Genomic DNA, 72,089 nt, shown 5'->3' on the forward strand with positions numbered 1-72,089 from the left:
GACAGTGTTTTTCCTCGCCGTTCACGGGGAGTCTTCGGAAAATCTCCAGCCACGGAACAAAGCAACATAGAGAGGCGTCTGATCCCCCAAAATCTACCTATCTATCTATCTATCTATCTATCTATGTATCTATCAGTCCTGATGAAGGGCTTGGCCTGAATCATTTCCATAGACTCTGCCTGACCTGCGGGTCTCCCCCAGCGCATAGTGCGCATTGCTCCGGGTTTCCATTCTCTGCAGAACCCCCTGTGTATACAGTTATTGAGTATATGGCGTGGAACAGGACCCTTCTAGCCGCCCGCCCAGCAGTCTCCCGATGTAACCCCAGCCCAGACACCGGACAATTTACAAAGACCATGTCTTTGGACTGTGGGGGGAATCCGGAGCACTCGGAGGAAACCAGTGTTCGTGTATGTGTGTGTGTGAGTGAGTGAGTGTGAACTTGTGAGAGGGTATATGTGCGAGTGTGTGGTGTATCGTTTACACCCCAGTTAGACCAGTTCCAGGAAAAGTCCCCCGCAGCCCGACCCACCTCGACACATTTTGACTAATTATATGCTGTGATTTCCAATCATGCTGATCGAATTCCGTCATCTAATATTAAACATGTAAAGGTTGGGTCGTGAAATTCTGCAAAGTGGCGTTACGGTTGCGGGCAGGGAGTGAGTGAGGAAGCTTTGTGCGGCCGGGCCCTGTCCGGTCAGGAGGGGGTGGGTGGCTTGCCCCACATCCCACAGCCTGACACGTGGGACCGACTCGTGCGCCGAGATACGAGGGCGAGATAAGATGACAAGCCTCTGCGTCTCTTTGCCTTTTCTTCTGCCCCCTCCCCTCCCCTTCCTTTTGTCCTGTGGCTGTAGCGAAGCGTGGCCGGCTGCTCTGTCTATGGAAATGTTCGCTGAACTGCAGCAGATGAGACACGCGTTTCCCTCATTACAATGACAAAGCTCGGGGCCGAGGGAGCAACAGTTTGCAAATCTGCTGCCTCGGTGCACGGCCCCCTCTATTCGAGGGAACATGTGGCCAATAAAACGCTGCGGCAGAATCAATTAATTAATAACTTTGCGAGATCTCGTGCCTTGTTTAATGTGAGAAGTCCCCCCTAGACAGAACTTGATGACATGTTCCCATATTTATTTGGGGAAACACCTCCGGACAAAACGCTTCACCCGTCTTGCATGTGATCAATAGGTTAAACCGAATCCGAATCCGAACCTTATAGATGCGGTTACGTGTTCTGCAAATGCCAATTTTCCGTAAAAATCTGACATCAGGTCAAGGTTTCGCTCGGAATCTCAGATCGCCCGACACGACCAGTTCACCTCCCCAATCTTGCATGGCGGGAATACTTAATACCCCCGATAAATTAAATACTGATGTTGGCCAGAAAAATAGAGGCAACATTCCCATGTGTTATGGCTGATGGGGATGGAAGTTTTGAAAACAATTAGGGAAGTGAGGTGCGAGGGAGAGTAGGGTCTGGCGGGACGGGGTGGTGGCTGGCGGCAGATGGCGGTCCCAATGTCTGAAAGGCTAATAAACCCTGATTCGAATTTCGGGGCAGGTTTGGGGACGAGGCGTGTGGTGGGCGGCGGAACTATGGGCAGCTTGTCTTTGCACACGGGGAGAAGGGGAAGGAGACGGTCGGGTTTAGGTGGGGGAAGCAATCGATTAAAATCGCCCGACTCCCTTTAAAACGAATCGGCTCCTAAAGCGGGAGACAGGTGGGGTCGCCCAACCCAGAAGCAGAGCGACCCGTGTCCTGTGCAGGGGGTGGGTGGGGTTGCGTTGCCATATTCCTTTGAATTGGCGTAGATGCAAGCGTATCTTGTAAACAGATATTGTGCGTCAAAACACGAGGGGCTGGAGGATAAAGAACTGGTTTCTTCAGAACCGGGCAGGTGTCTGAATATTACCATACAGCTGAATAGAGACACAGGGACAAGAATACAACAACACCCCCCCCCCCACCCCACCCCACACACACCACCACCTCCCTCTGGAGAGAGAGAAAAATACCCCTAGTTTCTCACAATAACCCCCCTCCCCTCCCCATCCAAGGAAACAGAGCGGAATGGGGCGCACGCGCCAGAACTATTAGGGCTGTGTCCTTAATTTAAAACTCAGGCTTCAGTAAGGCGGCGGAGCCAAAATTGACATCTCACTAAAAAGTTATAAAAGTTATTGCATTTAAAAATACATATGATTTGTACTTTCGTGGAACCGCGTTCAACTGATTTTTTAAAAAAAATCCACGCCGTCAAAACCCCGATTGAATTATTTCGCCGTTCCCAATGGAGATTCACATCCGATTTATTGAATAATTAATTCTACCGTAATGGCAGATGTTTATCTTTATTTAACCCCCCCCCCCCCAAATCATTTAACGAAAATGACCCTCGACTAAAGGATTCGCACCTAAAACTTAGTTTTAAAGAGCAGGCTATTTATGATATAATGTCTTTAAAATCAAAGTTACCGCCGATGGAAAGTTGGAAATAATATTACTGTTTGAATATGAAAGAGAATCCAAATTTAATGGTATGAAATTAATTCATGTGGGGTGGTGGTGAAATGGAGCTATTTACAGTCAATTGTTTCAAAATAGTTTTTTTTGCGTTATATTTTCTTGTTTTTCCCACTCTTTCTACTCTGCTGCCCCTGCCCCCCCCCCACCCCCCCCGCCTCCATCTGAATACATTTGGCATTGCTGGATGTGTTAAGAGCTTTTGTTTTGTATGTGGTCACAGAGGCTTCTGACAGTGTGATTGACGGAATCTCACAACCAACCGAACCATATAAAGGGACCTAGCCGGCTTGTTCTTCATTCAAACACAGCAGACTGAGAAAGAGAGAGCGAGCGAGCGAGCAAGAGGATCTCCGGCGGCTCCCGGAGTTTTAAAGCGGAATAAGTCGAGATTGATTTCATTAAACAGAGAGACGACTCTATTCTCTCCCTTTCAGTAGATGCGTGGAGAATTTCTTAGATAAAAAAAAAGAACATTCGCTGTGTTATTGTCTGGTATCGTTGAGTCCCGCTTGGATCTTATCTGTGGACGCCCCAACTTGTACGCAGGATGGCTGTGGTTTTCTCTGGGATCGTAGTATTGCTGTCTATTGGCCAGGTAAGATTTAAAACCGCAATTCTCTCCCCACCCCTCTCGTTTGCTAAGTTCACTATTTTTAACGACCCTTCCTGCTCTTTTTCCCCTCCCTCAGACTTTTCCACCGGTGTCTTCGAACTGAAAGTGGATGCATTCACGACCCGGCAACCGGGCTTGCCTCGCGGTTGTCAGAGGGCACAGCAGTGCGGTCGCTTCTTCCGGGTCTGCCTGAAACATTACCAAGTTAACATCTCCCCCCGATCCGCCCTGCACCTACGGGGCAGGGCACACTCCAGTACTGGGGCCAGGAGGCGACGTGGTGCGGGATAGCGAACCCATTCGAATTCCCTTCTACTTCACTTGGCCGGCAAGTATTTCCGCGCAAAGTGGCGTTTTTATGCAGAATAGCTTTCTAATAAGAAGGCTTTGCAAAACTACAAGATTTTACCTAACACAAGTTCCTTTACACGTGGAGAGACTTTGAGATTGCTGCTACCTTTCAATTTAAGATTTCCATAATTTATGGGAAAGGATTTGGAGATTAAAATGTCGCGCGTTGACTTTGACCTGTGGGCAACATTGAGCGAGGGTTGTAACGCCGGAGGGTTTTGAATAAATTAATGTTACAAGTCACCTCTCTTTCTGCAGGGGACTTTCTCTCTAATTATTGAGGCTTGGAACGCGGATCGGACGAGCCCAACACCGGTAATCATTTCTTGAATCTCTCTGCCAGGGGGGCCGTGGGGTCGGGTCCGGCCGAGTCTCGTTTGCTCCCCGCACTTGCCCTTCACTGAAACCCCCTTTCTCCTCTTCTGCCGACAGATGATCCCCAGAATCTGATCAGACCGCCTAGCCACGGGCCGGCGCCTGGCCATCGGCGAGGACTTGGTCCCAGGACGTGCAGACAGTGGGTCAGAGCGAGCTACGCTACAGTTACCATGTGGTGTGCGACGAGCATTACTACGGCGAGGGATGCTCCACGTACTGCCGCCCCAGAGACGACACGTTCGGTCACTACACCTGCGACGAGCTCGGGCAGAGAGTCTGCCTGGCCGGCTGGAAAGGCGATTATTGCTCAGAACGTAAGGATCCCTCCCCTCCTGTCCTATTCTGTTCCTTGAGGACAAACTGCTGGTGGAACTTAGAGACCGAAGTTTCAAAAGTTTCAGGTTGAGAGCCTCCTGCAGTTTGTGCTTAATTTCCCCCGATTACAGCATCTGCAATCTCTCCTGTCTCTAATTCTACAAGGTTTATTCCCTCCCCCCAAATATTAATATTGGTGCGAATTCAGACAATTCATGAACTATACCTCAGCGTTTTCTCTTTTTGCACAACTTGTATATTTTCCCTGTTGTAATTTATATTTTTTAATTTTGTATTGCAATGTATTGCTACTGCAAATACACCAAATTTCACGATATATGATTACTAAACCTGGCTTTGATCTAATTACAAACAAGAGAGAATCTGCAGATGCTGGAAATCCAGAGCAACACACACACACACACAATGCCGGAGGAACTCAGCAGGCCAGGCAGCGTCTATGGGAAAAAAAAACCTCTTCGGCAGGATTGTCTTCAAAAATAGTTTTTGCCCTTTTCTCCGTACTTTGGCTTTAGCGCCGGCTGGAGTTGAGTTGCTTAGAGAGGGGGGCTGGATGGTCTTATTCAAGGGGGAGGGATCCGACCGAATATAAAGGGATATGTTTTGTCTGGTTAACGTATTCAAGTGCGTTAACACAAGCCGCCTCCCCCTTGGTGTGGTAACAAAGACATCTGACGCGCCACAGCTGAGGAATAAGTTTCCACACATTTTCAAAGGCCACAGTGTGTTGGCAAGTGGGGGGGGGGGGGGGGGGGAGGGGACACGCGAAATGAAGAGCTGAGTTGGCATGGAAACTTAACTCCCTCAATTGCGGTTGTTAACACCCCTTTCAGTCGGGCCAGTTTGCTTTTTCTGCGTCTCCTCTCTCATGCTTTATTCTCGGAGTGCTTCATGGAGCGTTGCTATAATAGGGACACGCGAACTAAAGCCGTTTACCCTACGGGGCAAGCCAGGCAGGCAATATACATCTTTGTTCACAGTCCCTGCCTGGGCGGAGTTCGTCTCGCCTCAGAACATCCCGAATTCTGCTTTTTTGTTGTGTGTTTGTGTGCGTGTGTATTAAAACCATTATCTCGTCTCTCCACATATTTGTTTGACAGCGATTTGCCTGCTGGGTTGCAACGACAAATACGGATACTGCGATAGACCCGGAGGAATGCACGTGAGTTTCGATTAAATTGTCCCCTTCTTTGTGTATATAAAAAATAAAGGAATTTGGGATATGGACGCAAGTTGCCAAACTCCAGCTGCCCGGAGCTGGTCACGGCTGACCGGTTTCTGGACTGCTTCCGAGGGGATTGGAACCCCGCCACAATGGTGGCAACATGTCACTGCAATATTCCGATTGTCAAGATCTTAACAAAAGAAATAAAAACGATTAGTTCTCTTCCTAACGCCAGATTAATAGTGAGACTTTGCCCATACAATGAACTCAGGAACATAGGAGTAGGCCAGTCGGCCCATCAAAGCCTCTCCCACCCACCCTCAACGTGATCTGGTTCCTGTTCATCCTGTTAACATGTGCCCAGTGAAATGCGGTTAACAACCAAAACAGGTTTTTTATTTATTGAGGTACAGCCCCAAATAGGCTCTCTTCTGGCCCATGGAGCCGACTGCCCAGCAGTCCCACGATTTAGTTCTAGTCTACTCACGGGACAATGACCAACTAACCCAAACAGTAGGTCTTTGGACTGTGGGGAGACACCGGAGCACTCAGAGGAAACCCATGCGGTTATGGGGAGAAGGTGCAGGCAGCCATGAGAATATGAACCTGCGTCACAAGTGTCACCACAGAATTGTGGCTTGGCAGAACAACACAGAACACAATAAGCAATGGAACGAGAATTAACAACAATCCTCCCCCCCCCCCTCCCTTTCCTCAGTCTCACCCTCCCATGGACACGGACTGTCCTTTAATTCTGGAACAGGCCTCCGGGCCTCCAGCATCCAGGCTTTGATCATCAGCCTTCATCATCCGGTTATCTATACGGCCCTCAACTCCTCTTTGCGTGCCAGCTCCCCATCTCCCTCCGTCCTCCATTTCTCGGACATTTATTTCCACATTCAATCTTTGTAACTCTGGGGCAAGAATTCCTGAGGTTCACCACCCGCTGATGGAGTAAATTTTTACACGCCTCAGTTTGAGCTGACCGGGGGGGTAACAGCGTAGGAACGGGCCCCTTCAACCCAAGGAGCTGTGCAAGCGGCTCCATCTCTGCAACCCTCGAGACTGTGCTTGAGAAGCCATGGGTGTCGCAGTGGGGTAGCCATTAGGAGGTCACTATTACAGCTCAGAGGGTCGGAGTTCAGAGTTCAATTCCGATGTTACCCGTAAGGAGTCTGTATGTCCTCCCCATGGGTTTCCTCCAGGTGCTCTGGGTCCCTCCCACAGTCTGAAGCTGTAAGGGTTAATAGGTTAATTGGCCATTGTAATCTCCCCCGTGATTAGATTAGAGTTAAATCAGGCATTGCTGGGAAGTGGCTCAAAGTACTGGAAAGATCTGTTTCATGCTGTATCGCTAAATAAATAAAAAATAAAATCCCAGGAGATCCTGAGATACTCAAACCACCCTGTCTGGCACCAGCAATCATTCCACCGTCAAGTCACTTAGATCACGTTTCTTCCCCATTCTGATGTTTGGTCGAACAATAACGGAACCTCTTGACTGTGTCTGCTTGCTTTGATGCTTTGAGTTGCTGCCACATGATTGGCTGATTAGATATTTGTGTTAGTGAGCAGGCGTATGCAACAGAGTGGCGGCTGAGTGTCTCTTGTACACAGAAGCTTCAGGTGGGGTAATGTGTCCCCTTGTCACGGGTGCCCCAGTACGTGGCGGTTAGCGCGGTGCTAATACAGCTCAGGGTGGAGCTCAAACCTGATGTTACCTGTAAGGAGTTTGTACCGCATGGGTTTCCTCTCAGAGCCCGAAGACGTACCAGTTAGTAGGTTAATAGTTTATTGTTTATTCCCGCTGTTAAATAGTGGCTCATGGGGTGCACGGATCTCAATAAATAAAGAAATAAAATTTCTAAGCTCACCTTCCCTTTCTCGCAGATGCCGTATCGGATGGCAGGGGCAGTTCTGTGACCAGTGTATCCGTTACCCGGGCTGCTTCCATGGCACGTGCCAGGAGCCTTGGCAGTGCCATTGCCAGGAGGCTGGGGCGGCCTCTTCTGCAACCAGGACCTGAACTACTGCACCAACCACAGGCCCTGCAAGCACGGGGCTACCTGCACCAACACCGGCCAGGGGAGTTACACCTGCACCTGCAGGCCGGGCTTCAGCGGCACCAGCTGCGAGGTCGAGAACAACGAGTGCGACAGCAACCCGTGCAAAAATGGCGGCAGCTGCACGGTAGGTGCCTAGCGCACTGTCACCCACTCCACCCTCAGCCTGCCTTATCTGTTCCTTGCCGTTTCAATACTTAACGGGTGCTTAAATTAACTGCCCTTGTTTGCAGCAATAAGGTGTAAGAGTGGGGCTTGAAATGGCGTCCAATGGTGGAGCGGACTTGATGGGCCAAATGGTCTCATTCTGCCCCTATTTCATATGACCTTGTACAGTGTTGTTTTCAGAGGTAATGACAGTTGTCTGATGTTCTTTGGGACATCCAGCCAATGGGGAGAGGAGCCATTGTAAGACAAGGCTATCCTCTCTACTTCGAACTTTGATCCAGAGGAGCCAGTGAGGTAATCTATGATCACATCGAATGGCAGGACAGGCTTGATGGGCCGACTGGTCTTCTCCCGTTTCCGTGTGTTCTCACTTGTTTCTCTCCTGCCCCAGAATCTGGACTGTTCCACATGGAGTTGAACTGAATACGGGCAGGTTCTGGGTCTCCCATCTGTTAAATGCAGTGTCCAGGCTCTCCTTCTTGTTGAGTTCAGTGGAGTGCCAGGTTTGGCCCTCGATCTGGACTGGCTTGTTGCTTGGAGTGGCCGGGGAAGGTCACAGACAAGGCGGGGTGTTACCACGGAAGGGTTAAATAATGTGCGCTCCTTGTTGGATCGGGGCAGGGCAGTGGTGAGAAACTGGACTCGACATAAGTCGGGATGGGGCAGTGGTGGATTGGATGAGGGGAAGGTGATGCCTGGCCAAGCATTAGCTGTAGGAGGGCACGGTGAAAGCTCGGCCAGGGTCTGAACGAGACACCAGGAGAAGTTTAATACTTCCAGAACCGTGTTCTTCACTGTGGGACGGGCTGTGCCAGTGGTGATAAAGCAGATCTTGGGACGGGGGTCGGAGGGAATTATTGTGACCTTCCAATACTTAATGGAGAGAGCTCCCAACAGAGAGTGTGGACCAAAGAGATGTTACTTCACCAAACTAATGGGGCTGGAGCAGCTCGGCAGTTTACAAAACCAGCGACCTGGGTTCACGTCCTGCCGCTGTGTGTTAAGGGTTTGTACATTCTCCCCATGGCCCCGTGTTTTCCTCTGGGCTCTCCGGTCTCCACCCACATCTAAAGGCGTACAAGTCAGCAGGTTAGTTGGTCACGTGGGGTAAATGAGTGACGTGGGTAGGCCCTGTTATCTTGTATCTCAAAATTAGATAATATAAACAGAAGGAAGACTTTGGATGTTAGATTGAGAAATTCCTGTTCCCGTGTCAACTGCAAAACCTGGCTGGCAGATGTATAAAAGCTGCAATTATCTTGTTCATGTTGTTCAGGTCCTTGGGTAAAGCAACAAGTGGCTTAAATGCCTTCTCAAAGCCAGAAAGAAAACTCTAACCACAAGCACCAGTGGACTTAAGTACAGATTAGCAGAGCCCCAGAGGGCAGAGGCTAGAGTAAAAGAGTGGGAGCAAGGACCATGGTGATGGGTGAGTCAACGTGTGGGAGAAGATAGGGAAAATGTGTGAATGATGTGAGAAGCTTGCAGGCGATGGGTGAAAGAGGCAAAAGGCTGAAAAAGACAGAATATTTCGGCTAAGGAGTGGACCACGACATCTGATTGTGGAGATACTTTTTGAGGAGCGTCCACGTGCTTCAGAAGTGGTTCCGTGCTCTCCTTTCTCCTGATGGCTGTAATGTTGGCAGCGATGTCCACCCGCTATGGAAAAGTAAGATCCTCCTTGGAAGCCTATGCCCTTGTCCTCGTGTCTTTTTGTTAGGATCAGTGTCGACTTGTATCCAGTTATTTTCCCGTGTAGCCCTTGTGATGTTAACACACAAAATGCTGGAGGAACTCAGCTGGTCAGTCAGTATCTGTGGAGAGGAATGAACGCTTGATGTAGTCTCCCCCCATCCTGGGAGTGATGCTTGTTTCTGATTGATCGCTATATTGAGGTGGCCAGAGTTGAACCCGATTACTCCATCTGAGGCTGGGCCAATGAGTTCATCATGACTTGCCTGATTTTGCTGTCTGTGCTTAAAACAAACCTCATAGGGATGTTTGCGTTATTACATACCTCGTCACGTCCAGCAAACTTCTGTAGTCATGAGAGCATAAGAAAGAGGAGCAGAGTTAGGCATCAGGCCCAGTTGAACCTGCTGCACCATTCAATTCATGGCTGATCTGGTTGCAAACTCACCTCCACTTACCTGCCTTTTCCCTATAACCCATAATTCCCCTGCTGTGCAAAAATCTATCCAACTTATCTTAAATTTATTTAATAAGGTAGCCTCTATTGCTTCCTTGAGCACAGAACTACTACTGTCTGGGACAAGCAGTTTCTGATCACCTCTGTCCTAAATCTATGCCCCATAACACTCTGCCCCTACACCCTGTCAGAACAGGATCTCCCATTCTATCTATATTGTCTCTTGGCATCACCTCACACTTAAACTTCATCTGCCGCTTGCTTGCCCACCCTGTTGCCTTGGTGCAATTTTCCACTACTCTCTTTGCAGCTCATAATACTGCTAAGTTATCTCGTGCTAACTACCCCATTTCCTGTCTGAAATCCGCCCATCTCAACCTTGAATGTAGTGGCCAATCCTTTGCAGTTTTCTGGAGAGAGAAATCTAAAGTCTTCCTTGTGCGAGGAAACTGATACCTGATTCCTCTCCCGAGGGGCTTGCCTGTGAGTCTGCAAATTACATTTCCCTTTGTTTGTAAATCTGGATGAGCAGGAGTGCTCTCTGACCCCAGTCTCCTCACCCTTCTTCATGTGAGAGCCCAGGCGGTGAATCCTGGTAGGGTGCCCGGCTGTCGGGTAGAGTAGCAAATGCTGAGGGCCTGGCCCTCATCCGTCCTGTGTGCACAGAGTCAAGAGGCCGATTTTCCCTACTCCGAACCCACCGGTCTGGGAACGCTAACAGTGGGCCAGCAACACTGGATCAGGGATTTTACTTCTGACCGAGTGCTCGTGGCAATTAATAGTTATTAACTGAGATTCAAAGCGGAACAGTCTCTTTTGTCCCTTTGAACAGTGCCGCCCAGCAAACCCCAGTTTAAGCCCAGCCTAATCACGGGACAACTTGCAATGACCAATTAACTTACTGACCGGTATGTCTTTGGACTACGGGAGGAAACCGGAGCACCCGGAGTAAAGCCACGCATTCCACGAGGAGGACGTCCAGACTTCTTACAGATGACGTTGGAATTGAACTCTGAACTCCACCCTGAGCCGTAGTAGTGTCAGGCTAACTGTGACACTACCGTGGCGATTGTGTCAAGAATACTGGTGAAGATCTGGGGGTCACGTGAAAGGGAATCGGTTGACAACTTCGCGGTGACTTGTCCTTAACCAAAGCAAGGCTGGATAACCCAGTGTGGAATCCTTGGATTATGACGATCTACCTTTATTCCCTGATTGCCCCTCTTCTCACTACCCTGAGGGGTTAATGTTAACGACAGCAGATTATCAGAACAATCTCCTGTTCTCGCCAGCTGAGTTGCTTTCCACCGAAGTCAACAGGAAGGAACCTTGATCACTGTTAGTCAAGGGTCTGAGTTGGAGCTGCTTGATTATCCCAACGCTGACAGCTAAAGTCAGCCTATAATTTCCCTCTCCCTGACATTTCTCGGGCTGAAGCGGACAGCTTGCAGAAGGCTACGAGTCGCATGTCTGTGACTTCCACCCACGGCTTTGCGTGAGTCCCCCTCCGTCACAGCTCAGATTTTGGACTACCCTCTGCTGCTCCTTCACTCTACGCCGCGGGAGGGTGTAGCCGACTCCCTGTGGCGTGGGACCCGCCTGCGCTGCGGAAGCTGACGCTCAGCGAAGCCACAGCTGAGTTTCAAATGTCTCATCTCCACCATCCCTAGAACCCACTTGGTTACCTGCCTTTGTGGAGCGATGTCTCAGAAAGGCAGCATCTATGATTCAGGACCCCCAACACGTGGGTCACGCCCTCTTCCCATTGCAACCATCAAAGAGGAGGTACAGGAGCCTGAACGTACAAACTGAACATATTAGGAACAGCTTCTTCCCCTCCGCCATTAGATTTCTGAATGGACATTGAACCTGTGAATATTACTTCACTACTTTCCCCTCTCCTTGCACACTACTTATTTCTTTATTTTTATATTTTTATTGTAATCTAAAGTAGTTTTTTATGTCTTGCTCTGTACAGTTGCCGCAAAACAGCAAATTTCACTGCGTATGTCAGAGATATTAATCCTGATTCTGAATTTTGAGTCTGATTCTGAAAGCTGAGCTGAAAACGGTTTGCATACCTTGAACAGCAACAGGGTAGAGGGACTTCCCAAACTTGGGTCCTTACTGTCTGAAGGTACTTGATGCTAAAGATGGTTGAATTACGATCTGGGATGGATCGTGAAAGTCCAGAATGGGAGGAATCACCTCTTGTTTTGCGATGGCAGTACTTTGCAATACCGCCTAATGAAAACTATAAATTACAATACGAAGTATTTGTGAAAGAAAGAACTATGTAGTGTGAAAAGAGAGGGAATACTAACTCCCTGCCCAACCCTTCTCCTTTCACAGCCGGGCTTGGGATCGTCCATGGCGGAGTTGGAAAAGACAGAGACAGAATGAATTTTGGCTTGGGCTTAATTCAGCTTTGACCCGAGGCTGAATCTTCTGTTCTTCCCATCTCAGTAACGCAGCATAGGATGCTTTTGCCAAAGAAATTGCCGGACCTTTTTACTCTATTTTGAAATTTAATTTTTTTCCCGCTCTGTAAATTATAAAATAAAGCACGCTGTTATACAATATACTGATCATCCGAAAGAGAAGCTCAGATTTGTGAGAACAGGTCTTGGGAGTGTTCCATTCCACAGAACTGTCCGTAAGCCGCTTTCCCTGTGTACTGCTCTTCGTACCTCAGTGGCCACGTTATTGCGTAGCTCCTGTACCTAATAAAGTGGCCTCTGAATGTACGTCCGTGGTCTTCTGCTGCTGCAGCTCATCCACTTCAAGGTTCGACGTGTTGTGCATTCAGAGATGCTCTTCTGCGCACCACTGTTGTAACGAGTGGTTATTTGAGTTCCTGTCACCTTCCTGTCAGCTTGAGCCAGTCTGGCCGTTCTCCTCTGTTTTTTTGTTTCTCTAAACGCTCAAACTCTGTTCTGCATGAAAATCTTAGATCAATGGTTTCTGAGAGACTCAAACCACCAACAATCATTCCACGGTCAAAGTCACTTAGAGTGCATTTCTTCCCCATTCTGATGTTTGGTCTGAGCAACAATTGAACCTCTTGACTATGTCTGCGTGCTTCTATGCATTGGGTCGCTGCCAACAGCAGGTGTACAGGTGTACCTAATAAAGTGGCCACTGAGTCCACACTTGCTGTAATTCCTTCATTTAATCGAACTTTCACCCTACACTTTAATTAAACAAAAGGAATCATTGTTGAATACCATGCATATTACCATCTTGAAAAACATCTTTAAAATGTATGAAAGAATTTTTCTAAGGTCATATTTCCAATAAGTCAGTTCACCTGTGACTCGGAGAGCCTCTGTATTAAATGGCTTTTCCTGGTATGCCTCAAACTCTGGAAATGTACCCCCCCCCCCACCTCCTGTTTCTCCTCAACTCCTTCAGAAGCTCTTTAAACCCTACACTTGCCTTCTTTCTTTGACTAGGCTTTCTGTCCCCATGCTCTCAAATCTCTTTGCCAGCCCTGTTGAAGCACTGTTAGGGTGTTGTGTTACGTCGATGGGGATGTTACTCACTGGGAGTTCAGGGGTGCCGTGTATGGATCACGTTTGCTTAGATCCTGTGCTGATAAGCTGATATTCTTTCCAATGGCATGTTTCTCAGTTTGTTTGATCTTGGCTGTCAAGGTGACAACTGATGTTCCTGGGCAGTCAAAGTTTTTCTTCCTTTACCATCCGATGATAGGTCATAATGCTGAACTAGAAAGTATTAGCTTTTGTTGTTACATGTACATTGAAACATTGAGTGAAATGTGTCACTTGAGTCAAATCAAATCATTGAGGATTGTGCTGGGCTTCCAGTCTCAACGTAGTATGCCCACAACTTACTAGCCGTACGTCTTACGTCTTTGGACTACGGGAGGAAACGTGGAGAACGTACAAACTCCTTACAGGGAGCATTGGGAATCGAACCCCAATTTTATAGCCAGTGCTGTAACTCATTTTTACTATCCACTACGTTACCGTGATGACCTACCGGGTAAATCATCACAGACTGAGTCTTGGAAAGTTGAACTTTCTTTGGTAAGTACAGATCTAGTTAAGATTCTAGGGGAAAGTAGAGCGTGAAATGAGGACTGTGTGTCATATACCTGTGTATCTTGGGACAAGGATCACACTTAGGATACTGTATGCATTAGGGATCTTAAGTCAAATAGAGCTTAAGAAAGATATTGGGTAAAGCATTGTGTGAGCTATGTACACTAATATGGATGCTGGATGCTGACTGGCTGACTTTCTGTTTAAGAACTATCTTGGGTGAGGCATTGTGTGAGCTATGTGGTTGGCAGGTCAGTTAAAAATATTGGCTGGCTGGTGTAATAACGGGTGGAGTGACAATGAGTCCTGAGTTGAGTCTGTTCCAGGTTGGGTCCCCGCGAGAGTGTGCAGAAGTTGAGAAGATTTAAAGATTAGCTCTATTTGCCACATGTACATTGAAACGTACAGTGTAACGTGTCGTTTCAACAACCAACGCAACTGGAGGATTGTGGTGGGGTCACTCATGCCTCTTGTGCACGGCCGCAACTCTCTAACCCTACTCTAAGCTTTGGATTGTGGTAGGAAACCCACGCCATCACGGGGAGAGTGTACGTACTCCTTATAAATAACGATGGGAATTGAGCCCCGATCAGTGATCGCTGGCTGTTCTACTCTGACTCAAGCCAGCCCGTCGGGCACCACCAATCATTCCACTCTTGCTTCAGATGCTGGGTGGCAGCAGGTTCAGTGCAGGGTAGAAATCAAGTCTGGAGCTGTGAGCTCATTCTGGGCTCTGGTACCGAATTCAGGATGAAAAGAGCAAACTATTTCGGGGCGGGAAGAATTATTGCGCCCAAAATGGAAAGATTTAACAATCTGAGGATTACATAGAACTTTGCCATGGCCGTTGGGAGTATTTCAAAGGTAGTGGGAGCTTATTCCCATTACTATCCTCGCCTATAACAACCTTAAGAACCTCCCCCACCCCCATGCATTCATCTTAAAATGACGTCCTCTGGTTTATATATTTATTATTATTATTTCTTGCTTTTTGTATTTGCACAGTTTGTGAATGCCCAAGTTGGTGTGGTCTTTCATTGGTTCTTATTCTATTATGGATTTATTAACTGTCTGCAAAAAAATTAATATATTACTTTGATAATAAGTTTACTTTGAACTTTGATCTGCCCTGGGAAAAAGTCACTCTGTCGAAGCCTCATGATTAGATATATGTTTACGTGTTAGCTATCTCTGAGTTTGAGCAGAATGTGTTAAGGACTTCAGTAAAGTTCAGAATTATTGAATCACGATAGCTACAGGCCATTCAGTCCATTGAGTACCTCCTGGCTCAGTGTAAGAGCTAATTCTGGCTGAGAGTCCTACCATCTTCTTCCTTTTAGATACTTACCCAACTCCCTGTTGACTCTGCCTCCACTACGTTCCCCGCGCTCCGGACACTAAACACCTGCCTTGTAAAATCTTCTTTTCACGTTCACCATCAAGAGCCGTATCTGTCCATCGAACGAACAAGGTGTAAATCAAAAAATGCTCAAAGTTCAAAGTAAATTTAATATCAAAATAAATAAATGTCACCATCTACAACCCATTCATTTTCTTCTGAGCATTCACAGTAGATGCAAGAAAGACTATAGAATCAATGAAAGATCGTACCCATGGTGAGACAAAATGTGCAAAAGACAACAAGCTGTTCAAATACAAGAAACAGAAAACAAAATAATTATAATAAATAAGCAACAAATACCAAGACCATGAGATGAAGAGTCCTTGAAAGTGAGTCCACAGGTTGTGAGAACGTTTCAGTGATAGGACGAGTGAAGTTATCCCCTCTGGTTCATTCATAGCTTGTCACACCAGACAGCCAGCCACTCTAGTGTTGTTTGGTTGATGTTGAGCAGGTCAGTGTCAGCTAAATCAGGTGAGAGTGGGCAGTTGCACAGAACGTGTTCAATGTTCTGCACCCTTTCACCACACTCACAGGATTCACTGGTCTTTAAACCCCATATTGTCTCCCATCCTACAAACTCCCGCTCTCGCTCTGTTGAGAGTGCACCACTTCCATATGTCAAGCAGTGCCCCCGGGGTCTGGCAACATTTCTGGGTCTTGCACTGTATTGTCTGGTGGGGTTCTGGCTTCCGTTTGTTGCTGGAGGTCAATCCTGTATGTTTGGGGAGATGTTCCCTGCGGTAGTTCCTCCACTGTAGCAAAGCTTTTCCTCGATTTTAGGCGGTTGGGAATTGGCACATGATGATGTAGTGGGTGCCGTGGATCTGAGTTCTGTTTACCTTTTTCAATTTTTGTTGTAGTGTGTCTTCGGATCTCTGGGGGAGCAATGCCTGCAAGTCTGTAAATTATGTTAGTGGGTGTGGGGCGCAGTGTGCCCGTGATTATTCGGCAGGCTTCATTAAGCAACGGGTCTATTTTCTTCGCATGGGCTGATCTGCCCCACACAGGTACACAGTATTCTGCAGGTGCATCTCAGAGTGCTAGGGCAGTTGATCTAAGTGTGTGAGCATTAGCTCCCCATTTTGTGCCTGCTCATTTTTTTCAAGAGAGAGTTGCGAGAGCCAACTTTCCCTCGGAGTGTTTGGATGTGGGTGGCCAGTGAGAGCGTCCCATCCAGTGTCACGCCCAGGGAAATTGGAGTCGGATGGTGTTCGAGCTCCTTTCCACACCAGAAGATCTTGAGTTTCTGAGCTGCTTCTCGATTCCTCAGGTGGAATGCACACAGTTGAGTTTTTGATGGATTTGGGTTCAGAGACCATTTTTCATAATACTGCTTCATTGCTTCGACGACTGCTTTAAGTCGTAATTCAACTTCTTGGAAGGAGTTAGCTTGTGTTGCTACGCATAGGTCGTCTGCACAGATAAACCTGCGTGTGTTAGGAAAGGTTGGTTGGTCGTTTGTGTAAACATTAAATAATAGAGGTGCCAGGACTGATCCCTGTGGCAGTCCGTTCTTTTGTGGATGCCACCTACTCTTAATTCCATCATTTCTATATAAAATCTGCAATTTTCTAGGAGGCTTCTTATTACTTTGACTGTGGTTTTGTTCTTTAACATTTTAGATGATTTCAGTAGAAGGCCTCTCTGACTCAGTGTCGTATGCTGCTGTTAAATCAACGAATACTGCCCCTGTAATTTGTCACATTTCAAAGCCATTCTCAATACACTGGGTTCAGTTCAGGACTTGACTGCAGCAAGAGCGGCCTGGCCTGAACCCGGCTTGGACTGGTGTTAGAAGATCTTCGACTGTTCTTTTCAGTATGAGTCTCTCGTAGAGTTTATAGAGGGTGCCCAGCAAGGAAATTGGTCCGCAAATTTTAGGAATGTTGGCGTCTTTATTGGGTTTTAGGAGAGCAACAACTTTGGCTCTTCACCACTTTTTAGATGTTTTTAAAGATCTTAAAGAGACAGAAGCCAGTGGAGTGCTTTAGGTCCAAGATGCTTAAGGAATTCATTAAGAATCCCATCTATGCCAGCAGCTTTGTTGGATTTTAGCTGTGATACTTCATCCTTTAATTCTTCCAGGGTGAGAGGTGGGAAGTTGTTATTCCCGTTTGAGAGAGCTGACTCCATCTCCTGATGTTGCTTTTTCTTTTGCCTCCCTTCCTTGTTATTTGGTCAATCATTTAGTATTAGTTCCGTGGGCAACCTGATTGGGTGTTACGGCAGAAATTCTCTGATGTGGTCTATTGTCTGAGTTGAGTTTCTGAACAGTTGCCCATGCCTTCTTACTGTTCTTGGTCATGTCTGTTTTTTCTATCAGTTCCTGCCAACGCTCTCTTGGCTCAGTAGGGACAGAACTGACTCTCCCTTTTCAATTACGTCTTGGTCGTATAAGTTGACATACTCAACCTAACTTTGCTTGATATCACCAGTCGATCCCTGAATATATTTGGTTCTGCAGCCTCTAGGTATGTTCTGCTGTGCTACTTTCCAGATTAGTCGGACAAATGATCAGGATCTGGTGGTATGGTATGGATACGTTTTAAGTTAGCCAGGATTTCTGCTTTACTGTGGCTGAAGCCTTCGTTGTTGTGGCTAACGATTTTCATGATTTCCAGTGGGCCGAGGGTTTATCCTTTTACCAGCCACTGGGTCACTTGGTCTGGCGCGTAATGTCAGGATTGGTCTCCTTTCGGATTAACAGGGTCACGGCATGAACGTTCCTGACTCTCTGGTTCAAGAGCTTTATGGTGGAGGGGTACTAAGTGTTCCTGAACCTGGTGGTTTACAGGAAAGAGGATAAACAGGGCTTCTCCTCTCTGGCTGAAGAGCCAGAGTGAGTTAGTGATCGAGGTCAGTTAATGAACAATGCCCTGTTCTCGGGTCAGTAAATGAACAGGGTCTAAATGCAGAGCTGGTTAATGGGAAGGGAAGAGGTGCAAGGACAGGAGTGCTGGGACAGGGAGAGAGTCAGGTGGGGAGCAGGGAGTGTGGAGGGAATAATCCCTTTGAAATGCTGGAAAGGGAGGTATACGGAATATGTCCACAGAAACTGGCACAATGCCAGCAATTCCTTTGCTCTTTGTAAGGAGCTGGTACATTCTCCCATCACCACAGGGGTTTTGTCCAGGGGCTCTGGTACCTCTCTTTCTTTTTCACTCCTTCCCAGTCCTGATGAAGGGCCCTGGGGTTGGATCCTTAAATGTTTCTCTTTCCACAGAGGCCTGCTGACCTTCTAGGCATTCGCAGCATTTCTGTTTAACTTTCAGTGTGGGCAGAGGATTAGGCGACTGCAGTGCGGGCTACAGAGCAACACTGTGATTGGGACTAGCTTACACGATCAGTAAATGATTTACATCACGGACAAGGTCATTTGATGATTAGAGTTCAACGTTCAGGCAAACAGGACAACGATCTGGGCTGGGCATTGGAGTGAATGGAGCCTCCTTCCCCTCCCCCCCCACCTTTTCATTCTGGCCACTTCCCCTTTTCTTTCCAGTCCTGAAGAAGGGTCTCGGCCCGGAACGTCAGCTCTTGATTCATTCCCACGGATGCTGCCGAATTCCTACAGCATTTTGTGTGTTTGTTGCTCTGCATTCACAGAATCGCCTGTGTTTATGAAATAGTGTTTCTGCCAGAGGCAGGAAGCAAACGGGAACATTGGTTCCTGTGGGATTGTGCACAGCTCAGTTCTTGCTCCTTTGCTCTTTGTGATACACTGTAGTGTTTCAGCCTTAAAAGTCAGGTTCTTGATAAAGAAATGTTCGTCCGTGGCCTCCTCTTTTTTTACCGTGACGGGACTAATCTCGGGTGGGAGTGGTAAAGCCACGTATCCCATCTAGGTCACCTCCAAACTGGCGCAATGAACAAATCCCCAGTATTGTGTGTGTGTTGCTTGGATTTCCAGCGTCTGCAAATTCTCTCTTGTTGGTGATGAGCCCGGTGAACTTGAGTGAAGTTATCCCTTCTGCCGGTTGAGGGGCAATAACTGTTCCTGAACCTGGGGGTTTGGCTCCTGAGGCTCCTGTACCTCCTTCCAGATGGCAGCAGTGAGAAGAGAGCGTGACCCTGGGTGATGGATGCTATAATGGTAGAGTGAGGGATGTGAGGTTACAGACATGGACTATGGATCAGAGAGTCTTGTTGAATGCTTATTGTTGTGTGTCAGCTCATTGGTCTCCATAACCATGCTGGAGAACATAATGGAGAGATTCCTCGGAATGATGATGGGACTTCATGGTCCTGCTGGATCTGCTGGATTTTCCATCGGTAGATCGGCAAGGATGAAGTCAGATATGTTGTTCTATCAGGTTGATTCATCCTCTTCCTGCCACACTTGGCAATGATGTCCTTCATCGCTCAGCCAGGTTGCTTAGTGCGTGGTGCTACCAAGTCACTCCTGCTGATGGAAATTGAAGTTGCCTTTCAGTACTTCTTCCGCGTGTGGCCCAGCCTGGAGGAACATGGTTTCATTGTCTGAGGGACAATGGTGGTGATGTTCAAAGGAGGTTTCCTCACCTATCTTCCTAACTTGGACCTGATGGTCAGGGGGTTCATGAGAGTCAATGTTGACTCTCTCCTGTCGATGTACCACTCCCATCACTCTGTGCGTGTGTCCTGCCTGGGGATTGGTTAGCGACTGGTTCACAAGTACAGGGGTAGCATGGTAGCATAACCCAGTTACAGCACCAGCGACCTGGGTTCATATCCTGCCGTGGTCTGGAAGGAGTTTGTATGTTCTCCCCGGGACTGGTTTCTTCCTCCACATTCCAAAGGCACGTGGGTTAGTAGGTTAATTGGTCACATGGATGTAACTGGGCAATGTAGGCCTGTAAGGCCGGAAGAGCCTGTTAGGTCTAAATCTCTGTCCTGGTTCAGGATGAATTATTGACCAGAAATCACTGGTCAGGATAGTGTCAGCAGATCAGTTAAACGTCAGGCTGAGTTACAAGATTAGCTTCGTTCTCTGGAGACATTAATGACAGGATTAGCTACCGGATTAGTTAACAATTGGTGTTGTGGTGTACAATCAGTTGATGATCCATTTAGCAATCAAAGCTTAAATTCTGGATCTGATAATTGGGACATGGTGGAAAATTAGTTAATTGTTAAAGTTCTAGTGCATAATCAGTTAATAAAGTGCAATCAGGCACAGTTCGTAACTGGGATCTGCTAGAAGATTAACTGATAATCGTTATTCTCATAAAGAATTAGTTAATCAGGAATCAGACACGTTTAACGGCTAAGATTCTAGTGCAGGTTCAGTTGAGCGTCGTGGTACAGGGGCTTGGAATGTGGGCAAGAAGAAGACCAACTGGTGAATGGGTTTGGGAAGTGAATGGATTCAGGTTCCTAGGTCAGGTAGGGGATCTTAGTTCGGCCTGAAAGATGAGCAGATCTTAGTACTGACATGAACCGAGTCCCTTCATTGTTTGGGGTTGACTATGGGTGATATGTCCCACTCACATGATACACAAGCCAAGGAAGTAAAGATATGGAGAGCAAGTTATTGCCCCTGCAGCAGGCTCCCCCTCTGTACAGCTGATGAGCCCTAAGGATCAGCAGAGACCGATACAGTTTGGCACCAGCGGCATCGCAGGAGTTGCCGGTCAGCGTTCAACTCAACAGAGGACTGCCTCAGGGACTCCAGCTCCAGATATTTCCTCGGAGCTTAGTCCTGAATCTCACCCCACAAGTCAGCGGAGGTTTGAGATCAGTTTTCCTTCTCCTAGATGAGCCGCCAAACACGTGGCTGACGAGCCTCATCTTCCCAGAGTGACTGATTTTAAGGTGCTAGTGACCTGCCTTTGCCTGTTCTCCTGTCAGTAGAAACGATTCTGACAGGCTTGGTATCTAAGCCACACATGAAGGCCGGGAGATGGACCTGGTTGTCAGGGGTTACTTGAGTCGTTCCCCATTTTAGGCACGTAATGGGTGGTGGAAGCTTATCCCCACCACATCCCCCGGCCATAACAGCCTTAAGGAGCCGAGTTAAGGATAGCAGGTCAGGAGCAGTACCAGTTCGGATCTCATTTGGGGTGAACAAAGGATCCCACCATTGTTGGATGGCACAGGGTGTTATACGGTTGGGCATGGACAGGTTTTGGCTGGCATGATTCAAAGGGCCGGAAGCCCCTACCCTGCGCTGGATCGTAAAATAAATATGGCATGTTTGTGATGGTAAAGTCTGTGTGTCATTAGTCTCAGGATACCCAGCTTCAGTTTAGCTGCAGTATTGCTGTGATTGGTCCTGGTAAATTTCTGATCAGCATAGATGCCCAGGCAGTCTACAGCAGAGGACTTGTTTAAAGGCATGGGGTGAAGTCAGGATTCTTGCCACCGTCAGCCCAATGCCTGAATGGTACCCATCTTACTGCAGGCTGGCAGGGGGCGGGTTAACTTACTGAGAAATGATGTACGTGCTGCAAATGGAATTGAACGTTCTGCAGTCATCGATGAATATTCCCACCTCTGACCTTCAGGAAAGACAGAAGGCCATGGGTGCAGCAGCTGAAGATAGCTGGCTGCAGGGTGCAGCCCCGAGCTTCTTGTTTTGGTTAATGGAACAATTGACCTCCAGTAACCACAGCCACCTTCCTCTGCCCGAGATCTGACTCCGGCAGTGACGCAATTTCCTCTCGATGCTCTCTGTTCCTGTTTCAATAAGGCCCCTTGGTTGTCCATCCCATGAAACTCCCGTCTCTCCTCCTCCTGATCTGGAGCCTAGTGTACCTGAGGTAGTAGACCTCAGTGGCCAGGGTATAGAATAGGTGCCACTTAGCATCTCTCATCAATTTCCTGCTAACTGGGATAGGCTGAGGGGCCAGTCAGTGGCTGGATGGCATTGTGAACAGTGAGAAGGTGGGTTATTATTGCCACACATGCAGTAAAGTACTCGTCTTGCAAATTGTTCATACAGATCAATTCCTTCCAGCAGTGCATCGAAGGAAAACAAGAGAAAGCTATAACAGAGTGCAGAATAAAGTGTTACAGTCTCGTGAAAGTGCAGTGCAGGTAGGAAGGCCATAATGAGGTGGATTGTGAGGTCAGGAGGACTCATTATGGCCTTCCTACCAGGGCAGTGGTTCCCAACCATTTTTATGCCATGGACTAATGCCATTAAACAAGGGGTCTGTGGACTCGTGTACCAGGGGACTACCCGGTGGCATAGAAGCTGCTCCTGAGCCTGGTGGTGCGTGCTTTCCGGTTTTCATATCTTCCGCGCAGTGGGATTGGGGAGAATCGAGAGAGAGTGTCTGGAGTGGGTTATGCTGGCTCCTTTACTGAGTCAGCAAGAAGTGTAGACAGAGGCTGCAGGGGTTTGGGGGGAGGCTGTTTTCCGTGATCTGCTGAGCTGGGTTCTCTCCTCTGCAGTTTGTTGGATTTTTCCTGTGGTTTACTCTGGAAGCTGTCCCCATGGGTGGGTGTGGCCACAAGGCAATGGAGGTTGGAGACCAGAGTTTTCCTTCTTCTAGTTGGGCCGCCAACCACGGCTGACGAGCCCCATCTGCCCGGAGCGACTGGTTTTAAGGCGCCAGTAACCCACCTTTGCCCTTTCGCCTGTCAATAGAAACGGTTCAGCCGGGCTTCGTAACTAAACCACACATGAAGGCCAGGAGCTGGACTTGGTTTTCAGACGCACATCATAGGGAGCATTTAATTGGTAGTGGGAGCTTATCCCACCTACCACCCCCAGCTTTGAGGACCTTAAGGAACCGTAAATGAACATTGCAAGTAAATGTTCAGAGATTATTTGACCATTTCCAACAGCAGGAAGTCTAACCATTTTATATTGAATGACAGGAGCATCAGTGAGACCCCTGCCATCAACACACCATGAGCATGGGCACTACTGGCCAGAGGCTCAACTGAATACTCTGGTCAGAGAGTATCCTGCAACGAGGAACTCGTTTGCTGGCACCCCATCTACAGGGCAGGCATCTACCCTGAGTGGAGTTACTCCCCATTCTGGATAAATGCCACAGGAAGGTCAACACCCATTCCCTCCTTTAGGACCCAACACTGAGTGCAGGTGTACCATAAGTCCGTCGATTCTATATTACTAATGTTCTGGGGGAAGAAGGTCTGCCATCCTGACCTGTATGTGACTTGAGGACATAGAACAGGACATCTGATTGTGCTGACCTTCTAACTAACCCTTTCCTCTCTCATGGGACTCCAATTTTCTATCATTATCTGAGAGTCTGTTAACCTTCACCTTTGCCACCACCCCTAGCGGCACACCAATCACTCTCTGTGTAAAGGAAAAATAACCTCTGACACTTCCTCCCATACTTTCCTCCAATCATCGGAAAATCATCCATTTCCACCCTGGGGAGAAAAGTCTCCGACTGTCCACTCGATCTATGCCTCTTCTCATCTTGTACAACTCTTATCCTCCCTTGCTCCTAAGAGAAAATCCCTAGCTCGCTCAACCTATCCTCATACGACATCCAGGCAGCATCCTGGCGAATCTTCTCTGCGCCTTCATGGGATAGTGCAAGGATTATAGATCAAATCTAGCAGCTTGTCTTATCCTCCAGAACTAGTCAAACCACTGTAGTTCCTTTGCAAGGTCAGCATCTACCCGAAAACCTGGAACATTGCCCAGATATGTTCTGTCAACCAGACAAAGAAAGCAGAGCAAATCCAGTCTGACTTGTCCCCGTCCAATCAGGGTGCACACCAGCGATCTGCGAGAAGGTATTGTCAGCAAGAACACGTTTGGCAGTGTCCAGTTTGTGTCCTGTCATAACCACCTGGTTTAAACAGCATCTTTGCCGTGGCTCAGTTCCAGAGATGAAGCATGAGTGAGTGATTGCCTGTGTCTGACCCCCAGGCACTGAATCTGAATTAACAAACAATTACCTATCCTGGTGCGGGAATGCATTGCGACATGTAGGGGCTATCCACAGCTCATAGCATCTAAGGACACTACAGCAGGGAAACAGGCTCTTGGGCCTACTTCGTCCATACCAGACTATCATTCTGCCTGGACCCCACCACTTATCCAAATTTGTGGCAAACCTGCACTCACCACTTTAGCTGGCAGCTTGTTCTACACTCTCCCCACCCTCCGAGTGAAGAAGTTCCCCTCAACCTGTGGCCTCCAGTTGTAGTTTCACCCATCTTCAGCAGAAGAAGCCTGCTTGCATTTATCCTAACTACATCTCTGATTTTGTATGCTTCCACCCAGTGAAAGGGAAATGGAGGCCCCTATCACTAAGGGGCTTAGTTGAACCAGCCCAAAGGCCTCAAGAGCAGGTCAGAGGCTGGGGGTATCCTATAATGAGTAACCCACCCTCTGATTACCCAGGTCTTTCCAGCACCTACAAGGTGCAAGTCTGGTGTGTGATGCAAAACTCCCAGGATGACCATAGTTCCCAGGTAAAATGGCAGTTCATTAATGGTCTTGAGTCGCAGACGTTGTCGGCTAAATACAGTAGGTCAATTGCAGATTAAGATCAGGATCCCAGGGGGTAATTGCAGTGTGCAAGGGGGTAAATGCCCCTGTTAAGTACAGCGCAAAGTAATGATCTCCATAGGAATTCCAGTCAGTCGAGCGGGGAAGATGGCGCCTGCCAACACACTACCAAGGGCGACATCCTCAAGACGGTTCATTCCAAGAAGTTTTGAGGGAAGATACTTGGAGCCAAAGTTCCCATAAAGAGATTAAAAAAAGGATAAGGATGCCAGCCCTTGGATTTCAAGAAACATGAGGGTAGGAAGGCAAACCTATCTTGGATACAGAGAGATCATACTTCTGAAGGACAGAGGCATGTAGAGAATAGGGGAAGTTTAAAGGGAAATTCAGAAGATAGAGGTAATGGAAAAAAAAAGACCTAAAGTTTTATTTAACCTTTACAGATTAGGGAATAACAAAAAAAAAGGAATGTGCAGACATTCTGGGAGTTTAAATGATTTGGCATGGACTAGATGGGCTGAAGGGCCTTTTATTGTGATGCAGCACTCTATAACTCTATATAATGACCAGGTCAGGATAACTACGGCTATTGTATGGAGACAATGACTCCGAATGGCATTCCCAGTCTGCTCTGGCTACAGGAATGTTGCATAAGGTTTGGGCGTTGGTATCTGTACTGAAAACTGGAGAAGATAATTGACTGAATATCTACTGTATGTTCAGTAGTGAAATGGCAATGTATCGCAGGGAGATAATACTAGTGGAGCTCAGACTGCCAAGATGGGTTTGAGGAAAGGTTCTTTCTGACTAATTTGATTGCCTCTGGTATGATGGAAACCAGAACAGCATGATTGATGCAGTCAGTGCGGGTTTCAGCAAGAACAGCGTTCCTTGAGGAAGACAGGCTCAAGAAGAAAAAGCCAAAAGGAGAGTAATGATTTGGATCCAAGCTTGACTGAATGGCAGGAGAAGAGTGAGTGCAGGGTGATTGAACAGTGGATTGTGTACCCGGTTACAGATCTGAGAAGGATTTGGTGACTGAAGTGGCTGCTTAGCATAGCGTCTTCCATTTTTCAGCTGCTCGGCCCAATGATCTTCACTGATGTAAAATGCTGGAGGAACTCAGCAGGTCTGTGGAGAGGAATAAACAGTTTTGGGCTGAGACCCTTCACCAGGACTGAAAAGAAGGGAAAGAAGCTGGAATCAGCGAAGAGGAGAGGAACACATTTCCTTTCCAGTCCTGACAAAGAGTCTGGCTCAGAACGTCAACCCATTATTCCTCTCCATAGATGCTACCCGACCTACTAAGTTCCTCCAGCATCTTGTATGTGTTGCTCTGGTTGTCCAGGCATCATTGCAGGATCTCTTGTGTTAATGTGTTAAGTTTCCTCAACCGCTCCTGTGCCTCCTTGGAGTAGTCCGAGCAATGTTCAAGCTTGAACTGACAAAGACAAGTACCATTTGCGTCACTGAATGGTCATCTACATTAAGGGAAGTCTAACCCATCTCTCAGTTCAGTGGTATTATCAATGCAGAACTGATTCGTGGGATAGTAGGTGTGTGGTATGGCAAAAGTTAACTGGACTGGGAGCTACAGAACACGGTGATACCATTGAAGCTCACAAAGTTTGCATGAAATCGATAGATTACCTGCATCTCAGCAGGATTTTCTAAAAGCAAGGTCACAGAATCAGCTGCTGGCTATTGAGAACTATGGTGAGGAAAAAAGCTTCATCTTTGTGAAGCTTTTGAATTCTCCACCTACAAGTTTTGTGCAGCCAAGTTTACGAGTATATTCTAGCCAATGATTGGCAGACGAAGGGATAAAAGATTTGGGGTGGAGGGCGCAGAGTGAGGCTAAAATGGAAGATTAACCGTGAGTCCTGTTTCGAGCCAGAATCAGGTTTAATATCACTGTCATATGCCGTGAAATTTGTTGTTTTGCAGCAGCAGTGCATTGCAATAATAAAAACTGCAAATTACAATAAGAAGTACACTTTAAAAAAGAAAATTAAATCATATAGGTAGCGCTGAAAGAGAAGGGAGAAAAATAGTGAGGTGGTGTTCATAGGTTCAATGTCCATTCAGAAATCTGATGGCAGAGGGGAAGAAGCTGTTCCTGAATTGCTGAGTGTGTGTCTTCAGGCTTCTGTACCTCCTTCCTGATGGTAGCAATGAGAAGAGAGTGATGGGGTCCCTAATGATGGATGCCGCCTGTTTGAGGAATGTGCTTTTGACAGTCTGCGACCTTGAGGGAGTGATTCATCCCAGGCCATGTATGAACCTCTCCCAGAACCTTTTCATTGTTTACAAGGCCCAGGCTAGGAGGGTCACACCGTACTTTGCACTGGTAAAGATGAAAAATTATCTTTATTTGTCACATGTGCATCGAAACATCCTGTGAAATGCGTCATTTGTGTCCAATGACCAACACAGCCCAAAGATGCTAACGTAGCATGCCATCAGCTTGCTAAGCCAGTACGTATTTGGAATGTGGGAGGAAACCAGAGCACCTGGAGGAAACCCACGTGGTCACGGAGAGAATAGGGGCAGTGGCAGGAACTGAACCCCAGTGTTCTGTTCTGTTGGCGCTGTAAAGCGTTACGCAGACCATGTTGGTCTGCTCTGTTGATACTGGAGAAGTTGATGGTGCCTGTGACCGGTTCCCCTTCCACCACCAGTTCTCCACAGCTAGAGTTTACCATCAGTAAGTCACGACGTAAAGACCCAAAAGGTTTCTTCAGTGGCTTCTGAGACCGCTTCGCTCTGTAGCAATGAGGAACTTGTGAACACTCATCTGATATCTGAATATAATGCTACTCCTTCGATGTTATTGGGTCCGAATCCCACCAGACCCCAGGGTGGACAAAAGTTCACCGTCACTGTCTCAAGACCAATTGGAAATGACGCCCACATCCCGTTACTAAATAAACATATCATAACAAGGTTGGGTTCCTGGTACAAATCCGGATAAAAATCTTGGGTTTGGTACTGAAGAGTTAAGAGCCCAAAGACAGCTAGACCATGAATTATGGAGCCCTGATCGGCAATGTGATCTGTTCAGGTCTGGAAAGTTAATTACAACTGGATCTAATAATGATCTGAGGTAAATTATGGCATGTTTCTACTGCAGGTTAAATGGCCCTGTAATCTGTGCAGTGATTAAGGGCACGATTTGATTTGGAGTGAAGTTCTGGATCTGTTTTCTCTCAGTGTGTATATGATTATATTTCAATCATCTGGGCATTTCTCATCCTCTCTACTCCAGTCTCTCCACCTTGCATTGATCTCTCTGAGTTAGCAATCTCCCTTCTTTGTTTGTGATTGTTTTTCTCCCTGTAAACCTTGCCCTGTGGAAACTTTGCTCTCGTGTCGGCTGCTGAGAAACTGGCTGTCTTGGATTGGTGGTTCTACTCGGGGGGTGGGGGGTGGGGTGAGGGATTCAGCACCTCTCCATACAGTGCCCGTGCCAAGAGAGCACTTGTGTGAGCCAGCCTCCTTCTAACTCCGGGCAGCATTGTTCTGAGCACTTTAGCATCGCAGTCACCTCTACTCCATGTTTTTTTAACACTGGAGTTTAGCCAGCTCCATCATGGGCACTAGCCTTCACAGTATCCAGGACATCTTCAAGGAGCAAAGCCTCAAAAAGGTAGTTCCATCATAAGGACTTCCCATCACCCAGAACATCTCTCTTCTCATTGCTACCATCAGGGAGGAGGTACAGGAGCCTGAAAGCTCACACTCAGTGATTCAGGAACAGCTTCTTCCCCTCCGCCATCTGATTTCTAACTGGACATTGAACCCATGAACACTACCTCACCACTTTTTTTCATTTCTGTTTTTGCGCTACTTTAACTATTTAATATATATATGTATTTACTGTATTTCTTTTTTTCTACATTTATCATGTATTGCATTGTACTGCTGCTGCAAGGTTAACAAATTTCACGACGTGCCAGTGGTATTAAAGTTGGTTCTGATTCTGAATTAATTCACTTACCTTCACAACCACTGAACTCCCTGTTGCATTTGGAAATGAATAGTTTAAGTATTACTCATAAAGAGCAAAAAGCATAAAATATGTACAAGTATAGAGAACATTTTATTACCTGAAAAACATCAGGCTCCTGAACCAGTGTGGGTAACTTTACTCACCCCAACTCTGAACTGATTCAACACATCAGGCTCCTGAACCAGTGTGGATAACTTTACTCATCCCAACACTGAACTGATTCCACAACCTGTGGACTCACTTTCAAGGACTCTACAATTCATGTTCTCAGTATTTATTTACTTTATTTATTATTCACACATTGTCTCCTCTTTTGCAAATTGGATGCTTTTCAGTCTTTGTTATGTTTTGATTTTCATAAATTCTATTACACCGTAGCACAACACTTTACAGTACCAGTGACCCAGGTTCAATTCCAGCCGCTGCCATCTGTAAGCAGTTTGTACGTTCTCCCCATGACTGCATGGGTTTCCTCCCAGTGCTCCGGTTTCCTCCCACAGTCCAGCAACGTACCAGTTGGTACGTTAATTGGTCATTGTAAATTGTTCCGTGATCAGGTTAGGGCTAAATTGGGCGGTGTGGCTCGGAGGGCCTATTCCATACTGTATCTCAATAAATAAATAAATTTCCTATAGATGCCTTCAAGGAAATAAATCTCAGATAGTATATGGTGACATACACTGTACGTACTTTGATAATAAATTTACTTTGAACTTTGAAGTAATTCTCTCTTGTTTCTTGGTAATCTTACAGGATCTGGAGGACAATTATACTTGCACGTGCCCCCAAGGATTCTACGGCAAGAACTGTGAGATCAGCGCTATGACCTGCGCCGACGCGCCCTGCTTTAATGGGGGGTCCTGCACTGAGGAACAACACAGAGGTTATAGCTGCCAATGCCCTGCCGGGTTCACTGGCTCCAACTGCGAGAAGAAGATTGGCCGCTGCACCGACAACCCCTGCGTAAACGGTAAGCCCTGGCGTACGTCCATGCCTCCCCCCCCCCCGAAGTCTTCCCCTTCCCAAACCCGCCCAATGGCGTGCACGGTTGCACTAACCTTTCCTTTCTTTCCGAAGGAGTCTGCTACGTTTTCGGTCAGAGCTACATCTGCCGTTGCCGGGCTGGATTCGTCGGCACCAACTGCGAGATCAACAAGGACGACTGCGCCAAGAATCCGTGTGCGAATGGCGGCACTTGCATCGACGGGATCAATTCCTACAACTGCAGCTGCACCCTGGGCTATGCTGGGACCGACTGCACCATTCGCAAGGACCCCTGCGTCAGCAGCCCCTGCAGGAACAACGGTATTTGCTACACTCACTACACCGGCCACATCTGCAAATGCCCGGTCGGATTTATGGGGCTGAACTGCGAGTTCCACGTGACGCCCACCACCCCCACTGGTACGGGCAGCCCCTTCCCCATTGCCCTCGTCACCTCTTTTGCCTTGGGCTTTGTGACTCTGATTCTGGCTGTGTTTGCCGCCGTGGTGATTCTGAAGCACTGGCGGAGAAACCGGAGTGACCGGAGAGCCGTGCGGAATGACCTGGAGACGATTAACAATCTGTCCGATTATCAGAAGGAGAAGGAAGCCTTCATTATCTCCACAGGACAGTTCAAAGTTTCCAACAAGGATGCTGCGCTGAGCACGGATTGTCTGACTGATAAATTTAACTGTAAACAGAAACTTCACGCACTGGATTATAATCTATCTGGTGACCTGAAGGAGGACCAGCCTTTGAAAAAGAATATTGAGAAGTGAGTACTGAACTTAACTGCCTGCCTTGGTAGCATAGCGGTTAGCACGATGCCATTACAGCTTGGGGCGTCGGAGTTTGGAGTTCCATTCCGATGTCATCTGTAAGGAGTCCCCCATTAATATGTGGGTTTCCTCCAGGTAGTCTGGTTTCCTCCCAAATTCCAAAGATGTACCAGTTAGTAGGTTAATTGACAATAGCTCAGTGTAAATTGTCCTATGAGTGGGCCAGTGTTAAATTGCTGGGCTCAAAGGGCTGGAAGGGCCTATTATCTCGAAATAAATAGTTGAATAGATTTTCTTGTAGGAGGTTGGGAGGTTTTCTGCCTCAGTAATTACTGGAAGTCTAACATTGCTCTATCCCATCTTGCCTTGCAGTATGAAATCTGAATGTCTGTCAATTTCCAAGCCCCTGGGCTTGTTTCAGAAGGAGGGATTGTACCATGCAAAGTACATCATTCCGGAGAGGGTCGAGCCGTGCATATTTGCGACTGAGGTGAGTCTTGGCTTCTGAGGCTGCAGCAGGCCGCACAAAATGCTGGCGGAACTCAGTGGGGTCATGTGACAGAAGACGGTTTGGGCTGAGACCATCGGGAGTGGAAAAGAAGGGGCAGAATGCCAGGTTAGAAAGGTTGGGGGAGTTTGGCAGGTGATGGGTGTAACCAGGTGACAGGGTAGGCAGGTGTGTTCTGTCCTTTACATCCCAGCTTCTTACATCGTTCCACACGCCCTCGCCCACCAACGCATCCTCTCACCTGGTCTCACCACCTTCTAGTGCCCCTCCTCCGTTCCTTTCATCCAAGGCCCAACATTCTCTCCTATTGGATTCCTTCTTCTACCTCCAACCTATCACTTCCCAGCTTCATCCCTCCTCCTCCACCCACACACCTTTCCCCTCTGACCTATCACGTGTTATCTTGTACTGATTCCCCGCCCACCCACCTTTTTATTCTGGCTTCTGCCCTCTTCCTTTCCAGCCCAGATGAAGGGTCTCGGTCAGAAACGTTGACTGCCCATTTGCCTTCAAAATGCTGCCTGACCGGCTGAACTCCTCCAGCGTTTTATGTGTGCTGTTGGAAACCATTCGAAAGGACAATCTGAGCCTTTGTTTGGAGAAGGCAGAGGTTGAGCAGAGCCAGTCACATGGATTTGTTAAAGGAAGTTTGTGTGACTGAATTGTACCGAGGAGTGTGCAAGCTTAAAAGAGCTTGATGTTTTCCTGCGAGGTTCTTTGCTTGTGTTTTGACAGGTTTCACGTGGTAGCCTAGACAAAAATGTAAGCTGGCAGTGCAGAATCTCTTGTGTGTCGGGGGATGGAGTTTCAGCTGGGTGTAGAGGAGCTTGACTCAAAGGCAGAGCTGTGGAGCTGATTTAGCGGTCAATGATATTTTACTAATAAACTGCAAAAATAACAAGCCATGAACGGGCACAAAACAAGAGAGAATGGGATACTCAACACAAGGCAACAGGGTAACTGAAGGCTAGGAGCGACTGGTTGAGTTTGTCTGGTTTGACGGGTTGCGGATGAGAGCTGGGTTTAAATAGGCTGCAGGTGATGAGTTGGGAGTGAGTGGCAGGTGACTCCTGTTAGCTGGGTGGAGACTGGGAGGCATGTGCCTGTGTAGGCTTGACATAGGGCCATCTAAATGAAAGCATTAAAGTTCCATCTCCGCTCAAAACCAGGGCAGATCACTGTCATCACATCTAAACCCTCTTTCTCTTCTTCTATTGTTGCAGGTATGAATCTGGTCTCCTCAAATTTTGATGCTCAAACTACTCCAGTGTCTGAATGTTTACAGATTTATCGGACTCGATGGGGGTTTTGTATTCCTGTATTTAATATTTATTCCTGCTGCTTGTGTTTGGAATTGAGACCCTCTTTATAGTTTAAGATCGTTTTCGAATCTGGCTTCTGGATAATGAAGATTGCCTGCTGACACCTCTTTTGGAAACTGAGAAACATTTGCACTATTTTTGAGGGCAAAGTCACGCCTAACAAAAAAAACCTGCATCCCACGGACTGAGAAAAGAGAAGAAAAAGGAGGAAAATAAAAGGCAGGACCTTTTGTACTGATTGTGGCCACGCATTCTCAACTTGATCTCTCCGTGTTTTCGACTTCCTCATGCAGGAAGCTGCTCTTTCGTATGGCACACACAATCTCGGGGGGGGGGGCTGTTGCTTTACAGAAGATGGCCCTTCTCATATGGCGGGCGGGATCAGAGGATCGCAAGAACGTCAGAATGAGGAACAAGTCTGCGTTGCAGACGATAAAAGTTCAGTGAACTGAGTTCAGGGCAGGCATCTATTCAGAGTTCAGCAAAGACCATTCGCGAACTCAGAATCGGGTTTAATATCACCGGCAAAGGTTGCGAAATTTGTTTTGTGGCAGCAATACATAATAATAAAAACTATAAACTACAGTAAGTATATATAAAAAGCTAAATTAAATTAAATGAGAGTGCAGAATGAGAGGGAAACTCTTTCCATTGCTGATCCCCTGATGAAGACTGCTGTGTGTTCCCTCCACTTCCCCTTCCCGAAGTCCTCAATCAATTCCTTGGTCTTTCTGATGTTGAGGGCAAGGTTGTGGCTGCAACACCACTCAACCAGCTGATCTGCCTTGCTCCTGTACGCCTCCTCGTCATCCATGATTTAAGACACCAGTCCATCAACCTGCCGTCTCCTGGTGGATTCTCTTATTCTATATATAGTCAAATATGGAAATATGCTGTGTATATGTCTTTATCATGAAGGACTTCCTTTTTTAATGACAAAACATAGAAAATTATTGCATTTCTGTTTCAAAGTCAAGCCAATGTTATTTTAATATTTTATAATTTAAGAATTTTTGATATGCATACAAAATGAAATATACTTTTTCTAATTTTATTTTGTATATACTGTATATTTATAAGAGAATGTACATATGTTTATCTATTATGTTTTATATATGTCTTTCTGTTGAAGAGAAGTTCAAATTTATTTTTGTCCAAAATAAATGAAAATAATTCCAAGATGGTTTTTGGATTTTTTTGGGGGGAGAATGTAGTCATAGAGAAGTATAGTGCAGAAACAGACCCTCTGGCCTGTTTAGTCTGTGCCAAAAACATTTAAACTGCCTATTCCCATCAACTTGCATTGGGACCACAGCCCTTCATACCCCTACCATCCACATACCTATCCAAACTTCTCCAAACATGGAAATCGAGCTCACATGCACGATGGCAGTTCATTCCACATGCTCATTGACCCTCTGAGTGAAGAAGGTTCCCCTTATGTTCCCCTGGAACTTTTCACCTTTCACCCTTAACCTATGACCTCTGGTTGTAGTCCCAACCAACCTCAGTGGAAAAAACCTGCTTGCATTTCCCCTATCTATATCTCTCATAATTTTGTATACCTGTATCAAATCACCCCTCAATTTTCTATGTTCCGAGGAATAAAGTCCTAACCTATTCAATCCTTCCCAGCAACATCCTTGTAAATTTTCTCTGCACTCTTTCAACCTTGTTCACATCTTTCCTGTAGGTAGGTGACCAAAACTGCACACAGTACTGTACTCCAAATTAGCCCTCACCAGTGTCTGAACAATTTCAGCTTAACATCTCATCTCCTGTACTCAATACATTGATTTATGAGGCCAATGTGCCAAAAGCTTTCTTTACAACCTTATCTACCTGTGACGCCACTTTCAATGAATTACAGACAGTGGGAGGAACACATGGGAAATCCTGCTTCCCTGTCTTGACAGAACTGACCAATCTGTGGGAGGGCTCCATGGGTGATGATAGTTTCTGGTGCCCAGTGTTAACATCCTTTAGGCTTATTCAGTCTGCGCAGACCACACATTGACTTTGCCGTGACTCTGAACACAGTCGCCGGAGAGACACTGAAGCCGATGGATATAGATGCATACATCACACTCAAGAGACACTCTTGGAAGGGGCCTGCCGGCCTGATCCAATATTTCATGACATTTTTGTACGGCAAAGATCAGCAGGGCAATTCTATAGTCACAAAGTGTTTCAGTGCTTCCTTTGAATTGCGTATAATAATCAAACACCCAACATGAACGTTGATCCCCATCGTCTCTCTGGCTGCATTCATGCATATGCAGACATCTCAGGTGATGAACCCCAGTCTGCAGCTCCAGGAAGACCATTGTTCAGAGCTGCATTTTAAACTCAAAATGCAGTCCATACTCAGGTTTGAAGACTGGTTGCTGCTGAAATTAATACTTGCCGTATACCCTAACTCCAGAATAACACCCTAACAGACACCAGTCCTACACTAATCCCATTTTGGTGGCGGTTGTCCGTTGTGTTCGACAATGACAGAAAACCTGTGCAGGAGAGTTTTTAAAGTGGAATTCCATTTCACTGAGGCAGTTCCACCCTCTGGACCTCAGAGATCCAGGTCTTGTGGTACGAACAAGCATCACACCCGGGGTCATCCTTGGTTGCAGTAGATGAGCATGACATGTTTTGTGCCTTGTCGTGCCCTTCGCTCCCCATGGAGCATCGCAAAACCGCCTTTCTGGCCGTTAGCTCTCATCATGGATCTCAACGAGCCAGTCTGTCGGAACTGACAGGCATGTCCCTATCTCACTGGGGTATGAGGCCGCCAGGTGTTATTATAACCCCATCGTGATAGGAATAGTCTTCTAGCAGTAGCACAGTAGCATAGTGGTTAGAGTTACATTATTACAGCACCAATGCCCTGGGTTCAGTTCCTGCCGCTCTCTGCAAGGAGTTTGTACGTTCTCTCCGTGACCATATGAGTTTCCCTCAGATGCTCTGGTTTCCTGCCACAGTCCAAAGACGTACAGGTTAGTAGGTCAATTTCTTCACATGTGTGTCACTGGGTGGCATGGGCTTATGCCAAACGGGCCTGTTACCAAGACGTAGCTCTAAATCAAAAATTAAAATAAATGTCTTACTATTGTAAAGACAAAGAAAATGATTGTCAGATTTAGTAGTCATCAGTCAGCTCATTGTGGGAATGTAAAACTTGGTTGGTTTCCATACAGTAACTTGGTACCGTGGTTACCTCCATAGATACTGACTGACTCTCTAAGTTTCTCCAGCATCTGGTATGTTCGTCCAGGTGCCAGCATTTGCAGCATCCTGGGTCTGCCATGGGTCTTTGGTTAATGTTGCTCAGCTGGGTATAGGGCAAGTTTATTCAGCATTTTCCTGCATTTCCAACCATTGTGGAATGAACAATTTGCTATTGTCATCCCTCTGAAACTTCAATGAAACAAATTCTGCAGAGTTCAAAGTAAATTTATTATCGAAGTACATATACGTCACCATATATAACTCTGAGATTCGTTTTCTTGTGGGAATTCGCAGTAAATCCAAAAAACATAGTAGAATTAATGAAACCGACACACCCAAAATGCTGGAGGAACTCAGCAGGCCAGGCAGCATCAATGGAAAAGAATAGTTGACGTTTTGGGCTGAGACCCTTGGCAGGACTGGTCTTGGCCCAAAACGTCGACTGTAATTTTTTCCATAGATGCTGCCTGGCCTGCTGAGTTCCTCCAGCATTTTGTGTGTGTTGCTCAGATTTCCGGCATCTGCAGATTCTCTCTTGCTTAGAATCAATGGAAGTTCACACCCAGCAGGACAAACGTACAGCCAGTGTGCAAAAGATGACAAACTGTAAATACAAAAATAAAAAATAATAATAAATAAGCAAAGAGAATATGAGATGAAGAGTGTTTGAAAGTGAGTCCACAGTTGTTGGAGTCTTTGCATATTAAGGAGAACTACTTTTTTTCATACTGAAATTTAAAAGAAAATTTAAATCCTGCAACTTGTTTCCAGCTCCTGTGTATGCCCATCCTTGAACTCATGTCCCATTTATTTTTACTTCTTTCTCATGCACAATTACCTTGTCACGGTGAGGGGGTTTGTGTATCTCAGTGACGCTATGAACTATACCATGTAGAGCTACTCAAGGTGGACACGTCACGGCAGAGAGGTCAGACTAAACACGATCCTCTGGAGAAAATGGCAACCCACTCCAGTAATCTTCCAAGAAAACCTTAAGGATAAAAGTAACCAGAGATATCTGAGAATGGCACCAGAAGATGGACCCCCAAGGCCTGAAAGTACCCAACATGCTAATGCAGAAGAATGGAGGACAAGTATAAGCAGTACCAGAGCTAATGACCTGGTTGGATTAAAGCCAAAAGGACGTCCAACTACTAAAGTGCCTGGAAATGGAAAGGTAGTCTTATGTTGTAAAGACTGATACACCATTGGAACCTGGAATATAACCTGGTAAACTAGATGTGGTCAAAAATGAGATGGCAAGAGTAAACATTGACATACAGTATTGGGAATTAACAAAATAAAGTGGACTGAAATGGGTCATTTTACATCAGACAATGACCGGGACTTCTACTGTTGGCAGGAATCCTGCAGAAAGAATGGTGTGGCTTTAATTTCCAAAAAAAAAGAGTATCAAAATCAGTGATTGGATAGATCCCCCAAAAATTACAGAGTGATTGCAATATGACTTCAGGGCAAGCTGTTCAACATCACAGTGCTCCAAGTTTATGCTCCAACCACAGATGCCAAAGAAGATGAAATTATCCAGTTTTATGAAGAGCTGCAGCACCTCTTGTATATGATACCAAAAAAGGATATTACATTTATCATTGGGGACTGGAATGCCAAAGTTGGAAATCACAGAACACCTGGAGTAACAGGCAACTTTGGCCTTGGAGTATGGGATGAAGCAGGACATCGGTTGCCAGAACTTTGCCAAATTAACTCTCTGGTTATAGGAAATACCCTCTTCTAACAGCTTAAGAGTCAACTCTATACATGGATATCACCAGATGGTCAACACCAAAACTAGACTGACTATATCCTTTGCAATCAGAGATGGAAGAGCTCTATACAGTCAGCTATAACAAGACCAGGAGCAGATTGTGGCTCAGACCAATATTCAGAATAAAACTGAAGAGCATCAGACAGACAGACAGACATACTTTATTGATCCTGAGGAAAAACCAATGTATCAGCAAAGTTTGATGTTGATAGCAATCCTCAAGAATATGCTGTGGAGGTGAAGAACAGATTCAATGGATCAAACCTGGTGGAGAGAAAGCCAGAACTATGGATAGAAGTAAGGAGCATTATACAAGAGGTGGCAACAAAACATATTGCAAACACGAAGAAGACCAGGAAAACAAAATGGCTTTCTGTGGAGGCTCTACAACCGGCTGAGCAGTGAAGAGAAGTGAAGGCCAGTGGAGACTGGAACAAATACCTCCAAATGAATGCAAAGTTCAAGAAGGTAGCAAGGAAAGATAAGGAATCTTACTTAAAGGAGCGATAAAAAGATGCTGAAGAAGCCAACAGAATTGGAAAAACAAGAGATCTATTCAAGAAGATTAGAGAAATCAAAGGAACATTTCATGCAAAAATGAGAATAGTAAAAGGTAAAGAAGGAAAGGACCCTACAGAAGCAGAAGCCATCAAAAAGAGACGACAGGAATGCAGAGAAGAATTGTACAGGAGAAAGATCCCAACAGCAAAGTCTCCCTCATCGATCTAGACCCAGACATTTTAGAAAGTGAAGCCAAATGGGTGATAGAAAACCTTGCCAATAAGGCTGCAGGATGTGACAGGACACCAGCTGACTTGTTCAAAACTTTAAAAGGTGATGCTGTAAAAGTGTTGCATGCAATTTGCCAGCAGATCTGAAAAAGGTAATGCTAAAGATCATGCAAGCAAGGCTCCAGCAATATATGGAACGAGAACTGCCAGATGTACAAGCTGGTTTTAGAAGAGGCAGAGGCACCAGAGACCAAATTGGTAACCTACGCTGGATAATGGAGAAATGGAGGGAATTCCAGAAAAGTATTTATCTATGATTTATTGACTACTCTAAAGCCTTCGACAGTGTTGCCAATAATAAACTATGTCAAATCCTTAAAGAAATGGGGATACCTGGACACCTGATCTGCCTTATGAGAAACTTATATGAAGATCAAGAAACAACAGTTCAAGCTGAACATGGAACAACAAACTGGTTCAAGGTTGGGAAAGGAGTATGAGAAGGCTGCGTACTGTCACCCTACTTATTTGATCTATATGCTGAACACTTCATGTGGAATGCTTGTCTAGAGGACTCAAATGCTGGAATCAAAATTGCCAGGCGAAATATTAACAACCTCAGATATGCAGACGATACTACTCTACTGGCTGAAAGTGAGGAGGATCTGAGGAAGCTTCTAATCAAAGAGAAAGAAGAAAGTGCAAATGCTGGCTTGGTGCTCAATATTAAGGAAAGAAAGATTATGTCGACCAGCCTTATTAAATCCGTGGTAAGAAATGAAAAGGAAGTGGAAACAGTGACGGATTTTGTCTTCTTCAGTTCAAAGATGGTAACTGCAGCCATGAAATTAAACGGCGCTTACTTCTGGGGAGGGCAGCAATAGCAAATTTAGGTAAAATACTGAAGAGTGGAGACGTAACATTGTCTACGAAGATTCGTACAGTCAAGTCTATGATATTTCCAGTTGTGATGTATGGCAGTGAGAGCTGGACTATTAGTAAGACTGAATACAAAAGAATCGACGCCTTTGAACTTGGATGCTGGAGGGAAGTGTTAAGAGTTCGCTGGACAGCAAGAAGATCCAACAAGTCAATTCTTGAAGGAATACAGCCAGGCTGCTCACGAGGAGGCTTGATCATGAGACAAAAGCTCAAATATTTTGGCCACATCATGAAGACAGGATTCCTTGGAGAAGACCCTCACGTTGGGTAAAACAGAAGGTAAAAGAAGGAGAGGATGACAGAGGCTACGATGGATAGATAATATCACTCAGACAATGGGTGTGACCTTGGGGGATCACAGAGAGGCAGTTTCCAACGAGAAGGCTTGGTGTGCAGGAGTCCATGAGGTCACAAAGAGTTGGACTCAACGACTGAAGAACAACAAATTTTTACTTTGAGATATAGCACGGTAGCAATTACACCCATGTGATTAATTAAACCATTAACCTGGTACGTCTTTGGACTGTGGGAGGAAATGAGAGAACCCGGAGGAAACCCAGGCAGTCACAGGGAGAACGTGAAAACTCCTCACATTACTCCACTACATTTATGACTATCTACCTTAATATATAGCTCAACTTTGAGTTTAAGATTCAAGATTGTTTAAGGTAATAGTAAAAAGAACACAATAAAAATAAATACATAAGATAGCTTCTATACATATTTGATTGTATGTCCATAAAGTGATACTAGGCTGTGCAAAAGGTGACTGACAGGAAATAATAAAGCAGTGATGTAGTTAGCGGGTGGAGATGTTGATCAGCGTTACTGCTTGGGGCAAGTGACTGGTGGTCCTGGTGTGGATGCTACATACCTCCTTCCTACCAATTTACTAATTTACGAGAAGCAATGTAGCTGTGGATATTACTCTCCGGTTGGCTGCTGGTGTCTAATGGCGTTCCTCAGGGGTCTGTGCAGGGACCGATTCTTTTTATGTTATATGTAAATTATTTGGATGATGGAATGGGTGGTTTTGTTGCAAAATCTGCAGATGGTACGAAGATAGGTGGAGGGGCAGTTAGTTTTGAGGAAGTAGAGAGGCTACAAAAGGACTTGGACAGATTAGGAGAGTGGGCAAAGAAATGGCAGATGGAATACAGTGTCAGGAAGTGTCTGGTCATGCACTTTGGTAGAAGAAACGAAAGAGTTGACTATTTTCTAAATGGAGAGAAAATACAAAATACAAACTTGAGGTGCAGAGGGATTTGGGAGTCCTTGTGCAGGATTCCCTAAAGGTTAATTTGAAGAAGGCAAATGTGATGTTGGCATTCATTTCAAAAGGACGAGAATATAAAAGCAAGGTTGTAATGTTGAGTCTGGTGAGACTTCACTTGTACCGTGAACAGTTTTGGGCCCCTTATATTAGAATGTTCTGAAACTGGCAACATCTGGTAAATTGGTAAACTAGTTTATTATCATCACGTGTTTTGCATGTCATCCATACGGCTCTTTCTGTGCTCTGTGCTCTGAGGTAGCAGAAGGGAAAGCAGAGTAAAGTGTTACAATGTGCACTGTAGGTAAATAATGAAGTACAAAGGCTACGACAAAGATATATTGAGAGGTCATGAGGTCCCATCATACAAGAGGTCTGGTTAAGGATCTTATAACCATAATAGCATAAGACCTTAAGATCTAGGAGCAGAATCAGGCCATTCAGCCCATTGAGTCTGCTCTGCCTTTTTGTCATGGCTGATCTATTATCCTTCTCAACCATTCTCCTGTCTTCTCCCCATAACCTTTAATGCCCTGACTAATCAAGAAGCTATCAACCTCCTCTTTAAATGTACCCAATGACTTGGCCTCTAGAGCTGCCTGTGGCAATGAATTCCACAGATTTGCCACCCTCTTGCTAAAGAAATTCTTTCTCATCTCCATCTCAGAGAGAATTCCTTCTGCTCTGAGTTGTGCCTTCTGGTCCTAGACTCACCCACATTCTCGCCAAGTTGCCCCAGACCCTCTAATATTCGATAGGTTTCAATGAGACTGCATCCCTGCACCTGGCGGTCTGTGCTTTCAGGCTTATGTACCTTCTCCCTGTAGTTGATGGGAGAAGAACAAATATCTGGTGTCTCATTATGTTGGCTGCTTTATGTGACAGAGTCCATGGAGGGCAGATTGATGTGCTGAGCTGGGTCTAATGTTCCCATGAAACAACTTGAGATACTTTGCTCAACTATGGATTTTATCTTTGTTGTTATCTGAATCGGAGTCAGGTTGAATATCACTGACATACGTCGTGGTGTTTGTTGCCGTGCAGCAGCAGTACAGGGCAAATAATACAGGAGAGTTCCCCTTATCTGAAATCCCAAATTTATTTGAGCGCCGACACGACGTCACAAATGGAAAATTCCACATGGTGCTGGAAAGTTCCCAGGCGATGTGCAGGCTTACGTGCAACTGAGACGGTTCTAATAAGTGATCTCACCTAGGTAATGAACAGAAGTTAATGAAAAATAAAACACTGCATAAAATGAAAAATGAAGATCCCAACTGTGTATGGAAAGAGTGGATTCGTCAATGTCGGAGTGAAAGTATACTTAAATGGGAGGCTGATCATGAAACAACAGATCAGCCCAACACACTGAAAATTGAATAATTGTGAATAACTGGCAGGCTAGTTGCAGAAATTTTAAAAAAGGTACAGCATTAACAATTTGTGGTGATAAAGTGCCTGCTGATCATGAAGTGGCAGAGAAACTTATTGCTGAGTTTGCCAAGAACGTCGCTGATGAAAATCTAACACGCTGAATGGCTGTGTCATGATCAGACTATAGTTTATTACAATAAGAAAAAAAATATATGAATAAATTAAATAAATAGTGCAAACTGAGAGAAAAATTGGTGAGTAACACACACGAAATGCTGGAGGAACTCAGCAGGCTGGCCAGCATGTATGGAAAACAATTGGCATTTCGACTATTTCCTCTCCTCCATAGATGCCGCCTGACCTGCTGAGTTCCACCAGCATTTTGTGTGTTTTACTTTGATTTCCAGCCCCTGCAGATTTTCTCTTGTTTGTGAAAAAATAGTGAGGTAGTGTTCATGGGTTTGTTGTCCATTTAGATATCTGATGGCAGAGGGGAAGAATCTGTTCTTAAAACATTGAGTGTGGGTCTTCAGGCTTCTGTACCTCCTGTCTGATGATAGTTTTGAGAAGAGGGCGTGTACTGGGCAGTTGGGGTCCTCAATAATAGATGTCGCTTTCTTGATACATTGCCTTTTGAAGATGTCCTGGATGCTGGGGAGGCTCGTGTCCATGATGGAGCTGACTGAGTTTACAAACTGCAGCTTTTTTCCGATCCTGTGCAGTGGCCCCTCCATACCAGACGGTGATGCAACCAGTTAGAGTGTTCGCCAAGGTATGCCTGTAGAAATTTGCTAGAGTTTCTGGTGACTTAGCAAATTTTCTCAAACTCCTAATGAAATATGGTGAAATACAGCTGTGCCTTCTTCGTAACTGCATCAATGTCTTGGGTCCAAGATAGACCTGTAGAAATGTTGACAGTCAGCAACTTGAAACTGCTCACCCTTTCCACTGCTGATCCCTCGATGGTTTCCTCAACTTCCCCTTCCTGAAGTCCCTGCAACATTCAAGGTCCATTTTGCTCTTTTAAGCTGCCACAATATAATTAATGAAAGCAACATCCACACCAGATGTCCCTGTATACAGACATGACTTCCTTCTGTAAGATCTTGTTCTTGCTTTCCAATGTCTTCACTCTTTTGACTCACTTCCTGTTGACAATCCCTCCACCAGAACATTGTTCAAAGACCCGCTAAATCAGAGATTTCCAACCTGGAGTCCACGGCCCCCTCGGTTACCGGTAGGGGTCTATGGCATTAAAAAGAAAGTTGTGAACCCTGCCTTGAGGTCAAAGGTTTACCCTGTTACCCTCTCTACAGCTGATGTATCCACTCTGTGGCATCCAATGGAAGGTTAGGAAGTGACCCATTGCATGCAGCCTGATATTTATCCAGCAAACAGATTATCCAATTATCAGGTCTTCATTTTAAAACTGGCAATGCTTTCTATAGGGGCTACACTTCAAGAAAGCTTTAGTGGTTACATTATATTTTGGGACGGGCTGAAAGGTGGCTATATAAACGCAGCTCTCCTTTTATTTCCCATCATTGTGTTGTGTGGAGATACGTCACTACCAAGGGAGGTGTAAGGTGCTCTTTCCCTCTGCTAGCCCGCAGGTCACCCTTGGGGAAATTACAGCACTTGCTAAACCCCCCTTCCCCAAATGGAGTCACGTGCGTGAGGCCATGGGAGCAGGTGGTGGATGGTTGTATGAGCAGCCGATGCGGATCACAAGGCCTGGTTATGCGATCACTGACACCTGGCAGACAATCTCTGAAGAGTATTGATAATGGCTGGGGTCACCCATCTTGTAAAGACACTGCCCAGAAGAAGGCAATGGCAAACCACTTCTGTAGAAAAATTTGCCAAGAACAATCACAGTCATGGATAGACCATGATCGCCCACATTGTACGACATGGCACATAACGAACGAACAAATTCCATGCACTGTGTAATGATTTGATCTGTAAGAACTGTATGCAAGGCAAAGCTTTACATTGCATCTTGGTATAAGAGTTTGTGACTCTACATGTAACTCTCCATTGGACCTTTGAACCTTTGGAAAATAATAAGCCAATCCAAAAATCTATTGGCTGGGGTTAATAACTATCACTCATGTTAAAATCACTCTTTTCAAGGAAGGTAGGTACGGCGGTGCCCGAGCTCAGGAGAAACGGATCGGTTTTTGGACGCAGGGTAACATTCCTGTCAGCAGCGGCTGTGCCAGTGTTGTTTGCTGATCCTGCCTGAAGCTCGGCCAGCTGCAACAACAGCGAGCCATTTCCTTCCTCGCTGCGTCACAGTGCAAAGGCTGCGAGCCAAGTGTCCCAGATTCAGAGGAAATAGAGGGGAAAATTAATTTCAAACAAAGAGACATTTGGCCTACGAATATCAACCAAAAATCTGCAGGCGCTAGTGACCTGAAATAAGCAGAGGCATTGCTGGAAACTCTCAGCAGGTCAGGCGGCCGCTATGGAGAGAGAAGCAGGTAATCCTTCAGGTCTGATGCCCTCGTTCAGAATCGCTTACCTGTGTACTTGGAGTGTTCATTCCCCTCGCTCCTGCCTTCTGATTCTCTCTGACTCTGGGTTGTTGGATTGAGGCATAAAATTGTTATTTTCTTTGTAGTCGGATGTTCCTATGCTTACCTGCTTTTTATATAATCGGCCATACACACGTCTCTAGGTGGCAGGGTGGAGATGCGTCTCTACCAAAGGAGGTGTAAAGCGCTCCTTCCCTCCGCGAGCATGCAGGTCACCACTGCAGCCCCTTCTTACCACACCTGCCTCCCCAAATGTGGTCAGCTAAAGCCACGGGAGCAGGTGTTGGATGGTCGTACGAGCAGCCGGTGCAGATCACAAGTCCTGGTTATGTGACCACTGACGCCAGGCAGACAATCTCTGAAGAGTATTGGTAATGGCTGGGGTCACCCGTCTTGTAAAGACACTGCCCAGAAGAAGGCAATGGCAAAATACTAGCGTTGAAAAATCTGCCAAGGACAATCATGGCTGTGGAAGGACCACGAGCGCTCATGCCAAATGAACAGTATTTCTTATGGTCTTACGGTCTAGGCCAGGCTCAAGGCATCAGTCAGTTGGAGGCCCAGCAAAAGGAGGAGCAGACCTCTGAAGCAATGCCCTCCCCTCCCGATGAATCCAGTTACTCTTTTCCTCGAGGAGCCTCTCGCTCCCTCGATGAGCTCGAGATGGAAACATGGGAACCACAGACTCTGCAGTAAGATAGCAGCATGGTGGTGCAGTTAGTACAACTACCACTGTCTCACAGTGCCAGAGACCAGGGTTTGATCCCGACCTCCAGCACTGCTCGTACGGAGTTTTCTCGGTCCCCCTTTGATTGTGACTGAGGGTTGCTCTAAAACTGTCTTCTGTCAACTGTTGATGGGAATGTGGGGAAATTAAAATATGGAATTAAGAAAGAATTAATGTAAAATGGGATTTCAAAGTAAACTTATTATCAAAGTAGATATATTCATTATCTTGTGGGCATACTCAATAAATCTATAGAATAATAACCATAACAGAATCAAAGAAAGACTGTTCCAAGTTAGGCATTCAACTAGAGTGCAAGACAACAAACTGTGCAAAAAAAGGAAATAAATAATAACAAATAAATAAACAATGAACATTGATAACATGAGATTGAAAGTAAGTCCATAGGTTGTGCGAACAGTTGAGAGATAGGGCAAGTGAAGTTTAAATTAATTGTCCCTAATGTGTATGTGATCTAGGCAATTCCATGTCAACATCTCTGAGCACCTATCCTGGACCAAATATATCGATGCAGCTACAAAGAAGGCACAACAGCGGCTATATTTCATTAGGAGTTTGACGAGATTTGATCTGTCATCAAAAACCCTGGCAGATTTCTACAGATGTACCAGGGAGAGCGTTCTAACTGGCTGCATCACCCTCTGGTGTGAAGGGGAGGGAGGGGGTGGGACTGCACAGGATCGAAATAAGCTGCAGAAAGTTGTAAGCATGATCAGCTGCATAATGGGCACTAGCCTCAGTAATATCCAGGAGTTCTTCAGGGAGTGAGGCTTCAAAAAGGCATTAAGGACCTGCATCACATAGGTCATGCCTTGTTTTCAATGATTCCATTAGGAAGGAGATACAGGAGCCAGAAAGTACTCACTCAATGTTGGATGTTGGATGTTGCCTGGATTGGAGAACAAGTCATATGAAGCAAGCTTAGCAGAGCTGGGACTTTTCTCTTTGGAGCGTAGAAGAATGCGAGGGGACTTGATAGAGGTCTACAAGATTATGAGAGGCATAGATAGGGTGGATAGTCAGTACCTGTTTCCCAGGGCACCAATAGCAAACACCAGAGGGCATATGTACAAAATTAAGGGAGGGAAGTTTAGGGGAGACATCAGGGGTAAGTTTTTTACACAGAGGGTTGTGAGTGCCTGGAATGACTTGCCAGGGATGGTGGTGGAGGCTTAAACATTAGGGGTATTTAAGAGCCTCTTGGACAGGCACATGGATGAAAGAAAAATGGAGGGTTATGGGGTAGTGCGGGTTTAGTACTTTTTTAAAGGATTATATGGGTCGGCACAACATGGAGGGCTGAAGGGCCTGTACTGTGCTGTAGTGTTCTATGGTTCTGTGGTTCAATGATTCAGGGATAGCTTCTTCCCTTCTGCATCTGATTTCTGAATGCATGGACACTAGCTCACTACTTCCTTATTTCTGTTTTTGCACTACTTAGCTAATTTAGCTAGTTAATATACAATATGTATCCAACCTCCCTCCCCTGGAAGTTTTCCTGTTTATTGTTTTACAGCATTAAATCACGGTGGATTTAATTTGGCTTTTTTGACACTCATCAACAGAAAAGACTCATGCCAAAATGAAAACACATTTCTACAAATTGATCTAAATTTATGACAATTATTAAACACAAAATAGTTGATTGCATAATTATTCACCCCCTTCAAGTCAGTATTTAGTAGATGCACCTTTAGCAGCAATTGAGTCTGTGTGGATGGGTCTGTGCCAGCTTTGGACATCTGGACACTTCAATGTTTCCCCATTCTTCTTTACAAAACTGCTCAAGCTCTGTCAGATTGCATGGGGATCATGAGTGAACATCCCTTTTCAAATCCAGCCACAAATTCTCAATTGGATTGAAGTCTGGACTCTGGCTTGGCTGCTCCAGAACGTTAACTTTGTTGTTTCTAATTCATTCCTGTGTAGCTGTGGCTTTATGCTTGGGCTCATTTTCTTGCTGGAAAACAAATCTTCTCCAAAGTTGCAGTTCTCTTGCAGACTGCATCAGGTTTTCCTCCAGGATTTCCCTGTATTTTGCTGCATTAATTTTCCCCTCTACCTTCAATAGACAATAGACAATAGGTGCAGAAGTAGACCATTCAGCCCTTCGAGCCTGCACCATCATTTTGAGAACATGGCTGATCAATTACTATCAATACCCGGTTCCTGCCTTGTCCCCATATCCCTTGATTCCCCTATCCATAAGATACCTATCTAGCTCCTTCTTGAAAGCATCCAGAGAATTGGCCTCCACTACCTTCCGAGGCAGTGCATTCCAGACCCCCACAACTCTCTGGGAGAAGAAGTTTTTCCTTAACTCTGTCCTAAATGACGTACCCCTTCTTCTCAAACCATGCCCTCTGGTACTGGACTCTCCCAGCATCTGGAACATACTTCCTGCCTCTATCTTGTCCAATCCCTTAATAAACTTATATGTTGCAATCAGATACCCTCTCAATCTCCTTAATTCCAGCGTGTACAAGCCCAGTCTCTCTAACCTCTCTGCGTAAGACAGTCCAGACATCCCAGGAATTAACCTCGTGAATCTACGCTGCACTTCCTCTACAGCCAGGATGTCCTTCCTTAACCCTGGAGACCAAAACTGTACACAATACTCCAGGTGTGGTCTCACCAGGGCTCTGTACAAATGCAAGAGGATTTCCTTGCTCTTGTACTCAATTCCCTTTGTAATAAAGGCCAACATTCCATTAGCCTTCTTCACTGCCTGCTGCACTTGCTCATTCACCTTCAGTGACTGATGAACAAGGACTCCGAGATCTCTTTGTATTTCTCCCTTACCCAACTCTACACTGTTCAGATAATAATCTGCCTTCCTGTTCTTACTCCCAAAGTGGATAACCTCACACTTATTCACATTAAACACCATCTGCCAAGTATCTGCCCACTCACCCAGCCTATCCAAGTCACCCTGAATTCTCCTAACATCCTCATCACATGTCACACTGCCACCCAGCTTAGTATCATCAGCAAATTTGCTGATGTTATTTTCTATGCCTTCATCCAAATCGTTAACGTAAATGGTAAACAGCTGTGGTCCCAATACCGAGCCCTGTGGCACCCCACTAGTCACCACCTGCCATTCCGAGAAACACCCATTCACTGCTACCCTTTGCTTTCTATCTGCCAACCAGTTTTCTATCCATGTCAGTGCCTTCCCCCCAATGCCCTGAACTTTGATTTTATCCACCAATCTTCTATGTGGGACCTTATCAAATGCCTTCTGAAAATCGAGGTACACTGCATCCACTGGATCTCCCCCGTCTAACTTCCTGGTTACATCCTCAAAAAACTCCAACAGATTAGTCAAGCATGATTTACCCTTGGTAAATCCATGCTGGCTCGGCCCAATCCTATCACTGCTATCTAGATATGCCACTATTTCATCCTTAATAATGGACTCTAGCATCTTTCCCACCACCGATGTCAGGCTGACAGGTCGATAGTTCTCTGTTTTCTCCCTCCCTCCTTTCTTAAAAAGTGGGATAACATTAGTCATTCTCCAATCCTCAGGAACTGATCCTGAATCTAAGGAACATTGGAAAATGATTACCAATGCATCTGCAATTTCCAGGGCCACTTCCTTTAGTACCCTAGGATGCAGACCATCTGGACCTGGGGATTTGTCAGCCTTCAGTCCCATCAGTCCTCTCATCACTGTTTCCTTCCAAATGTCAATCTGTTTCATTTCCTCTGTTACCCTATGTCCTTGGCCCATCCATACATCTGGGAGATTGCTTGTGTCTTCCTTAGTGAAAACAGATCTAAAGTACTCATTAAATTCTTCTGCCATTTCTCTGTTTCCCATAACAATTTCACCCAATTCATTCTTCAAGGGCCCAACATTGTTCTTAACTATCTTCTTTCTCTTCACATACCTAAAAAAGCTTTTGCTATCTTCCTTTATATTCCTGGCTAGCTTGCGTTCGTACCTCATTTTTTCTCCCCATATTGTCTTTTTAGTTAAGTTCTGTTGTTCCTTAAAAACTTCCCAATCATCTGTCCTCCCACTCACCTTAGCTCTGTCATATTTCCTTTTTTTTTAATGCTATGCAATCTCTGACTTCCTTTGTCAACCACTGTGGCTCCTTCCCCCTCTTTGAATCCTTCCTTCTCCGGGGGATGAACTGATTTTTCACCTTGTGCATTATTCCCAAGAATACCTGCCATTGCTGTTCCACTGTCTTTTCTGCTAGGCTATCCGTCCAGTCAACTTTGGCCAGCTCCTCCCTCATGGCTCCATAGTTTCCCTGTTCATCTGCAGCACTGACACCTTCCAAGGCCTGCTGCAGTGAAACATCCCCACACCATGATGCAGCCACCACCTTGCTTCACGGTAGGGATGGTGTGTCACAGATGTTGTATGGTGTTTGGCTTATGGCAAACATAGCGTTCAGTCTGATGGCCAAAAAGCTCAATTTTGGTTTCATCAGACCATAGAACCTTCTTCCAGCTGACTTCAGAGTCTCCCACCTGCCTCTGGAAAACTCTAGTTGTGAGTTCAGGTGAGTTTTTTCCAAAAGTGGCTTTCTCTTTGCCACTCTCCAATAAAGCTGTGACTGGTGAAGCCCCCGGGCAACAGTTGTTCTACGCACAGTCTCTCCCATCTCAGCCACTGAAGCTGGTAACTCCTCCAGAGATGTCACTGGTCTCTTGGTGGCCTCCCTCACTGGCTCTCTTCTTGCACGGTCACTCAGTTTTTGAGGACAGCCTGCTCTAGACAGATTTATAGCTGTGCCATATTCTTTCCAGTTCTTGATGATTGACTCAACTGTACTCCAAGGGATATTCAGTGAAATTTTCTTGTATCCATCTCCTGACTTAAGCTTTTCAATAATCTTTTTGTGGCGTTGCTTGGAGTGTTCTTTTGTCTTCATGGTGTAGTTTTTGCCAGGATACTGACTCACCAACAGTTAGACCTTCCTGATACAGGTGTACTTTTACTACAATCAATTGAAACACCTTGACTGCACAATGTGATCTCCATTTCACTGATTACGTGACTTCTAAAACCAACTGGCTGCACCAGTGATGATTTGGTGCGTCATATTAAAAGGGGGTGAATACTTATACAATCGATTATTTTGTGTTTTATATTTGTAATTAATTTAGATCACTTTGTAGAGATCTGTTTTCACTTTGACACAAAAGATCCTTTTCTTGTTGATCAGTGTCAAATAAAGCCAAATTAAATCCACTGTGATTCAATGTTGTAAAACAATAAAACATGAAAACTTCCGGTGGTGGTAGTGGTGGGGGTGAATACTTTTTATAGGCACTGTGTACTTACTGTAATTAGTATTTTAAAATTATTATGCAGTGCACTGTACTGCTGCCGCAAAATCAACAGATTTCACAATAGATGCCGGTGATATGAAATCAACAGATTTCACGATATATGCCGGTGATATGAAATCAACAGATTTCACGATATATGCAGGTGATATGAAACCTGATTCTGATTCTGAGCTTGTTTCTGAAGATAAAAGGAAAACCGACAGGTGACAGCGTTCCAGTGTGGGTGCTCCCTTGGCCTTCACGGGCAGAGATCGTCGGGTTAAGGAAGGTGGCAAAACATTTTGTAGGTGTTGCATATATTAGCCACGATGAAACGATGCCGTTCAAGTGAGTTTCTTCAATGGGCTCATTGAGGCATTGGTACACACTACAGAGGGGGAAAGGATCTCGGAGAAGCAGAAATGAGGTATGTTTCATTAACAGGGATGTGTGTATGGGGTGGGGTGGTATCACCATCAACACTGAGACCGATTGTCCAACCCTGGCTGATCTGGTCATTGGTATGAAGAGATCACTAAGATTTAGAAGATTTGGGGTCACCTAAGTAACATCAGACTAGCTGAAGCCTGGGGGGAGGTGTGGAAGTGGGAGAGAGAGAGGAAGAGAAAGTGAGAGGGGAAGAGAGAGAGAGAAAGAAAGAGGGAGAGAGTGAGGGAGAAAGAGAGGGGGAGAAAGGGATAGAGAGAGAGGGGGAGAGAGAATGTTGAGAGAGATGGACAGAAAGAGAGAAAGAGAGACACGGAGAGAAAAAGAGAAGAGACTGAGAGAGAGTGAGAAAGAAAGAAAGAGACAGAGAGAAATGGAGTGAGAGAAAAAGAGAGAGGAGAGAGGAAGAGAGAGACAGAGAAAGAGATAGACAGAAAGAGAAAGGGGAGAGCATTAGACATGGGGAGAGAGGGTGCAAGTGAAGGAGAGGAGACAGGGTACAAAATGAGGAGTGGGTGTGAGAGAGGGCGATGGGAAAGATTTGTATGAAATGACCAACAAACAGTATCAGTGGAGATAGAAATCTGATCTTTTGGCCGTTATTGCAAAGATTTTGGAATTTGGCAACTGGGATGTTTAGTTACAATTGTCTGGGTTGTTGGTGAGGCCACATCAGGAATAATGTGCACAGTTTTGGTCTCCTTGCCAATAGGAGAAGCATTGGAAGCAATCCAAAGGAGATTCATTGGGCTAACTCACAGGGTTAAAGGGTGTCATATCAAGAGAAGCTGAACAGTTTGGATCTGTATCCCTTGGGGGTTAAAAGAAGGCCTTATTGAGATTTATGAGAAATTAAATCTGTGACATGCATCGAGGCAGCCAGAAATGCGCCCAAGGGAAATTTGATGAACTGGTTTTTTATTGTCATGTGAGGTGCAGGGAAAAACTTTGCCATTGCACAGATCGCTTCAGTTCGTTAGTACGCTGAGGTTGGACAAGGGAAAACAAGTACAAAATGCAGCACAAAGTGATGAAGTTAAAGTCCAGAGCAGGCAGTCGAAATAGATTGTGGGGTCAAGAGTCCAGCTTACTCTACAAGTCAATAGTTTTATAAGAATGTAATAGGATCTGTCCTTGAGCCTGGTGCTACGTGCTTTCAGGCTTTTGTATCTTCTGCCTGATGGGATGGGGAAGAGAATGGGTGGTGTCGTTGATTATATTGACTGCTTTACTGAGGCAGTGGGAAGCAGAGAATGATTGGCCCCTTCGAGAGTAAGATGATATATTTTTCCAGCTGTATAGTCATCATCGTTGTTATGTGCTGAGTTGTATGACATCATCATTATGTGCTGTGCCATATGACATCATCATTATGTGCCATGTCGTATGATGTGGGTGCTCATGGTCTTTCCATGACCATGATTGTTCTTGGCAAATTTTTCTACAGAAGTGGTTTGCCATTGCCTTCTTCTGGGCAGTGTCTTTACAAGATGGGTGACCCCCCAGCCATTATCAATACTCTTCAGAGATTGTCTGCCTGGCGTCAGTGGTCACATAACCAGGACTTGTGATATACACCGGCTGCTCATATGACCATTCGCCACCTGCTCCCATGGATTCACTTGACCCTGATCGGGGTGCTAAGCAGGTGCTACACCTTGCCCAAGGGTGACCTGCAGGCTAGTGGAGGGAAGGAGTACCTTACATCTCCTTTGGTAGAGATGTATCTTCACCCCACCACCTAATTAGATCACTGAGCCTGTCTAAATGTCTCTATTCAATCACCCTCTGCCGCCACCCTAAGCAGACTGTTTCAGGAACCAGCACTCTGTGAAAAGCCTACCTCCGCCATTAGGGCACATAGCGGCTAGCGTGATGCTAATTCAGTTCAATTCCAGCACCCTTTGTAAGCAAGTTTGTATGTTCCTTCCCGTGACCGTGTGGGTTTCCTCCCAGTGCTCTGGTTTCCTCCCACAGTCCAAAGATGCCCCAGTCAGTAGGTTAATTGGTCATTGTAAATTGTCCCATGATTAGGGTTAAATCGGGGGTCGTTGGGCAGCGTGGCTTGAAGAACCAAATGTGCTTACTCCACACTCTATCAATATCTCTAAGAGTAAAAAGACCCATTGGAAATGGGATAAAGTCAAAGTGGAGTTTATTGTCACCTGAGAAAGTATGAGAGGTATGCAGCATCGCGGGCATTCAGCATCGGATAAACAGCACTCACAAGGAAAACGCAAATTAAATAATAATTATATACAGATTTTAGAACACAATTAGACCAAAAAAAGTCCATTGTAGGGCAAAGTGATGACATATGCCAGTGATAGTGGATTGTGGACTTTGATTCATGTTTATGATGTGTTTATAGTCTGTGTGGTTGCTCTTTTTTGTTGCTGGTTTGGACAATTTTGAATCGGGCCAGGCTGCACATAACGAACACTGAGCTGAACTGAAATATTCCTTTTGATTATGTGTTTTATATCCTGTCTTTTCGCTCGTTTGCTTTTTGTTGCCATTTGCGCCTGGGGTTGATGTTTTCTCTCTTTGAACGGGCTCCATCGTTTTCTTTGTTTCAGGGTTGTCTGTGAAGAAGACGAATTACAGGGTTGTGTACTGTGTACATACTTTGACAATGAATGTACTAGTGATTACAGTATTAAGCCCAATTCTGATTCTAAACCTCAGTATGTGCGGTTGGGAGACTGTAGGTCTGACACGGTGGTCAGCAGCACAGGAGCGCCGCAGGGAACCGTACTCTCTCCGGTCCTGTTCACCCTGTACACATCAGACTTCCAATATAACTCGGAGTCCTGCCATGTGCAGAAGTTCGCTGATGACACGGCCATAGTGGGGTGTGTCAGGAATGGACAGGAGGAGGAGTATAGGAAACTGATACAGGACTTTGTGATATGGTGCAACTCAAGCTACCTGCGTCTCAATATCACCAAGACCAAGGAGATGGTGGTGGACTTTAGGAGATCTAGGCCTCATATGGAGCCAGTGATCATTAATGGAGAATGTGTGGAGCAGGTTAAGACCTACAAGTATCTGGGAGTACAGTTAGACGAGAAGCTAGACTGGACTGCCAACACAGATGCCTTGTGCAGGAAGGCACAGAGTCGACTGTACTTCCTTAGAAGGTTGGCGTCATTCAATGTCTGTAGTGAGATGCTGAACATGTTCTATAGGTCAGTTGTGGAGAGCGCCCTCTTCTTTGTGGTGGCGTGTTGGGGAGGAAGCATTAAGAAGAGGGACGCCTCACGTCTTAATAAGCTGGTAAGGAAGGCGGGCTCTGTCGTGGGCAAAGTACTGGAGAGTTTAACATCGGTAGCTGAGCGAAGGGCGCTGAGTAGGCTACGGCCAATTATGGAAAACTCTGAACATCCTCTACATAGCACCATCCAGAGACAGAGAAGCAGTTTCAGCGACAGGTTACTATCGATGCAATGCTCCTCAGACAGGATGAAGAGGTCAATACTCCCCAATGCCATTAGGCTTTACAATTCTACCGCCAGGACTTAAGAACTTTTTAAAAGCTATTATTAATGCTTTTTGAGATAGTGATTTAGATGCATATCATATTTTTTTTACTGAGTTAAGTATTGTATGTAATTAGTTTTGCTACAACAAGTGTATGGGACATTGGAAAAAAGTTGAATTTCCCCATGGGGATGAATAAAGTATCTATCTATCTATCTATCTAATATTGCTGCTGGACTGAGGCAGTGATTAGGGTTGTGCAGGATTGTCCAAGAAGTGAGATGGTTGAAGGGAAGTAACCATTCTGGACCCTGGTAAGCAACAAATATCATGACAAATGCCAGTGATATTAAACCCAATTCTGATTCTGGTAGTGTGACTTCAGGCTTCAGACTCAGGATTGCTAAAACGCAAGGGGAAACTCAACCTATAGATATGAAATCTGGGGTTTTTGTGTTTATATTCAAAACTAAACTCGTGGCTGTGAAGTTCTTGTAAAAATAACCATCCATTTTCCCCCATTGGTTCCATGTTGATTTAGTTTATTCCCAATGGTTGGCGGGACTGAACGTGATTCACCTCCAAACTACCTGCAGTTCCAGTTCGGGCATGTGACATGTCCTATCCCATGCCTTGTTCCACTCGCCCAGCTCCTGTACAGTTGTTTTCTACACTTCTGATACTTCCAACGCAAACTTCTCCTTGTGTCTACATCCATGTCCACTTTCACCATAACCTTCGGTGATCCTGAGGCTGGAACTCGCCGACGTTCCTTTGTCTGCAGGAAGTGAAGTCCTGGGGACTGGGGTAGAATTAGCGTCTCGCCACTCCTGTCAGGTGGATTCTGGCTCCTGTTAGTTAGAGTGATAAAGACAACAAGTTCTCAAGTGGTTCCATTGTCTTTAAACTCCCCTCCTAAATGCTCACCATCCTACTGCGGACAGTATATCCGTTCCTTTGATGCCTCTGGGTCTGCATCTCCCTCTCTCTCGCCTTCACTATCTTCGGACAGCTAGGAGTGTGTTCCTGCAAACAATGGGCTGGTAATGTTGTAATTTCGAAGGTGTTGCAACTCCACATCCATGTCATCTTTTCACTCATCTACATGTCACAACTGTCCACATTAGGACTGTCTCTTTCCAAGCCTTGCCTCTTAAGCATCTGTCTAAAGCCTCTGAGACATTGGAATTGTGGCTGATTGCATCATCTGCTCTAGCAACGAGCCCCAGATATCAACCAACGTACGTGTGTAAATAAACAGTCTTGCCCCTAAGAGTCCCTTTAACTCTCTTACCTTACAACTGTTCTTCTTTTATTCTTGATGCCCAGAGTACGGCTCTTGGTAACGTTTTCTTTTTGTAAATGTTTACCAAATTCCTGAATGGGCACTAGCCTCCCACATCCTGGACATCTTCAAGGAGCGATGCCTCAGGAAGGTGGTATCCATCATTAAGGACCCCCATCACCCAGGACATGCCCTGTTCTCATTTCTACCATCAGGGAGGAGGGACAGGAGCCTGAAGGCACACACTCAACGATTCAGGAACAGCTTCTTCCCCTCTATGTGTACATATATATGTATACACATTGTAATTCAGTTTTTATTATTATATATTGCAAAGTACTGCTGCTGCATAACAACAAATTTCACGATCCTAATTCTAATTCTGAAAATTATTTTTGGATCAGTGTTCCCCCTCCTTTCAGGTCGCCCGTACCAGATCACATGAAGCAATTGCACCTCGTCCTTCTTCCCCACTTTCCCCTCAAGCCTTGAGTTAATTATTTGGGGTTCATGTTCAAGTTCAAGATTAATTGGCAACCGTACATGAATACTCCTCAATGCAGCCAAACGAGGCAGCAGTACTCCGGGGCCAAGGCCCCAAACGCGGTACAGACAGTCACACACAGCACAAGGCACGTACAGCAATATAATAAAGCAGTAAACATGCAGTCACACAAATAAAAGTCCAGGCACCTGAGTCCATGAAAGTTGCAGCAGAATGCAGTTGAACACAATGAATCTTGTCTTCCGCCAAGCGAACACTGGAGAGCGGCACCAGCTCGGACGTCGTGCCAACCCCGCCAGTGGAGCGTGCCAACTCTAACGCTGCTCTCCTGGGCAGCTCTGAACTGGCAACATTGCAGCCTGAGGCCTAGTCCTGGCTATAACCAAGGCCACACAGCTGCCCTGCCATTCGCCAATAAACCAACGAATCGGATTTGCAGCATTCCACATTAACGATGTCCAGCAGGGCCTTGTCACCACAAGGAAAGCGACTGAGGTGATCCCTCGCCGTTAGAAGGCACGCCTCCTTCGCACACCAACCCCTCTCCGTCGCAGGCAGCAGCATGACCTGCCCCTCTGCCAAAGAGCGACTCGCTGATGGGGTGGACCTGCAGTTCCTCATGCCCAGCAGGATCCTGTGATTGTATTAAATATCTTCAAAGGAGACAATAGCACACTTGGTTGACCTGGTAGAAGTTGCTGTGTCCGAGAATGCCGCCATCTTATCAGAAGTAGTAACCATCGAGAACACGAGATGAAGAGTCCATTTGTCTTCGGACACTGATCCCTGTCTACATTAGTGATCTTGGAACAGCTGTATTAAATCTCAGCTTAACCTTTACCGACACACTGTTGGACCCCACCACCCACGACATGCTCTACTCTTGCCGCTGCTATCAGTAGAAGGCATGAGAGCCTCAGGACCCATAGTGGTGGGCAAGCCTGGGCAGGAAGACTTGAAGAACCGGCTGTTGCCCGTGCAGCGGGTTCCCCCTCTCCACGTCACTGATGTAGTCCAAGGGAAGGGCCAGGGCCGTTACAGCTTGGCACCAGTGTCGTCGCAGGGGTTGCCAGGGTGAAGTTGTAAACAACATCAAACTGCCTTAGGGACCCTGACTCCGGATTTCTTCCTCGGGGGTTTACTCCCAAAGCCTTTCCCACGGGTGGAGAGGAGGGAGAGGAGGTTTAAATTCAGAGTTTTCCTTCTCCTAGGCGGGCTGCTGTCCAAGGCTGATGAGCCGCAGCTGACCAAAACAACTGGTTTTGAGGTGCCAGTGGTCCACCTTTGCCTCTTCTCATGTCCATATAACAACTACAGCACAGAAACAGGCCATCTTGGCCCTTCTAATCCATGCTGATTGTCACAGAAACAGTTCCAATGGGGCTAGTAGCTAAGCCACACGTGAAGACCGAGAAGCTTATCCCCCTTATCACCCCGGCTACGACAACCTTAGGAACCACACCACCAGGTTCAGGTACAGTTGTTACCTCTCAACCATCAGGCTCTTGAACCGGAGAGGATAATTTCACTCAACTTCACTTGCCCCGTCTTTGAAACGTTCACACAACCAGTGGACTCACTTCCATGGACTCTTCATCTCACATTCTCGACGTTTATTGCTTATTAATTAATTATTATTGTTATTTCCTCGTTTTGCATTTACACAGTTTGTTGTCTTCTGCATTCTGGTTGATTTCACTCGTTGGGTGGTCTGTTATGGTTATTGTTCTATAGTATGCCCACAAGAAAACAAATCTCAGAGTTGTGTATGGTGACATATATGTACTTTGATAATAAAATTTACTTTGAACTTTGAAACAGCCTCTGTATTCTCTTCACATAAGTGAAGGGCTTCATATCCCGAAGTATTGAGGGCAGATACTGTATCTGAAACAGAAACAGAAAATACTGGAAGCATTCAATCAGATCGGGCATCATCTGTGCAGTGATAAACAATCCAAAGTTCAAAGTAAGCTTATTATCAAAGTACATTTATGTCACCACCACAATTGCGGGATTCACTTTCTTAGAGGCGTTCAGAGCAAATGCAAGAAACACAATAGAATTACTGAAAGACCACACCCATGGTTGGACAAGCAACCTGAGTGCAAGAGGTGATACTAAAAGAAAGAAAAAGAGAAACAATAATAATAAATAATTAAGCAATGTACCGAGAACATGAGGTGACGAGTCCTTAAAATGAGTTCATTAGTTGTGGGAACAGTTCAGTGATGGGGCGAGTGAAGTTGAGTGAAGTTACCCCCCCCGGTTCAATAGCCTGATGGTTGAGGGGTAATATGTTGAACGTTTCTGTGGCGGCACAGGTAGAGAGGGTCATAAAGAGAACTTTGCACATTGACCTTCATAAATCAAAGCACCAATGACAGGAGCTGGGTTGCTGTCTGAAGATGTCTACCATGTTGGTGAGGCAGAGTCTGGGGTATTGTGTGCAGGTCTGGGCATCTACCTACAGGAAAGATGTCAACAGGATTGAAAGAGTGCAGAGAAAGCTTATGAGGATGTTCCAGGCCTTGAGGGCCCAGTTGTAGGGAAAGGATGAATAGGTCACAACTTTTTCCCCTAAAGTGTAGGAGAATGAAGGGAGATTTGATAGAGGTATACAAAATTATGGGGGGCAGAGATAGGGTAAATGCAAGCAGCCATTTTCCACTGAGGTTGGGTCATGGATTAATGGTGAAAGGTGAAATGTTTAAGGGGAACATGAGGGGGGAAACTTCTTCACTCAGTGTGGACTGAGATGCCAGCACAAGTGGTGCATGCGAGCTCGATTTCAATGTCTAAGACAAGTTTGGATAGGTACGTGGACAGGAAGGGTATGGTGGGCCACGGTCCGGGTGTGGGTCGCTGGGGTTAGGCAGTATAACAGTTCTATACAGGCTAGATGTGTTGAAGAGACTGTAGTGTTCTAACTAATTGAGAAAGTGATAGTGTGAAAATTTAACAGCCACAGGAGAGTCATTTAGAGACACAGAGTAGAAAGAGTCCCTTCAGCCCACCAGCCCCGTGTTGACAATTAACCACTGTTTTTATCTGTATAGTGTGTTTATTGTACACCACAAGTATTTACTGTATGCTAATCCAATAATCCTTTATTATCCCCCATCTCGAATTACTTCATCATACCAGAGAAATTCCCTTTCTTCTACCTGATGATATCCCCAGGCTTCCCTATCTCCAGAAAATACTGGAATCTTTCCCACTTCTGATAAAGATCATAAGACCATGAGATAGGAAAAGAATTAGGCTATTTGGCCCACTTAGTCTCCTTCGCCATTTCATAGAAACATAGAAACAGAGAAAACCTACAGCACAATACTGGCTCTTCCACCCACAATGCTGTGCTGAACATGTACTTCCTTTAGAAATTACCTAGGGTTACCCATAGCCCTCTATTTTTCTAAGCTCCATGTACCTATCCAGGAGTCTCTTAAAAGACCCTATCGTATCTGCCTCCACCACCATCGCCAGCAGCCCATTTAATGCACTCGCCACTCTCTGCGTAAAAAATGACCCCTGACATCTCCTCTGTACCTACTTCTAAGCACCTTAAAGCTGTGCCCTGATCCATTTTCCCACTCAGCCCCAAACTCTGGCCTTCTCCCCATATCCTTTTATGCCCTGATTAATCAAGAATCTATCATCCTCTGCCATAAATATACAAAACGACATGGCCTCCACAGCTACCTGTGGCAACAAATTCCACAGATTCACCACGAAGGGTCACTGACTTGAAACTGAAATGCTTCTCTTTCCAGAGATGCTGACTGACCCGATGAGTGATTCCGGCATTTCATGCTTTTGGTTCACCAATCTGGTAAACCTCCTCAGCCCCCACTCCAAGTCGAGCATACACTCAGTGGCCACTTTATTAGGTAGACATGTACATCCGCTCATTAATGCAAATATCTAATCAGCCAATCGTGTGGCAGCAACTCAATGCATAAAAGCACGCGGGCATGGTCAAGAGGTTCAGTTGCTGCTCCGACCAGATGTCGGACTGGGGAAGAAATGTGATCTAAGTGGCTTTGACCGTGGAATGATTGTTGGTGCCAGATGGGGTGGTTTGAGTATCTCAGAAACTGCTGATCTCCCGGGATTTTCATACACACCAGGCTCTAGAGCAGGGATACCCAGCTTGGGTCCATGGACCCCTTGCTTAATGGTAGTGGTCCAAGACATAAAAATAATTGGGAGCCCCTGCTCTAGAGTTTACAGGGAATGGTGCAAAAAGCAAAAAAAAAAAATCCAGTGAGCAGCAGTTCTGTGGATGAAAACGACTTGTTACTGAGAGAGGTCAGAGGAGAATGGCCAGACAGGATGGTGAGAGTAACTCAGATACTTAGGCGTTACGGCAATGCCTGATGAACACCATGTCGAACCTTGAAGTGGATGTGCTACAGCAATAGAAGACCACGATGTACATAATGAAACGAGCACTGGGTGTAGATTCCGGTTGCCGTTTTGTGATCATGCAGTTATGAGGTACTTTATTAATTTATTGAGATACAGCAAGGTAGGCCCCTCTGGCACTTCGACCCCTGATTTAACCCTAGCCCAATCACGGGGCAATTTGCAATGACCAATTCACCTACTAATTGGTACGTCTTTGGACTGTGGGAGGAAACTGGAGCACCTGGAGGAAATCCACATGGTCATGGGGGGAGAACGTACAAACTGCTTACCGGCAATGGCGGGAATTGAACCTGGGTTGCTGGTAATGTAAAGCATTGTGCTTCCCACTATGCTACCGTGCCGTCCGACTGCACCACCATAATGCGATATTAAGAGATCCAAAGCTGATAAAGGCTCAATTCTCCTTTGTAATCTTCATCCTCAATGAAGATGATATCAGCCATGATTGGTACATAGAATCATAAAAATCACAGACCATGAACAGGCCATTCTGCCCAATTTGTCCCTGCTGTCTCTGTTGGCCAGTGAGCTAGTCCCATCTGCCTGCACTTGGCCCATAGAACCTCTAAATCTCTTCTATCCATGTACTTATGGATAGAGGTTTCAATCAGCTTTCAAATGTAGCTGATTGTTCCTGCATCAGCCATTATTTCTGGCAGATCTCTCCAAATACGTATGCTTGTCCCTTTTTGTGAAGAAGCTGCTCCTGATGAACTGGTGACATGGTGTAGTAGGAATCCAGTTCTAGCTCAGTTTATTGTGATCCAATTGTACACATGTATGCCATCAAACAAAAGAACGTTCCACCAGACCAAGGTCCACAACACAGCACGTGTAACTCACACACATAACGCATAAAGTAATATTCATGCAACAGACACAGAATTCTGGAAGAACTTAGCAGGCCAGGCTGAGTTCCTACATAACATATATTCATTATCATCATCATCGTCATTGTGACATGGGTGATCATGGTCTAATGACCAAGATTGTTCTTGGCAAATTTTTCTACAGAAGTGGTTTACCATTGCCTTCTTCTGGACAGTGTCTTTACAAGATGGGTGACCCCAGCCATTATCAATACTCTTCAGAGATTGTCTGCCTGCCGTCAGTGGTCGCATAACCAGGACTTGTGATCTGCACCGGCTGCTCATACGACCATCCACCACCTGCTCCCATGGCTTCACGTGACCCTGATCGGGGGCTAAGCAGGTGCTACACCTTGTCCAAGGGTGACCTGCAGGTTAGCGGAGGGAAGGAGAACCTTACACCTCTTTTCGTAGAGACGCATCTCCACCCCGTCACCCAAATAAAGTAATATTACCATAAATAAATTAGTAAATAATAAGGTGCATTTACAATACGAGTTAAAAAGTGAAGATTAGAATACGTAATGAGACCTGGGTGATGACGGGGAGTTCAGTATTTTCATGGCCAGGGGAAGAAGCTGTTTCCCAGCGTAACAGGTCTTGTCCTAATGCCATGGCACCTCATGCCTGATGGCAGGGGATTGTTGGACTGATTGGACAGATCATTGACAATGTAGTGCTCCTGATAAATATCTCTAATGTGTGGAAGAGAGACCCCGATGATCCCCTCAGTGATGATCTAGTCAAGCGAACACTCCGACGAGTGGATGACAAAAATAAAAAACACAAAATGCTGGCAGAACTCAACAGGCCAGACAGCATCTATGGGAGGAGGTAATAACGACGTTTTGGGCCGAAACCCTTCACCAGGAGTGAAGTAACGTGGGATGGTTGAGGGGGGATAAGAAGTGGGGGGAGGGATAAAGTAGAGAGCTGGGAAGTGATAGGGTGGAGGGAAATGGGCTAGGGGGAAGGTGGAGAATTATGGAAAATAAAAGAGAAAGAAAGGTAGGGCTGGGGGGAGAGATTATAGTGAGGGGGGGAAAAGAGAGAGTAAGAGAACCAGACTAAAATAATAGATAGGGATGGGGGTAAGGATGGGGGGAAGGGGTATCAACGGAGGTCAGTGAGTTGGATGTTCATGCCGGCAGGAAGGAGGCTACCTAGGCGGGAGATAAGGTATTGCTCCATCGACCTGCGTGTGGCCTCATCTTGACGGTAGAGGAGGCCATGGACAGACATGTCGGAGTGGGAGTGGTCTGTGGAATTGAAGTGTGTGCTACAGGGAGATCCCACCACTGCTGGAGGACTGAGCGCTGGTGCTCGGCGAAACGGTCTCCCAGTCTGCGGCAGGTCTCCCCAATGTATAAATGGCCACATTGGGAGCACTGGATACAAATGAGTGGATGACATTGTGTTAAAGCACCTGTTTAGTTTCCTTTTCTCATATCGACGCTGTGGGAATAACATGAAGATGTTACATTGATCTGGTCTGGTCTGGGTAATGCTCTTAGTCCAGCATTTCTGGGCACTACGGTGCTGTAGCGGTTAGCGCGACGCTGTTACAGCTCAGGGCTTTCTGGAGTTTGGAGTCCAATCTCAGCGCTGTTCCGTAAGGAGTCTCTGTACGCCCTCCCCGTGGGATGCGCGGGTTTTCCCAGGAGCTCCAGTTTCCTCCCACTGTCCAAAACGTACGGGTGAGTTAATTGGTCGTTGTCAATTGTTCCATGATTAGGTTAGGGTTAATCAGGTTTGCTGGGGTGTTGCGGCTCGAAGGGCCAGGATGGCCTATTCTGTGCTGTATCATGAAATAATTAAATAAAACAAATCTGTGCTAGAAGCAGTTAAAGAGACAGAAGGTGCAGAAGTATGCCCTTTGGCCTATCAGACTCTCACCGCCATGAAACATACATTGACAGTAATTGTGCACAATCCCATTTCATTCTCCCCACATTCCATGGACATCCCCCAGACTCTACCACCACCACACCAGGAGCAGTTCCTACCGACACTCTTGTCCTTACGATGTACGAGGAAACTGGAACACTCTGGGGAAAACCCCATAAATGATGCACTGACAACTGTTGTTTGGCAAAAACTTCCTGTCTAAAAAGATCCTTCCTTTCATTGGTCATCTTGTAATGCAGCCTAACCCGCGTAAACATCTCCTGTTGTAATTATCCCCTTCCCACAGGTGGTGGGAGCCTAGCGTCCCAGATGTTTTTCATCCCGACTTCCTGTGCACTAACCATCCACTTCCGCTTCCCAAAATATTCACGGTGTCTAATGATAGGTATTAATAGAAGTTAAGAGAAGTTTTACAAACGTTTTGTGAAAGATAAGGAATGTATCTCGAGGAGGAGCCGTAGAATGAGCAGATGAAAAGAATTGTCAAATTCGGGTTTGCTCAGGGACTGAAAGACCTGCAGCAGCAGAGAGTCGTATCTACGGCACCACACACACAAATCACTGGAGGAACGCAGCAGGCCAGGCTGCATCCACGGAAAAGAGTAAACAGTTGACATTTTGGGCCGAGACCTTTCATCGAGACTGGAAAGGAAGGGGAGAATTCAAAGTAAGAAGGTGGGAGGGAGGGGAGGAAGAAGTACAAGGTGGTAGGTGTTGGTGAAACTGGGAGGGGGAGGGTTGAAGTAAGGAGCTGGGAAGTTGATTGGTGAAAGAGATACCAGGCTGGAGCAGGAGGAGAGGACAGAAGGCCATGGAAGAAATGGAAGGGGGAGGAGAACCAAAGGGAGGTGATGGGCAGGTAAGGAGGTAAGGTGAGAGAGGGAAACAGGAATGGAGAATGGTGAAAGGGGGGCAATTACTGAAAGTTCAAGAAATTAATGTTCATGCCATCAGGTTGGAAGCTACCCAGACGGAATATAAGGTGTTGCTGCAGCAGAGGAGGCCATGGACTGACATGTTGGAATGGGAATGGGAAGTGTAATTGAAATGGGTGCTACCGGGAGATCCTGCTTCTTCTGGTGCCCGGTGAATCTTCGTCGGGCCGTGCTGTGTGTTACTGTGGATTTCCAACATTCAAAGCGACACACACAAAATGCTGGAGGAACCCAGCAGGTCAGGAAATGAATAGACAGTCGATGATTTGGGCCAAGACCCTTCTTCAGGACTGAGAGAGAAGTGGGGAGATGTCAGAATAAAAAGGGGAAGGAGGATGGCTGGAAGGTGATAGGTGAAGCCAGGTGGGTGGGAAAGGTCAAGACCTTGAGAAGAAAGAATCTGATAGGAGAGGAAAGTGGACAATAGGAGAAAAAACAACACACACAAATTGCTGGAGGAACTCAGCAGGCCAGGCAGCAGCTATGGGAAAGAGTCAACAGTCGACGTTTCAGGCCGAGACCCTTCATCAAATGTTGACAGTACACTCTTTCCCATAGATGCCAGCTGCTGAGCTGCTGAGTTCCTCGAGCGTGTTGTGTGGTTTGCTGTGGATTTCCAGCATCTGCTGATTTTCTCCGGTTCAGAATAGGAGGAAGATTTCCTTACAGGCAGCCACAAAACAAAGAAACCTCAAAAGGAGGTTTTTTTTTAAAAAAGAGTGTCAAACACCCAGTGAGCAAAGAGAAAAAAAAACTGTGCGATTAACAAAAGTAAGCAGATAGCGTTCAGGAAGCCAGACGTCACTGCAGGTGGAGCAGGTCACAGCCTCAGTTCAGTGCAGAGCTGAGTGAACATCGCGGAGCAGCGAGCAGATCCGGGCGGGACCAGCCTGTCGCTTTCCCTGCTCCCGACACACTGACCTTTTTAATTTGGCCCGGAGCTCAATTCGTCCAAACCCCGAGCTGTTCCTCGCTCTGGGACAGCTCTGGCGACTGGATCCCGCCACTACAATTCAGCCTGTACCCGACCTTTCCAACTTGACCTGGCGCTTAAAGCAATCAGACACCGGGACTTTCGTCGATCCCGCCTCCGCCTCCTCTTCCTCCACCTCCCACCTCCGTTGGCCTCGATCCTCTGTCTGTGCCTCTGGTCACCCAGCTTCACCTCTCCATTGTTAGCAATGATCGTTATTATTAAACTGTGTTTATTATTAAACTGTGTATTTGGTAGTTTGCTTTGTTTTTTTTTAAAGCCATTGCTGGGGGCCATCTTAAACCGGAAGTTGATCTAATTTGATTTCGTGTGTTATCAAAAAATTAATTGTGTTAAGAAAAACTGAAGTTCAGCTTGATGCAAGCTGATCAAAGTGGTTATAGCGTTGCTAAATTGCACTGATGAGGGTCGAGGAGGCTGGTTCAGGAAATGGAGGGAACCTGGTGGTGTGGGACTTCAGGCTTCTATAGCTCCTGCCTGATGGGAGCTGTGAGAAGATGGTGGGGATCTTTGACGATGGATGTCACTTTGTGAGGTAATTTCACCTGTAGATTCTGCTGATGGTGGGGAGGGATGGCCCATAATATGTTCCGGAGAGAGTTTACTTCTCTCTGCAGCTTTTTTAACGTTCCTGCACTTTGTTCTCAAGCAACACACACAAGATGCTGAGGGAGCTCAGCAGGCCGGGCAGCGTCTGTGGAGATGGACGGTCGACGTGTCAGGCAGGACACCTTTCTTCAGGGAAGGTGGAATACGCCAGAATAAAAAGGTGGGGGCAGAGGTGAAGGAGGACTAGCTGGAAGGTGATGGGTGAAGCCAGGTGGGTGGGAAAGGTAAAGGGCTGGAGAGGAAGGAATCTGATAGGAGAGGAGAGGTGACCATAGGAGAAAGGGAAGGGGTGGGGACCAGGGGGAGGTGATAGGGAGGTCAGAAGATCTCAAGCTTCAAGGGATATTTGGGGATTTCATATTGGTCTTAACAGCAAAGATACATAGAATAAGTACCAACAACAGAAGTGAAATTTATCACATATTGAAAGGCTTAGATAGAAACATAGAAACAGAAAACCTACACCCCTGGACCGACATAAGACTGAGCTGTCTCCGTGGTTGTGGTCTGCTGTTATCAGGCACCTGGACCGGCTGGAATGCTGAACTGTCTCCGTGGCTGTGGTCTGCACCATTGTGCTTCTGGACCAACATCAGACTGAACTGTCTCCGTGGCTGTGTTCTGCACCATCGCACCCCTGGACCGACATCAGACTGAACTGTCTCCGTGGCTGTGGTCTGCACCATTGAGTGCCTTTCACCTCCTTTGGTAGAAACATATCTCCACTCCACCACCTGGGTGACCACGTTAACACATCCGTTTGGAATGTGAGGATAGACCGGAGCAGCCGAGGGAAAACCAGTGTGGTTGCAAACTCCACACTGTCAGCACTGAAGGTCGGGCTGGAACCTGTGACACTGGCACTGTGAGGCAGCAGCTTTGCCAGCCGGGCCACTGGCTGCTGCCATTGCTCTTCTTTTAAACAAAAGTTGAATTTATTATAAATTCACGCCTCTACAGTCGTATTATATAAACACTTCACAAAATAAAACAGGAAACACAGACTGAACTAACACATCCCTAACCTCATCATGGATGGTATCATTTCCCCTGTGGTGCCCAACAGTCTTGAAACACCTCCATGATGCCTGCGAATATCGCGTGTTCTTTTTCCCATAACTACCTGGGCACGGACACACCCTCTGAACATTGTCAGCGGCCAGCGCATGGCACCTGTAATTCCTGGGCAGTCTCCCAACCAAGTATTAACCAGAACTCCCTCTGCTTAGCTTCCGAGGTCAGATCCAGGGGCAGCACGGTAGTGTGGTGGTTAGCAACGACGCTTTACAGTACAGGTGACCTAAGTTCAATTCCCATTGCTGTCTGTAAGGAGTCTGCACGTTCTCCCCATGGAATGTGTGGGTTTCCTCCCACAGTCCAAAGACAACCCGGGTGGGTTAATTGCTCATTGAGAGTTGTCCCATGATTAGGCTGGGATTAAATCGGGGGTTGCTGGTCGCTGGTGTGGTTCGAAGGGTCTGAACATGCCATGCTGTATGTCAGTAAATAAATAAATGGAGCATTTTTTAAGCTGCTCTGTCTGTAGGTTAATGTGGGATGAAGCTGGAGCACCTGGAGGAAACTCAGGCGGCCACGGGAGGAACGTACAAGTTCCTTACAGGCCGTGCCTGGATTCTGACTTCAGAAAGAGTAAGACGAGGGAACACACACCAGTCCTCATTGAGGGATTAGAAGTGGAGAGAGTGAGCAGTTTCAGGTTCCTGGGTGTCAAGATCTCTGAGGATCTTGATGCAACATATTGATACACTTACAAAGAAGGCACAACAGTAGCTATACTGCATTAGGAATTTGGAGAGATTTGGTACGTCACCAAAGACACTTGTTAATTTTTACTGATGTACTATGGAGAGCATTCTAACTGGCTGCATCACCGTTTGGTATGACAATAGACAATAGACAGTAGGTGCAGGAGTAGGCCATTCGGCCCTTCTAGCCTGCACCGCCATTCACTGTGATCATGGCTGATCATACACAATCAGTACCCCGTTCCTGTCCTCTCCCCATATCCCTTGGCCCCGCTATCTATAAGAGCTCTATCTAACTCTCTCTTGAATGCATCCAGAGACTTGTCTCCACTGCCTTCTGGGGCAGAGCATTCCACATATCCACCACTCTCTGGGTGAAAAAGTTTTTCTGCATCTCTATTCTAAATGGCCTACCCTTTATTCTTAAACTGTGGCCTCTAGTTCTGGACTCACCCATCAGTGGGAACATGCTTCCTGCCTTCAGTGTGTCCAATCCCTTAATAATCTTATATGTTTCTATCAGATCCCCTCTCATCCTTCTAAATTCCAGTATATCCCAGTTGCTCCAATCTTTCAACATATGACAGTCCCGCCATCCCGGGAATTAACCTTGTGAACCTACGCTGCACTCCCTCAATAGCAAGAATATCCCTCCTCAAATTTGGAGACCAAAATTGCACACAATACTCCAGGTGGGGTCTCACCAGGGCCCTGTACAGCTGCAGAAGGACCTCTTTACTCCTATACTCAATTCCTCTTGATATAAAAGCCAGCATGCCATTAGCTTTCTTCACTGCCTGCTGTACCTGCATGCTTGCTTTCATTGACTGATGTACAAGAACACCTAGATCTCGTTGTACTTCCCCTTTTCCTAACTTGACTCCATTTAGATAGTAATCTGCCTTCCTGTTCTTGCCACCAAAGTGGATAACCTCACATTTATCCACATTAAACTGCATCTGCCATACATTTGCCCACTCACCTAACCTGTCCAAGTCACCCTGCATTCTCATAACATTCTCCTGACATTTCACACTGCCACCCAGCTTTGTGTCATCAGCAAATTTGCTAATGTTACTTTTAATCTCTTCATCTAAATCATTAATGTATATTGTAAACAGCTGCGGTCCCAGCACCAAACCTTGCGGTACCCCACTGGTCACAGCCTGCCATTCCAAAATGGACCCGTTAATCACTACTCTGTTTCCTGTCAGCCAGCCAATTTTCAATCCATGTCAGTACACTGCCCCCAATACCATGTGCCCTAATTTTGCCCACTAATCTCCTATGTGGGACTTTATCAAAAGCTTTTTGGAAGTCCAGGTACACTATATCCACTGGCTCTCCCTTGTCCATTTTCATAGTTACATCCTCAAAAAACTCCAGAAGATTAGTCAAGCATGATTTTCCCTTCATAAATCCATGCTGACTCGGACTGATCCTTCTACTGCTATCCGAATGTATGGTGGGGCGGGGGGGGGGGGCTACTGAACGGGATCAAAATAAATTGCAGAGAGTTGTAAACTTAGTCATCTCCATCATAGGCACTAGCCCCCATAGTGTCCAGGACATCTTCAATGAGTGATGCCTCAAAAAGGTAACTTTTATCATTAAGGACCCCCATCACCCAGGACATGCCCTCTTCTCATTGCTACCATCAGGGAGGGGTAGGAGCCTGAAGACACACACTCAAAGATTCAGGAACAGTTTCCCCTCTGCCATCAGATTTCTGAATGGACACTGAACCACTAACTCACTACTATTTTATTTCTAGTTTTGCACTACTTATTTAATTTAACTATTATATATTTATATACTGTAACTCATAGTTTTTTCTCTATTATTATGTATTGCTGCTGTAAAGTTTACGAATTTCACAACAGCTGCCAATGATAGTAAACCTGATTCTGATTTGGATTTTGATCTTAAAGCTGGCACTGTAAATCTCTACACTAACCTCTTTAATGTATCTACCTTGACATTTGGACAGGCGACAGAAGCACTTTCAGTTCTAACTTCAAAAAGGAATCCAGGAAACACTTGTAGAGGCAGGCTAGCAGAAAAACAGGCTAACTGGAGAGATTTTTCAAAGGGCCACAGCTGGAACAATGGGCTGAATGGTCTCATCCTGTTGTGCATATCTAGACTTTGCTGTGGGAGTACTTGGCACTGACTGTAAGGATGGCAGGTCATTATCTTCCTGTGCTGGTAGCCAGGTATTGAAATCAGCTTTGATTTAAAATTCACAGCTTGTCACCGATGACCCTGGGCGACCGTTTACTGGGTCGGGAGTTCATTGCTGTTAAACACTCCCCTCTCGCACCCCTCTGCTGTCAGAGCTGAGGTATTTGCGAAGACCTTGATTATATACACATGGCTCATCAGTTCTTAGAGCCTGATTGGATCAGGGACACAAAGATGAGGGGGAAGCCTTATTAGCATTTACAGCTTCAGAACTGGAAATCTCATTCAGCGTTGCAGCACGGCGGTGTGCCGGGGAAAATCCCTCGCCTCCAGATCTGGCTTCCATTCCCAGTTTGGGTTCCTCCTATACTATCCAGCTAATCATTCGCCCACTGAATGGGTGAGCTGATTAGAGCAGCGAATACTCTTCAAGACGGAAGCAAACAGAAGCTCACTGATGGAGAACCTGGGGCCGGACCGCCCCACAGTTAAACTCAAGTGCTCGATCAGCTGCTGAAGGACGCATTTACATTGCATTTCCAATACAGTAAAGAGCCCCCTCCCCGCCACAGGGTATCAAACAATTCTGGACCGGGACCACTTTGAGATCGTTCTCAAATGCTTGCTCAAGGAAATAGGTCTTAAGGAGGGTGGCCGATTTAAAGTGAGAGTTAGGAATGAACTGATGTCTCAGGGGCCGACTACCGACGGTGGAAATGTGAAGAGTGTGGATGAAGAAAAGGGCAGAGTTTGAGAGTTGGAGAAAGTTGGTGGGAGGGGGATGGTTGAGGTACAGTATGGATAGGCCCTTCCGACCCCCCCCTCACGATTTAATCCTCGCCTAATCCTGGGACAATTTACAATGACCAATGAATCTACCGGTTGGTATGTCTTTGGACTGTGGGAGGAAAATGGAGCACCCGAGGGAAAATCTCCTTACAGGCGGAGGCGGGAATCGAACTCAGGTCACTGGTATGGTAAAGTGCTGAGCCAACAGCCATGCTACCGAGCCACCCCTAACTGTAATGTTCTAATCACTAATTACTCACCCCTTCCCCTTTCTTTCTTTTTATAAATTCCTCATTCTGGTTACCCTCTCAGCTCTTTTCTTTTCACCTCACTCTCGGTCCCCTCCTCCATCCCTTTCTCCCATGGTCCCCTCTCCTCTTCTTCTCCTTTACCTTTCCCACCCACCCTGCTTCATCTACCACCTCCTTCCCTTCCCCTCAACCCCACCTTTTTTAATCTGGCGTCTTCCCTCTTCCTTCGCAGTCCTGAGAAAGGGTCTTGGCCTGAAACGTTGACTGTTTATTCTTTTCCATAGACCTGCCTGACCTGCAAGGTTCCTCCAGCATTTTGTGTGTGTAGATGAGGCCAATAAGATGGGATTGGTATAGGATGGGAGTAAACGGAGGTTGGTGGTTGCCACAGACTGGTGTCTCCATGCTGTATGACTCTAGGCAGAGTCGGCCCTTACCTTCCAGTCATTACGAGCAATCTACAGTCACCGTTGAGTTCATGTTCAGGAGGCAGTTCGTCAAGAAGGTGGTCCCATCACTAAGGACCCTCACCACCCAGTATGTACCCTGTTCCTGTTACTACCTTCAGGGAGGAGGTACAGGAACCTGAAGACCCACACAATGATTCAGGAACAGCTTCTTCCCCATCACCATCAGATTTCCATCAGAGCTTCATTTGTCACAGGAACACTGAAGCGTGCGTTGTTGTTTGTGCTGGGCAGCCTGCAAATGTCCATGAGAACAGAACACATAGAAAACCTACAGCACAATACAGGCCCTTCGGCCCACAGAGGAGCAGAATTAGGCCATTCAGCCCATTGAGTCTACTCTGTCATTCCATCATGGCTGATCCTGGATCCCACTCAACCTCGTACACCTGCCTTCTCACCAATAAGACCAAAAGACATAGGAGTAGGATTAGGCCTCTTGCCCCAACATAGCAGGCCCACAACTCACTAACCCTAACAGTACGTCTTTGAAATATGAGAGGAAACCAGGGCACCCGGAGGTAATGGGGGAGAATGTACAAACTCCTTATAGACAATGGAGGGAATCGAACCCTGACCATACAGCTGGGACTGTATAGCATTACGCTAACCGCTCTGCTACTATGCCGATCCCATGACCACTACCTCACGATTCCTTTTCTCTTGGCATTATTTAGACTTTTTCTCTGTACCGTTGCTGCAAAACAACAAACTTCACGTCATGTGTGAGATCCATAGATGCTGCCTGATCTGCTGAGCTCCTCCAGCATATTGTGTGTGTGATATTTCCTGTGGTGGGGGAGTCCAAGACCAGAAGGTACAGCTTCAGACTAGAACAATGTCCATTTAGCACGGAGATGAGGAGGAATTTCTTTAGCCAGAGAACGGTGAATCTGTGGAATCTGCTGCCACAGTCAGCTGTGGATGCCATGTCGTTGGGTATATTTAAGGCAGAGGTAGATAGATTCTTAATTAGTCAGGGCATGAGC

General features: G+C 46.1%; 1 protein-coding gene across 1 annotated transcript; it reads left to right on the plus strand.

The window, feature by feature from the left end:
- Positions 1-938: 938 nt before the first annotated feature.
- Positions 939-33,436, plus strand: dlc (deltaC). Its single transcript, XM_073028885.1, is given in 14 exon segments — positions 939-1,088; positions 3,077-3,125; positions 3,220-3,359; positions 3,361-3,471; positions 3,753-3,809; positions 3,927-3,989; positions 3,991-4,186; positions 5,309-5,366; positions 7,264-7,361; positions 7,364-7,563; positions 29,418-29,634; positions 29,742-30,423; positions 30,800-30,917; positions 32,159-33,436. Coding segments are annotated over 14 exon segments (2,145 nt in total). The 3' UTR covers positions 32,165-33,436.
- The last annotated feature ends 38,653 nt before the right edge of the window (positions 33,437-72,089 follow it).

This window comes from Hemitrygon akajei, chromosome 25 (assembly GCF_048418815.1).
Source record: "Hemitrygon akajei chromosome 25, sHemAka1.3, whole genome shotgun sequence".
Lineage (NCBI taxonomy): Eukaryota > Metazoa > Chordata > Chondrichthyes > Myliobatiformes > Dasyatidae > Hemitrygon > Hemitrygon akajei.